The following is a 72,089-nucleotide window of genomic DNA, read 5'->3' as shown; positions in this document are numbered from 1 at the left end:
CTCTCTCTCTCAATGAAAGAATGCCTACTCTCTTTCCTTTTGTAGGGCAAGAGAAGACTAGATGAAGATCAAGCATCACATATGGATTGACTTGGATTTGTTTTTGTTGTCTACTTTGAAAGTATTGGTGAATGTTCTCTTCAGTAGATTTGGTGAGAAGACCGTCTTTTGAAAACTCATGTAGAAAAATGAGAGATTGAACACTATATATCATACTTTTTATTGATTTAAGAGAAGTAATAAAATTCTGTAGAATCCAACTTGATCTCCTAAAGCACTTAGTTCATTTCTCTCTTGAAAAGAGGAATTTTTTGTTGCTTCTGCATTTAAATAACATTTTGACCGTTAGGTGTTTATCTTTCATTCCCTTAAAGTCCTTCATGGATGGGGAAGGATCAAAATGCCCAAAACGTATGTATTATCTTGCAAAAATGATTGTTACACACAAAATTTGGTAGTCCATTTTAGTTTTGATTGCTTGTCTCAATGTGATTCTTGTCATTTTCATTACTTATTTGATGAGTCAAAAATTTGATTTTTTGGCTGATTTGAACAATAGAAACAATGAATGGAAATAGGAAGGTCTTTCCCATATTTAATCTAGTCTGAATGATTTATTTCATTGATAATATTGCCAAAATAGTTGAGGATCATACTGATTTGTTGTATTCACTCAGATTGCAATGATGATGTATGATGAATGTCAGAGGGTTCGAGCGGAGTTTTATGTACATGCACTCTAAGGCAAGGTGGTGAAATAAAGCTTTTTTAGTAGGATTTCTAGATGCTTCTTGCCTGTTTACAAAGGCAGCCAAAGTGGTGAAGGAAAATTTTAATTGTTCCAAGTAGGAATTAACTGAAGTTATAGATGGGTATTTATTGAATGTTGTTTCAACATTTAAATATAAAGAAGTTAAATCTGTAGTTGGGTATGATGAATTGGTGATGATGATAACAATGTTCCCTCATCAAGTAATTTCTTCATCCTTATAATTGCTCATCAAACTGAAAGCACTATTCTTTTGGTTTCAGATTTGTAGTTGATTTTTTCATATACTTCAGGGTCTGAAGAATACTTCTCTGCTAATGATAATAATCAGGTAGCTTTGCTAGAAAGATAAGTGAACGCATTGGATTTACCTTTGCTAACCAATAAACCAATTAAAGTTTTAATCAAAAACTTGAAGATCCAAAATAGTGTAACATGTAGAATTCAGCAACAGACGCAGTTACAGACCGCCTGTATATGCAAATTTGATATTGGCAGTTAAGAGTCGTGATATGGCAAGTATAGTAGACAAAGAAGAGTGTGTCTTAAGGTAGTGAGAAAAACCTTGTGAATGCTAACATTAATATTTTAGACAACTTTATGAGTTCAAATCAATATATTAAAATGTCTTATCTTCCATTTAAGCTTAGTTATTTTTGCAGTGTGAAATGTACTTTGTACAAATTATCCTTCCTCAATTGTTGTTGCCATGAATTGGTCACTTCTAGTAGCAAATTTCTTAGATAAATATTATAGTAGAATGTGATATCTAATGAAATTTGGAATGGGGATGTGATATTCGTTTCCACCTTTTCCTTATCTCTAATCCACTATTCTGGACCAAGATGGTTAATTTTGCTCTTTCAGCTGCCGCCACCTTCGGTTTCTAAGTTCCTACATCATTTCTTCTTGACTTTAGCTGCTTCTTTGTTAGGGCTGTGACAGTTGCTAATTGACTTTCATCTTAGGGCTTGCCACTTTGCCACTATTTCTATTTAGTTTGTCTAAAATTTTTGTCTCTGGATATTAAAAATGCCAAAGTATGAAAATTAGTATACTATTCTTATATTGTTAATCATCTTCTTCTTTTCTTTTTCTTTTTTTTAAATCTTTTCATTTTTCTAATTTTGGTTGCAACTTTTTGGGTAAGATACATACAAACATTTGTTCTACCCTTAATTAGTATTTTCTTGTTCTTGTGTTGTAGATGGATGATTGTTGTTGGGGTGCAGTACATTGATCATAATATCCATGGATTTCAATGGACTTTGTAAGACTTGCTTGAGGCATTATTCTCCTAGACCAGATTTGAAAATCAAAGCATTAAAAGTTGTTCTACATGCACTCAGAAGTAGGTATCATAATGAGATTAGATTGTTTTCTATTTTCCAAATACTAAAGTACAGTGTTAGATGAACTCTTTTATGTGAGTTATGGATGATCCTCATCTTCCTTGGAAATGTTTGTGTTGCTTCACACGCTTTATAGAATAGGTAGCAGTGATTCAGGATAGCTAGTTGCATATGATGATCTTATATAGATGAGGTGGCATGTAGGGCTGAGTTTCATTGGATGCAGAATATGGTCACAAATCAAACCTGAAACCATTAAAAATTGGCAGTTTGGTTAGCTAGTGCTGCATGGCAGGTTTGCATGGATATACTTTAGGCAGCCTACAATGCTTTAGTACTGTGATGATTCAAATCTAAAGATTTTCAAGGCTGCTTTGTGTCATGTGCTAGTCCTCTCCCCTTTTACAAGTGGTGGAGAGGATTTTAATCCAAGTATTTCCATTCAAAAAATGGGATCATGGCATTGAGCCACAAGGTTATTGGCATCTATGTGATTGTTGAAATAAAGGCATCTAGTGTGCAATCCCAAGCCCTTGGAAATAATTTGTCATTTTGTACAATGCCATCTTTTGGGGTTTCAAATTAAGGTAAATTGTGTACTTGTGGCTTGTTTTGTGTATGACAAGTTTGGTATTGTGTTAAGCATTGTGTGGTCCTTTGGTGTGGCAGATTGTTGGGTAAATCATTTAAATTCTTTTGGTCATCATTCTGAACCCACTAGTGTCATTGGTTTGGAAAAATTTGGAAACTAAAACAAATTGGACAAATGCATAAACTCTGGTCAAAATCAAAGTACAATTTTCCGTTAAGTGGGATGAAAATATCCAGAACTTCAGCATTATGATAAAGTAAGAACGGCTATTTTTAAAAGAACTAAAAATACTCAAGCATTGCCAAGAATATAAACAAACGCCTAATTTGGATCTGACTGGATCTTAGATTACTTGTAAATCTAAATTCCGGGAGCAGTGTTGAAGGCTAGAGTGGAGTGCAGACTGAGGGTGAACTTAAGACATAATTTATGGGTGTTCAATAGTCCTGGTGGCTTTAATCAGGAGCCTGTTTTATGCTTTACAATATGGCCTGCTTTGGGAGCTAAACAGCTGAGAACTTATGGTTCAGTGCTGGTGCTGACTGCTGAGGCTAATTCATTTTTGGTTGCCCATTGCAATGCCATGGGATGTAACTAGGGGTGTTCACGGTGTGGTGCAACGTGGTTTTAGGCCATTTTTAGTATCTCACTTTACGGTGCGGTTTGGCTTTAATCAAGAGCCTGTTTTATGCTTTACAATATGGCCTGCTTTGGGAGCTAAACAGCTGAGAACTTATGGTTCAGTGCTGGTGCTGACTGCTGAGGCTAATTCATTTTTGGTTGCCCATTGCAATGCCATGGGATGTAACTAGGGGTGTTCACGGTGTGGTGCAACGTGGTTTTAGGCCATTTTTAGTATCTCACTTTACGGTGCGGTTTAGCTAAAACCATAACTGCACCGCACTTTATTTTTACGGTCACATATGCAGTGCAATGTGGTGCAATGCGGTTTAGAGTTTAGCCAAAGCCATAACTGCACTGCACTTCATTTTTGCGTTCACATGTGTGGTGCGGTGTATAAGATGCGGTTTGAACGGCTTGAGATGTAACAATATTTGGTCAGTCTGAACCATGTTGTGGCAAAAGAAGCTCAGGGGAATAGCAATTAACAACAATGCCTTTATCAAACAATACTGTTTAGCTATGAGCCTATGGGCCGCATCAATCTAGAGTTCTGTTCATCACAAGAAAAAAAAAATACTACTTCAGCATCCATTACAAAGAAAAAAAAGAGAGAAGAGGGTATTGTCTATCGAGCTATGTAAGAGTAATCACTGACTAGCAATAGAACAATGTTTATTTCTTCAAGTATTTTGCATGTGTGTAGTACTTAGTATGATATGTGCTTGCATGTCCTTAGGGTGGCTGGAAAGTAATATAGGGACATAGGATACTTTAATTGGTGAATGTTGTCATTGATATTACCTTGTGTGAGAAAAACATCAGAAACGCCAGATTGGATTTTATCATTTTTAAGGAAGAAAGAGTTGGTTTTATTGACTCTTCTTTGCATGCATTTAAAATTTTCAACTTGGTGATAGTTAATGCATCAGTGTGCATGAGTAAGAAAGCAATCCAATAAGTATTGAGAAATATGAAGCAAAAATGTCTGGTTCGTAGCAAAGTGTATAATGCTTTGAGTATTAATAAAACATCTTTTATTGAGAACTCCTTCACATATTCTATTTGAGTGTGATGAGATTTATTACAAAATATTTGATAAGACACTTTCTTTCATAGTGTTGAATTTATTATTCCAACAAATTCTTCCGCAGCAAAAAAATCTCAGGAGCATATGGAACCACCCTCTCTCACAAGAGTGAATCCTACAAGCATGAAACACACCCCTACATGAAAGAGTGGTTACATATACCCGTTACACCATATATCCTCTCTAATATAACACATCATAAGCTTTCAGCTTCTTTAGAAACTCACGTGCCAGGTTATATAATAATAATGACATACCATTAGAAGGCTTGATAGGGTGGGATTCTGTCCATTGTGCTAGGTACATCAATTTTGTTGCCCACATTTTGCCCAGCTTTAACAAGGCTAGAATAAGCCGTTCTGCTTAGAGCTCAAGTTGGAGAAGTAATGAAGCTCTCTATTCTACCGTTCAATCCGAGAATTGAAATGTTTTTAATCATACATCTTTTAATCTTATTGCCCTCAAGAGACAGACTGTGTGCTGAACTAGAAATGATAACAGAATGCATAGGTAATTAGAAGTTCCAATTGTTAGAATAATGTGGCCCAACATGATATTTTATGATGTCTCTATTATCAATAAATAATTAATCAAAATTTCTTGTGAAATTATGCAATATTTTCATGATGTAAAATATTAGTATATTGAAATAGGTCTACTTGATTTAGTAAACTAAAATTATGAATGCATTCATTATAGTACTTGACTTGACCATATCCATCATAATGTAACCTACTCTTATAGGCACATTGTTGGACCATGATAGAAAGATGGTGCAACTTAAAAAATTGCTCAAACTATGAAAGACATTAAGGTTAGTCCTTCAATGGTTAGTGCAGAATAATCTTGACAGTCCTTCCATAATGAGATTCATGCATGTTGAGCGTTAGTCGTAATAAATCCATTGTTTCATTGCTAGTAACTTGACAATAATAATGTGCATGCATACCTCCAATCTACCAATTTTAATTAAAAATTTCACTATTTATTTTTATATATATACATATATATTTTAAACAAATGTAAATGGCAAAATTGCAAACTTGACCTCCTAATTAGAGGTGTTGTCAAATTACAATAGGGATGACAATTTAAACCTGCATCCGTCCCATTTATATTTTAACAATCAAATTTTTTTTTAAAAAAAGGTTTCTTAAGACATACATATGTGCTTTTAGCCTTCTAACTTTAAATTTATGATGTTTTTGTATATTGTATAATTGAATTTATACTTTTATGTTTTAATATTTACATTGTTTATATTTTCTAATTTTTGTATTGCTATGTTTGAATTGTTTTTGTATTTCATATTAGTTGAATTGTTGTATTGTTATGCTTGAGAATGTATTGGAAATTTAGAGCTTTAAAAAAAAAAAGTTTAATGAGTTTTAATTTAATGCATTCAAAATAAACTTATAATAAATTATATATAAAAATTCTGAGTGTGGCAGGATGGGTACTAGTGGGCATCCGTAGGTTTTTGCTAGAACAGGATGATGAAAGACACCTACCCCGAAGATGAAGTGGGGTTTGGGTTGGGGGAATAGGAAACCTGCTCTATTGTCATTCCTAATTTATAGTGATTTTGGATATGAATGATAGATGAATCCATACATTAGTATGGAGTTACAAAAGTAATAACATATTACTGAACTTCTTCATTAATGAATCTGATTGACTTATTAATGAAGTTGTTCATTAAGAATGTAAATATTTGTTACATGAATTTTTATTACGATAGGGAGGATTTTATGGTTGGTCATGTCTTTTTTTAATATTATAAATATTGTCAAGGCCACACTTGCAAGTGCTGTGAGGAAAGAAAAGAAAGCTCTTTGTTAATCATGACCAGCTGGGGAGAACATCTTGATTTCTTGTGAGGTTCTTGAATAATATAACCTAGTAAGAAATTTCTCAGATCTTATTGTTGATTTTTGTTAAATATGCATATAATATAATTGTTAATTGATAGATGTATTATATTTGTTTCTCTTGAGTTACTTCTAAGTAAAATTCCATCACCAATAAGTGGATATATATTGTATATCATCTTACTTATTTCTTCAATTAGGGAGAAAGAAAATTACAAAACCAGTTGATTTGAAAAACTAAAATTCATCATTAGTCTAGAAAAATAACTCATGATAAAGACAATAATGGTCCGTTTGGATTGAGGGGGAGGGAAGGAGAGTAGAGTAGAATAGGTCCAAAATTAGCCTATTTTTAGCCAACACTACTCTACTCCCCTCCACTCCTCCTTCAATCCAAAAGGGCTCTAAAGACTTTTACTAGACATGCTCAAAATATCATTTTTTCCCCCTCCCCTTATTACTCTTATACCCAATGCTCATTTAACCAAAGTATATTCAAGATATATATTCCCAAATATATAGATAAGCAAACCTCGATCTTTAATAGAAGTTCTTTTACTTTCTCAAAAAAAAAAAAAAGTTTTTATTAAAAAAAAAAAAAATTCTAAAAACAATATAAGTGAACCGTTCACCTCAAAAGGATGGAAGCCATCACAATTGTACGATTCCTTTCTTTCTTGAACAATGGCAAATGGTTTGTTTGTTGTCAATAAGAAGGGAGCCGGCGCCTTTCAAAGCACTTTCTAGTGTGCGCTTTAGAAAGATTGCAGCTAGCGCGCTTTACTAATAACACAGAAAGGGCTTTTCTCGCTCGTTTAGTAAAGTTAAGTTTTTGGCCTTATCTTGCAGGTGACGACAACGTCGAATTGGCGGCGGAGAAAAACTTGGCATTCAGGCAAGCCGCCTGGTGGTGTGGTACGTATCGATTTGGTATCAGACCAAAATTATCCATGCATGTGATCGTTTGTTTGTTCGTGGCAAAAATCTCTCGCTTGTGATCAATTTCGTTTATTCAAACAATCTGGTTTTTGCTTCTACAACAAGAACATTCTTCATTGCCATCAAAACCTCATCACTAGATTCACTACCATCGAAATCCCATTCGGTCACCATCAAGGCTTTTCAACTTTATACCAAACATTACTTTTCAGTACATTTTCATAAATTACTTAATTGCTTTTCTAAGTGTAATCAAATAATCTAACGACCTAAGAACTCAAATGATTGATAAGAATTGGTATTTCTTATTGAGAACTTAAATAGTTAAATAATGGATATGAATTGGTATTTCTTACGATCATCAAAATTTTCATTTCTTGTTTTTCTTTTTTCAATGTTAAGAAAAGTTAGATTAAGAGATTACATCTTTTAATGGTAATTATACTTTTACTCAATTTTGGTTTGTAAGTAAAATAATCTATGAAAATAAGCTTATTTAAACCTAACCTTAAAAAAGTTATATTTGAGTTTAGACAAACCAAATATTGTTTCAGGATAAGTATATAGACTCGTTTGTGGAAAAATGTTGATTTAATCATAAAGAACACAAACAAATACTATAAATACGAACAATAATAGAACATGTACTCAATACAACGAATAGAAATCTGTAAAATAAATAGAATTACTCAAAAACCCTATATGCAAAGAACGAATAATGCAAATTTTGATCAATACTTGTGTTTGACATAGTCTCCTTAAAACTAATTTCACCCCCTCACAATCGGTACTTTGAGACTCTTAAACTTCTATCTCACATGATACAATGATTACAACAAACAGACAGAAGCAAAAACAATCTAATTTTACAGTGAATAAAACTTTGTTTCTTTCTCTTGCTTTGACTATGAATGTGAAATGCAAAACTTAAAGAGAAAAAAAGGGTATGGAATAAGCGAGGGACTCACTATTAATTTATAATGGTGCCATTAACTATTTAAAATTTTAAAATGTCTAATTTTTTTCCCATTCAAGATCCATGACTTTTACCACTTTAAACCATGTTTAAGTGAACATTGAATAGTCTTAGACAAGTGATCATATAATGTTAATTTTTCCATGAAAGAGAACACATTCCAATTCAAACTCACCTCAAAGAACATGAGGGCCCCACTTTTATTTTCGCTCAAAAATAGCCACCTAAGAACTTTCTAAAAATTTATTTCATAAAAAGAAAAAAAAATGTGTCAATGATGATTTTTGTGTGTATGAAAAATGGTTGTTTATTTTAATTTATTTATTTTGATAATATTGGGATGAGGAAAGCAATGAAAATTCGTTGTAAATTATTGTTATTTTTATTGCTATTGTTATTGTCAACAATGAAAACAATGAGAATGAAAAAGAATAATAATCAAAAACTATTTTTTGCTATCATTGTCGGTCACATATCATCATAATAACTAACTAGAAATATACCATTGTTTTTCATAAACACAAAAATCCTCTCTTGACACATTATTTTCCACAAAGGATTCTATGCCCTTGTTGTTGTTGTTATTATTATTATGTACCTTTCACATTATTATATATATTAAAAAAAAAAAAAACTAATTTTTTTTAGAGAGTTGTGTCTTAGAAATTACATGAGGTAATTGAAAACTTCTTTGATGCAAACTCACATAAAATAAAAGAGAGAGCTGTGAGCACAATGGTTCTCATTCCTATTTTTCAAATTATTATAGAAAAAATTTAAAGAGTTGTGTTTTAGAGATTACATGCATTGTAAAAGTAAACTTCTTGAATTTAGACTCACATAAAACAAATGAGAGGGCGGTATATAGAGTGTTATTAGTCCTGTCAGTTCTACAAATATAGTGATAACAGTGCTACTACTTTATATGTAGAGATCCTACCTGCAATTTATAATATAGTAAAAGAAATATATAAAATTTTTATGATTCCCATAATCTGTTGGATGACTCGGGTCAATTGAACGACGCTACCAACAGATAAATCATTTGTCGCCTTTTTATTTTTCATTGCACCTTTAAGTATATTCAAAAAAAGAAAAATGGAAAAAGAAAAGTCCGCCCAACACCTCATCACCTTTTCTTCTTGCAAAAAGGCCTTTAGTTCATTTCTATGACACATTATTTTCCAAACAAAATTTAAGAAAATTTATATTTGAGTCAACACAACTAGAGTATTACTTTAGTATAAGGGCATAAAATTCTTTGTGGAAAATAATGTGTTAAAGTGGTCTTTCTTATATGTTGAAAAATAATTGTACATTTCAAGTTAGATATTATGATGATGATGATGTTGGGACCGCGATGACAACAAAATATAGTTGTTATTGTTATTGTTATGGTTATTGTTATTATCATTGTCGTGACGGTTGTTGTTGTTTTGATGTGGAAAATATTAGTCATTTTTGTTGTTATAAGAACGTAACTTTCCAATTATGGTAGAAAAGAAAACTAAATTTTTATTAAAAAGTATTGTATCTTATTTCTCTGTAATTTATGTATAATTATTTATGGCAGGTGACCATCGAAGCTCTTATTAGCATACAAAAAATTAAGAGTAAACTACATATTTGGTTCTTAACCTTTATGTCATTCGTCAATTTGATCCCTGACCTTTCATACGTATCAATTTGATTCCTAACCTTTTAGTATTGTGTATAAAAGGTCCCTACTATTAAGTGATAAATGAAAAATAATAACTTGACTAATGGTTAAAATAAAATAATATTTTATGCCACATATATTGCCAACTTACACAAAAAAAAGTTAGGTTAATTTTCAGGATTGAAATTATCTTTTTCATTCATTTCATTTTGCTTTGCTTTCTTGGGAATCAAACAGGGGTTAAAAACCCAGAATTGAAAGCTCAACTTCCTTCTTCTTTTGCCATTATTTTCCTAGCAACCAAAAATGAAAAACAACTTTGAAGTTCAGGATGCGTCTAACACAACCCACCTTGTTTATATTTGAATATGGAGGAGGAAAGGAAGAGAAATGAGCTTCGGGAGCAAGAAGATGAAAGATTAGAATGACGAGTTGCTGAATGCATTGGAGGCTATGGTGGAGGAGGAGAGTAGGAATGTCCAACAGGAGGTTTTAGGTCTAGATCGTGGGTCTGCCATGACATGTGCCTTGCCATCACTGACAAAGAAGACAAAGGATTTGAATTGGGATGATAGCATTGGTTATTTCATCAAGAACGCAATTTGGCAATGGTAAAAAAAATATAGAGGGAGAACGATTTGGAGTAATGTGTAAATATGCTTTAGTTCAGATTGATTCTTTGTGATACTGTTAGTCGTAGTTTTGATGAAGCTAGATTTGCTTCTTTGCAAAGATCTAGACCCGCTTTGTTAGATCATTTGGGTTTCACTTCTTCCAAAAGATTGCCTTAATTAGTTTTAATAGTAATATTTTTTTAAGGGTTTAGTTATCACTGGAGTGGGGATGAAAAGAGAGGCTTCTTGAGCTTCATAGTTGGTTTTTTCTTGTTTGGTTGCAAGGAAAATAAGGGAAGAAAACGAAGTTGAGCTTTCAATTCTGGGTTTTTAACCCCTATTTGGTTCCCGAGAAAACAAAGAAAAATGAAATAGATGAGAAAGATAATTTCAATTAAGAAAAATAATTTCAATTCAGAAAAATTAAGCTTAACCTTTTTTTTTTTTTTTTTTAAAGTATGTTGACATGGCAATACATGTGGCATAAAAATATTATTTTATTTTGACTGTTAGCCACATTATTATTTTTCATCCATCACTTAACGGTAAAGACCTTTTTTACTCAATTATGAAATATTAGCGACCAAATTGACACATTTGAAAGGTCAGGGACCAAATTGATAAATGACGTAAATGTTAAGGACTAAATACGTAGTTTATCCAAAAATTAAATAAAAAAAAGGTTCCAAAAAAAGATTATCCAAAATCTAAAAGTAAAATTTAAGGAAAAAAAGACAAAGCTCTTAAGAAGTTTAAAAACATCAACTTCCAGTAGCTGTATTAACAACACGTTGAAACAAAATACAAAATCATAACAAACCATCATTTCATAAATCTAGAGCCAAAATGACAAACATAAATTTGTGATATAAAACGAGCTTTACTATAATGATAATTTTTACTTATTGACTTTTCAAATAGGACAAAACTTAGGTACAGTACCTTAGGTGCTATTCATTTGGTTCTTTTTTTAAGATTCAGCCATATGACTACTTAACTAAAAAATATACTTCCTTCCTATAAGAAAAAATCCATCTGGCAAAATTTTAAAATGGAAACCTAAAAAACAGTACCTAAATACTGTACCTAAGTATTGTTCTTCCAAATAATATTATACTAATCCTAATAGATGTTAAACACATTTAAAGGAAATACTTTGCATAAGATTTGTATACCAAGCCCAATTGAACCCAACTGTAACAAAAAATATATATACCTTTTATATTTCTCTCTCTAAAGGAAAATATACCATTTAATCCAAAGCTAAATGGGAAAAAAATCAACTAGCTTTTACGCTACATAAGGATTAAATATTATTAGCTTGTAACTTCATTCATATATGCATCTGATATATTTACAAATGGTTTTAAATAGGAATCTCCTTTTATTTTAATGAGAGACTGTCACATTATTCATTAACTAATAAAAGGTAGTGATTAAAACTCACTACCACTTGCCATTGTATATCTATACTATTATTTAAGGGGTTTTCCCTGTTTTGATCGGATTTTTTTTTTGTTCCAAAATACCCCTACACCCTTAGGTTTAAATAGAGACAAAATTAAAGGATAGTCTGGTAAAAATACATGTCTAACTTGTACTAAAACATTGCCAACAAAAATAGGAACACTCTTCCACTAACCCACTTCTTCAAAGTAACTATACGTTTATTGTTTTTTTTTTTTTTTTTAAATAGAAAAAATATGTTAAACAACCCATGATACTGTTATTTTTTACTTAAAAAAAACACCCCATGTTTATCCAAAAACAAAACTAAATATATATAAAATAAAAAAATAAAAAAAAAAACCCCTAAACTACATAGATGTAAGGGTTTGTTTTGAATCCTAAGACAAAAGGTAATGGATTAAGGTCCAAAGAGCCTGATACAATGAATTTGTAGAGAGTAGGCTAAAAACTGGGCTCCAATGAAGTGGTCAACGCTCACAATGGGCCAAAGATGGTCAAAAAGCAAGGAAAAGCAATGGAGAAACAAGAGTGGTGCAGAGAAATTCTTCCTCGACAATGTTCGAGGAGAATAGTCCTTCAATATATATGTTCTCCTAGACTTTATACCATTACAATTCTAAACGCTATAGTGTTTTTTCTTTACAAATTCTCAGATGATCCTCTTGTAAAGAGATTTTTCTTCTTTATATTACCTTCCTTTGCTCTATCTCAGCCCTCCACGTGTAGATCAGATGGCTGATTCCTTTCCTTGTCCCATTAGCACCTTCTTGAAGTCCTTAGAGATAGCTGTAAGGTTGGATGCAACTGTTCAGGTATCACCTCCACATAAATATGGCTAGAGAGTTAGTTACAGAGCATTTAATGCGGTAACAGCAGCTTTCCCTCAGATATTTCTCACTTTCTTCTTTCCTTATCCCTTCCTGATGCTTATCCCTACTAGCAGAATCACCCAAAATATTGTCCTTGATGTCAGGCCAACCCTTTTGACCTCTGTCCAGTTAAGCCAATGTGAAATTTGTCCTCGGACATACTTCCTGGAACCTTAAAACTAAACCCCTTTGCCCGTCCACTATCTTGAACTCCCACACTAGTGTCTAACTGTCCTCGGACAGGGCCCCTGGCCCAATACACCCTTCTAGGCCTAACATCCCTACAATAAATATATACACTTTTTTTTTTTTTTTGATAAGTAGATACATTTTTAACTCTCACTAAAACATTGCCTACAAAACATGACCACTCTCCTGATGGTTTTCAAATTTCTCTTCTATTTTTTTTGTAAAGGTTAATAATTTTTGTCCATTATAATATGAAATTACTACATTTTTCAATTACAGAAATACCTAGGGGTGTGATAAGTGTTCTGCGTTTTGGATGAAATAATTTACTCATCACACTCCTAGGTTTTTTAGTAATTGAAAAAGATAGTAATCTCAAATTATAATAGATTCAAATTATTAATTTTTACAAAAAAGAAAAAGAAAAAAAAAAAAAGAAGAGCCTCTGGGCACGCTTTGAAATTTTGTCTGTCTCCACCATGATTTGAGATGCTTTGAAATTCCTTTCAAAAATTCCAACGTTCATTTGGTTTTGTCAATTCGTCCATCTTTTATTTTATTTTTTATTTATTTTATTTTATTAATTTATATGTTGATATATGAAAGGATCAATATTGGGCTGGTAGTTCGAATTTGGCTGGTGGCATGATTTACGTTCTCTTAAGGTTTAATCTAAATTTCAATGCGGTGAAAATTCAAGGAAATTTGTAAATTTATATTGCATTTCCAAATAGAATTGGGCCAGTCAATGTTTGGATTTTAAATTTGAATCCTAAAAATCAATTTGGAAAATGTAGAGGCTTTAATGAGATGACTAAAGATAAAATATTTCCATTGAAATTAAACTTTTAAATTCAAATTTAAGTTGACATTTCTATTGGAAAATTTTTGAATAAGTGATTGAATATTTTCTCAAATAAGTTAGGTCATTAATGTCAAGGGATTTCCTTTTAAGGTTTAATTCAAATTTGAATTTGATATAAAAGGTACAAAAGGTGTTTGGTTCTTAAGGTTTCGTTTGAGAGTTCACAAGGGAATGGAATGGAATGACCATAAGGGAATGAAAATGAATGAAATGGAATGGATTTAAGTAAGAGAAAGGAATGGAAAAAAAAAAAAAAAATGAATAGAATGGAATTAAGTAACATTGATTGGATGTTTTAAAATAAAGGAATGGAAATGAATGAAATGTAAGTAATCTTATTTGGGAATAACATAGAGGGAATGAAATAGAATCATTTTATGACAATACTATTAGACCTCTATTTTAAAATAAAGGGTTGAATATATAGGGGTATTTTGGAAGTTTTAGTAAAAAATTCATTAAATCTAATTTCATTCCCTCCCATTCCTCCCGATTTTCGGATGGAATGAAAATTTGAGATTTTAAGAGAATAGAGATAAATGAGTGTTTCCTCTTACCCATTTCATTCATTCCTACTTAAACTCCTAAATAAGGAAATGGGCTTTCCATTCTCTCCATTAAAACTCCCAAACAAGGGAAGGGGAGAATATTCTAAAATTATTCTTTTCATTTCTTTCCATTCCATTCCATTCTCTCCTCCCAAACAAGGGCTAAATAAAAAGATTTAATCAAGGTTTTAAATTGGAAAAGGAAATAAGAGGGAAATCTCTAATAGAAAATTGAAAAAATTATAACTTACTCACTTGTGATTTAGCCAAAACTTAAGTTAGCTACTTGTGGATTGAAATTTTGTACTTTACTCACATGGGGTATGCTCTGTAAGGATTTGTAACCCGCCTCCACACTTTGCCATTATAAACACAACAAAACTAAAGAAAACGAGCTCAAAATGAGGCTTTTTTGTAAAAATTTTAAAAACTTTAGCTCAAGAACTTCAATAGATACAAAAGTCACTCAAACATCAATTTGCACCATAAAATCAACCACTTTTAGAGCAACTTTTTGGTATTTAGCAAAGAGGAAAAAAGAAGTCACATATCTCTCTCTCCCTTCCATCTTACACAATCCAAAGTCCAAACCCATGACTGCATTCCACCAACACCAATTATTAAGATATAATCAGTTAATCACCAACTAGGGCCACCACTGCACCACCAAACCCACGACTAACATACCACAATTCAAGCCCATGACTGGATTTCTCTCTCTATCCGACTCTCTAATCTAGCCTACCATGATTCAAACCCAAGGGTTTGAGATTGGGGGATTTGATTGTGAGGGTTATGTGGGACTTGGAAGTGGTTGTTCGTTGGTGGTTGATTTTGTTAACTAAAGTGGTTGTTGGTTGCAGAGGTCAAGGTCGCCTCATGGCGGCAGCAAGGTGGTTGTTAACATGGCAAAGGGTTTTTTTTGGGGGGGGGGGGGCGGTAATGTTCATGGTACTAAGATTTTTTATTTTTGGTTAGTTTGTTGCTTTCCTTTGAAAACTAGGGTTTCCCAAAACTGGCAATTTTCAACACCGAGATTGTTTAAGGGCTATGGCAATTTTGGATTTAGTACTTTTGGTTCAAGTAATGTTTGTGGTTGTAATGGTCACTTACAATGAGGGGGGAAAAAGGGGGACTGGAGGGGAGTAGAGTAGAGTTAGCTGAAAATAGGTTAATTTTGGGCCAAATTTACTCTATTCTACTCTACTCCCCCTCCCTCCCTCTCAATCCAAACAGACCATTATGCTGCTATTATGAAAGTCGTTGGTATTGAGAGATTGGGTTCATATGAGACCACTACTGATTATCCCATTCAAATGAAAACCTTTGATAGTCATCACAACTTAATTGTCTTCTTTTTAATTTTTCTTGATCTAGCTATAGGTGATCATGTATACAAATGGTCTCTTTTTTTTATTTACCTCTTAAATGTATATAGCTCATAATTGTTAGACTAATCTGAGTTCTATTGAAGTTCTAGAGCCAAAATTTTAGAAATTTTTACAAATATCACTTTTTGATCTTCTTTTCTTTGATTTTGTTATGTTTTCATGTTTATAATGGAGAAGTGAGGAGGTGGGTTATGAACCCTAATAGAGCATAGCTTAGGTAGGTAAAGTGCCAAATTTCAAATCATGGGTAGACAACTTAAATTTCAGTCAAATCACAGATTAGTAAGTTATAATTTGTCATAGATTTTTTTAAAAAATTTTATAATAGGAAATAAAAATATATAATTTTCAAAAGGCTTTTTTTTTTTTTTTTTTGGGTTTAAGAATACTATATTAGGGAATATAACCTCTGTGGTGGGCCTTTTGTGATTTTGGGCTGGATTGCCTCTTGCTGCATTGGGCCCGAGTGTTCTGGATAAGAAAGTTGAAACTGGTCCAATTGCAGCTCACTTTGGTCTGACTTGCGCACAAACTATGCCCTGTTTGCCGAAACTTCGGTCACATGCCCATGGCAGATGAAGCTACTATAGAAGAGTTATGGTAGATAAATGCAATAAAGCAATGTTAAAAGAAATATGTTATTATTAGGCAAAGCAAGTAAGAGATCCTTAATTAAAATAGGAAAAAGATCGATATGGCAACAAGAAGCACATTATAGGTGAAATTGCAAAGACAAGAGAGGAAACAATAGCAATAAGTGATAAAATAAAAGAAGGAAAAGATTAGTTTGCTGTGTTCAGTTGTGTTACGGGACTAACGCTAAAGAGGGAACCACTTCCTCAACGTGGGTAACCTCACAGGAGGATCCTGCTATAGAAATTATCCACTTTGAGGGAACGAGCTTGAATGGCTTGTGTCCAAACGAATTCTTTATCCTCAACAAAGGGTAGGCTTTTAAAGAAAAAGAAGAGATTAGCCTATTGGTGCATGCCTGCTGTTTTACATTCTCTATTTTTTTTTCTCTCTCTGTTTTGTTATTTTGATTCTTTCCCCAGTCCTACTCTTTCTTTCTTAGCGCTTGCTCTTGTAGTGTTATGGTGAAGGTGATGCTGTGATTTTCTCCTAGTAATTGCTGTTGTTGTGATGATGTTACTGTGCACGGTAAGGACCCTTTACATACTGCCTGTTGTGACTGTTTTTTATCATTTTAGCCTTTAACCACTTTTGTCTAGATTAGAGTGTTCTTCCTAACCACCCATTGGTTTGTCAGTTGCCCAGCCACCAACATTTACCTATGTTGACTGTGCCACTCTTTATTACCAGACAAAAAAGACTATTTTGTTTGCTTGTTCACCGTGGGATTCTTATCCACCACAGTGTGGGTATTTTCTCTTGCTATCCCTCATAACATGCACCTAGTGGTTCCAACTCATCCTACCTTCTTTTGAGTGATATGTCATCCCAATAGGACATCACCCTCAAAAGAATCTGATTAGGAACCCCAGAATAGGCTTTTCCCTTCTTTCCACTGTCAAACCATACCCTCTCTTACCTCTGACCCATGACCCACCACTCCTGTAATGGCTGGGTACAGGTTGGTAATGTCTGGGCCTTGCGCATGCTCCACTTCCTATGTAAGTCAAAAGCTTGTCCGCTGCTCATGCGTTACTATGGTATGAAGGCTCATTTGTGCATTATGCCACTTATCCTTGACCTCTTATGGCATGAATTGTTTTTCTGATTTTCCATTATTTACTGGCTTGCTCCTTTCAAGGGCTGGGCCTTGCTTGATTGTAGGTTTTCCCTTCTTTAGCTCATTCTTTTCTCCTTCCGTAATCTTGTTGCCATTGCTGCCATATTACTCTACTATTCCTGCCATGGTGTTATTTGACCCATGCTTGCTGGGCCTCTTTTGAGCCTGCTACCTGTTTTTCTCTCAATGACTTAGTATGGTAATTGGATTTGTACTCATGCTACTTTGGGCTTTCTTGATCCATTACATTGCTTATGAGCTCCTTTGTCTCATTTCTTTTTTCTTGGACATCCTTGGCCCATTTTCTTTCCTTGGGCATCCTTGGCCCATTTTCTAATTCTGCATTCTCATGGGTTTTTACTAACTCTTTTAGCCTTCCCTGGCCCAATTACCTTATCCTTCATCCTTGAGACTTATGGGCTTTTTATCAACCCCTTACTTTGGCCCATTCTTACTTTTCTACATCACATAATGCCCATGGGTTTACTACTTCTCTTTGGGGGCTCCTTTAGGCCCATTTACTTTCCTCAGGGCCCATTTATTTACTTCATGGGCTTATGATTTATTGTTCCTACCATTCGGGCTTAATGGTTTTTCTATTTATCCACTAACTCTTCTCTGCCCATATTGTTGGGCTTCTTCCTGCTATTGGGCTTCCAAAATGAGCATCAACAACCTCAAACATGTCCAAGTTATAAAAAAAAAAAAAAAAAAAAAAAAAAAAAAAAGGATCGGTCATGTCAGGTTAAACTTGAGACTGACCCAAAACTTGAAAAAGGCCTTAGCATGAGACTTGAACTTGACCCGAACGTCCACCTGACCCACCCAAAGCCCTTTGGGTTGAATCAGGTTGGGAAAAAAGGTCGTATTATGTGGGTTTTTGCTCAGCCCAAATTACTCCACCTTGTCCCTCATTATTCATCTAGTACTGGTTCAACAACCCACACAACCCCAACCCAACCCAACCCAACAAGTACTTTGCATTTCCCTAACTACTCTACCTTGCTTAGCCCTAACTCCTCCACCTTGTCCCTTGTCCCTCACTAGTCTTGATATGATTAACGGTGAAAAAAAAAAAACGTTAGATCCCATTCCGTTTTAAGATAACGTGTAGAGATTCATTTATATGAAGCAATTTGATTATTATTCCGAAACCATTTGGTTTTCCACCGAACTAAAACACTCGTATATGAAGTATTGACTCGTGGTTTATTAATAAATATATAGAGTTACTTGATTTTTGTTGGGAACTTGAAAATTCAAAAATAACAACTATACTATGAAAATTATGGTTTTGGTTATTACAATCGATAAAGTCTCTTGTGGTGGAATAAGAAATTTGTGATTTGAATCTTGGCTACACAAATATTGATGGGCCTTTTAGCTTAATGGTAAAAGTAATTATCATAAACTGATGCCATATGTTCAAATTCTGAAGTACCTATCAAAATAATAATAATAATAATAATAATAATACTATGAAAACTTAAAAAATTTGACATTGCCAGACATTGTCATAGCTCCAGTCCATTACAGAGAGTAAGATGCTAGAGATTAGAGAAACTAAATTTAAAATCCTATCATATTAAAACCTTTTTTGGCTACAAAAATTGTATGGTTGTGATTCCCTTAATGAAAAAATCCTAAATGCATAGAAAATAAAACATTATTATGAAACTAATCATAAAAGTCAGCATCTTCAATCCCATCAGCTGAAGATGCAAATAGATTTGAACCATAGGGTGTGTGTCCTGCCTCAGCAAACTTAAAATCAGACCCAAAGCCCCTGGATTGCTGCAAGGTTTGAGCAAAAGCTTGGTACTTGCGGATGTCAGCATCACTCACACTCCTCCTTGCAAACTTCAATGACTCCTCAAAGTGAGCTGCCTTTATCTCAGCCACTTCAATTTCATCTGTTGTAGAATCCTCTGCCATAGCAACAATTTTTTCCCTCTTTTCCCTCTCAATATCCTTCTGAATGTCCTCTCTAATAGCATATTTGCAAGCTCTCTGGCATATTTCTGTGATATCAGCCCCACTAAAGCCTGCAGTAAGCTTGGCAAGAGCTGTAAGATCAACATCTTTTGACACAGGTGATTTCCTCAGACAAGCTTTAAAAATCTGAAGTCTTGAACTCTCATCAGGCAGAGGAATATAGATTAACTGATCAAGACGGCCGGGTCTTAGAAGAGCTGGGTCAATTATATCAGGCCTATTGGTAGCTCCAATGACAAAGATAGTTTTTTTGGCAGATAATCCATCCATCTCAGTTAAGAGCTGGTTCAATACTCTATCAGCAGCACCACCTGCATCTCCAATGCTACTTCCCCTTTGAATAGCAATTGAGTCAAGTTCATCAAAAAACAATACACAAGGTGCAGACTGGCGAGCCTTGTCGAAAACATCCCTAACATTGGCCTCACTCCCTCCAAACCACATTGTGAGTAGCTCAGGCCCCTTGATGCTAATGAAATTAGCCTGACATTTATTAGCAATAGCCTTGGCCAGAAGGGTTTTTCCACAACCAGGAGGACCATAGAAAAGAACTCCTCTAGAGGGAGACATTCCAAACTTCTCAAACTTTTCAGGATGCTCTACCGGATATTGAACTGTCTCTTGAAGCTCCCTCTTCACGCCCTCAAGTCCACCAATGTCTTCCCAGCTAACATCGGGTACTTCCACAACAGTTTCACGCAATGCAGAAGCAATGCTGGTTCCCAGGGCAGCAATAAAATGATCGTTCATGACAGCCATGGAGTTTAGAACCTCAGCATCAATGGTTTCATCTTCAATGTCAATAATATCCATTTTTTCTCTAATACATTGTAATGCAGCTTCAGTGCAAAGAGCTGCAAGATCAGCACCGACATGACCATGAGTTTCCTTGGCCACTCTTTCCAAGTTCACATCTTCAGAGAGCTTCATCTTCTTGGTATGGATCTGAAGAACCTCAAGACGGCCAACTTCATCTGGAACGCCAATATCAATCTCTTTGTCAAACCTCCCAAACCTTCTCAAAGCAGGGTCAATACTATTAGGCCTGTTTGTAGCTCCAATAACCATAACATGTGCTCGGGAATTCACACCATCCATCAATGTCAAAAGCTGTGAAACAATTCTCCTCTCTACCTCTCCACCCGTCTTTTCACGCTTGGGAGCAATAGAGTCAATCTCATCAATGAATATAATGGAAGGGGCATTCTTCTCTGCTTCAGCAAAAGCTTTCCTCAGATTGCTCTCACTCTCACCAGCCATCTTGCTCATAATCTCCGGGCCATTGATACAGAAAAAGAAAGCCCCAGTTTCATTAGCAATAGCCTTTGCTATGAGTGTCTTGCCAGTACCAGGAGGCCCATACAGCAGAATTCCCTTAGGTGGCTTCACTCCAATAGTCTTGAAAAGTTGTGGATGCCTTAAAGGCAATTCCACCAACTCACGAATCTGAGCAAGTTGCTTCCTAACACCACCGATATCATCATAGCCAATCTCATCCAATCTTTCCTCATCTTCTCTCCTCACAGCCTCTCCTTCACAAAAAACTTCAGTGTCAGGCGCAACCACACAATATTCTCCAGGATCAGTCTCCATAACCTTAAACTCAACACTCCTCATACCACCTCTGACAAGAAAAAGATCACCTTTCTTCACAGGCCTATACGAGTCCGTGAAATATGGCTTCAAATAGGCATCAAATAGATTCCCAGTAAGCCCTTCGATTGTGTCATCAAGAGGAAGAACGTGAACTTTCTTGCCGAACTTAATATCGGGACATTGATGAACCGAAACAACATCACCAAGCTTGACTCTGAGGTTGGACCTCACCACCTTGTTCATCAAAATCTTGAACTTGTTAGTATCCTCAGAAGCGCTCCCGTCGCTGGGGAGCACAATGCAGACAGTGTTTCGCCTCATCTTGCCCTTGATCAAGACCGCATCACCATGAAACAAATTGAGAGTTTCCATGGTATCAGGGTGTAGAATGACGACAGAGTTGTCATCGTGGTTGATGGGTTCGTCCACCACAAGCCTATTGGGAGCCCTCTTGTTGTTGTTGTTGGGGTTGGGATCGCTGTCTCTCTTTCTTTTCCGGGAATCCATGGATGATGTTGATGCTTGCTCAGCCATGGACTGCTAAAAAGAAACAATTTGAAAAGAAACAGAACAGAATAAGAAGTAAAGAAGCAAAGCAAAACAGAGTATAAACTAAAAGCCTAGAGGTTTGGGGGTATTTATAAATTTATTTTCTTAATCCAGTCCGATGAGGATTCGGATTTTTCATCAAAGTCGGTTTCTTTTTGTTTTTTTTTTGAAAATCAAAGTCGGTTCCTTGAGATTTATGAATTACTATCTATTATTATTATTTATTTACTTTTTACTTTTTACTTTTTGTCTTTGTTTTTGTTTTTTGTTTTTATTGTTGGTTTTGATTTTCCAAAACCGTAACGCTAAATAATGGATAGCACGTGGCAGTGTCAAATAGGGGCGTAACCAGGATTTTTAATTTGGGAGAGCCGAATTATATATTCATACATACATTTACACAGTTACATTTTTACCCTCTAACATTAAATTATCCTCAACTTTTTTTTCATTCAACATGTTTAGTCTAGATCAAGCATTGAAAAACAATTGGAAACTTAACAACAACAATAACAATAAAAGATTTAGTCCCAAATTGAAAATTAAATATAAAAATTATATGTGTGTGTGTCCAAGAGAAAATTACTTTTTAAGTATTGTCACTCCCTAATATTACATATCCTCGTTGTAGTTTTTTTTTTCATTTGATGCTTTGTGACTAACTAATTAAGTATTGACAAACAATTTGAAAATTAACAAAAACAACAAAAAGACTTAGTCCCAAATAAAACAACTCTAAGATAAATTTTATTAAAAACTTACTATTTGAACTCAACAAACAAAACTTACCAATTAAGAGAGGAAAAAACTAAAAATTTGAAAGTAACAACTATTTATGCTACAAGGTGGATAGTTTGTTGTTCTTAACAACTATTTTTTTGGAACCCAACAATTAGCTGTTCAATTCTTTTTTACAGGGGCCAACTCTTATTTTTTGGAGGGGCCAAATATTGATTTTAAGGTCTAATATTTTAAACAATTGCAAAATATACATACATTATGAAGTTTTTAAAAAAAATTTGGGGGGGGGGGGGGGGGGGCGGCGTAGTGCAGCTCCGCCCCTGGTGCCAAACATGCCTAAAATTTCACTACAGCATTACATTTACATGGGGATTCAATCAGGGGCCTTTGTGTTGTGTTGAAATGGCAATCCACGTCAAGGAATTGAAACAAAACGGGGCCCCAAAAACCCAGTGCCATGTCAAACTACCCCTGAAGCCTGAAGGTAATTTCCTCTTTCATATTTGGTCTCCCATAATTCATATTGATTGCCTTTTCAATTACATTTGGTTGAAGTATAACAGTACAAGCTATGCAGCTTTATCTGGGGTTTTGTTATTTTAGTGGTGTAAATTACCAGGTTCAAAGTTTCTAGCTTTGTGTATTCTTGTGGGTTTGTGTATGAGAATTTAGTAATGCCAAATATTGTACTTCTTTTTCGCAGATTCTATAATTTGACTGTTTATGGTATTAAATGCTGCGTGGCATGATATATTTTCATCCAAAGAATATGTAGTAAGTATGATTGTTGAGATCATGAATGGCAAGATAAGAAAGGCTAAGAAACTTAGGGGCTGTTTGGTATATGTATTCAAACACATGTTTTTAGTTTTTAAATAATATTATATGTATTTTTATATATTTTTTCATCCACATTTATTTCTAAAAAAATTAAAAACTGTTGTTTAAACACAAAAATTTGAGAGGAAGTCAAATGGAATTTCTGGTCATGTGCAAAGAAGACCTTTGACTTCACCAGTAAGGAGTGACAAGGCAAGGAGAACACACAAAAGAATGCGTTTTTAGATGGTGAGCAAAATGTTGTGAATGTTCAAATTAATATTTCAGATCACTTTATTGGCTCAAGTCTATATATTAGACAACTTTATCTTCCATTTAATTTTAAGCTATTTATTTTTATTCTGTTGAGTGTACTTACTACAAACTATCCTAGTATCCTTCCCCTATTATTGTTGCAATAAAGTGGTCAGTTCCTGTTTTCTTGGTATCATGGTAGAATGTGCTACCTAATGAAACTTTGTTTTGGGGATGATGTGATCTACTGATCTTGCTTCCACCTTTGCCTTATCTCGAATCCACTATTCTGCAGTTCCTTCATCATTTCTTCTTCTTGACGTTTGCTGCTTCTTTTGTTTAGGACTGTAACAGTTGCTAATTGGCTCTAAGCATAGGGACTTGCCACGCTGCTTCTGTTTCTATTTAGTTTGCCTTAGAAGTTTATCGCTGGATATTAAAAACGACAAAGTATGACTATTAGTATACTATTCTTATGTTGTTAATTATCTTTTTCTTTTAAAAAGTTTTGGTTGCTGACTTTTGGGTAAATAATTAAACATTTGTTTTACCGTTAATTAGTAATTTTCTTGTTCTTGTGTTGTAGATGGATGATAGTGCTTTAACGGATGGTTTTTGCAAGGGTGGGCATTCTTTACAAGCGAGGGAAGGTTTGGAGATGATAATAAGCAAATGCCAGTGGCCAAACACGATAAATTATAGTACTTAAATTCATGAACTCTGTAAAGAAGGAAAGCTTAGGGAAGCTCTGAGATTCTTAACAGGATGAAGCTCCAGGGATTGAAACCAGATGCAGGGGTGGTATGCAAAAATTATTAATGGCTTATGTGAGAAGTTCCAAGAAGCTGCAAACTTCCTTGATGAGATGGTCCTTTGTGAACTCTCAACAAAACGATTAACATGGAGCCTTCATGTTAGGATTTATAGTATGGTGTTGCAAGGCCTTTGTACCAATGGTGATCCAAACTGGGCTTTTCAGTTGTACATTAGTATGCTGACTAGGGTTATCTCAATTAATACTGGCACTTTTGATTCTCTGGTGGAGTGTTTCTGTAAGAGAGGAGACATACACAAGGCTGTTCACATTGTTGATGAGATGGCGATTCATGGATGTGTTCCAGCTGAGGGGACATGGAATGCAGTGGTTGGTGCGATTTTGGGATTGAAGGAAAGTGTGGGAACTCTTCTGAGTTGTTGCAAGTTGAGCTGATAAGCAAATTTCTTATGCCTGAAAGATAGATCTGAAATTGATTTTTATGAGTTAGTAAGTGATCTTGATCTATGGATTATCTATTCTTTATAATCCTAAAATTCTTTGAAGTTTATTACTTCTTTTCTAAAAGCATGCATTTACTGGCTAAGGATATTGTGATTTGCTTCTTGTAAGACATGCACAGCTTTGAAGTGTGTTTTTAATTCTTAAGACAGTCACGCATACAAACACCAGCACCCACACTGATGGACTTAGTGAAGGATATGTCACTGATAAGCATCTAATCATCTTAATGTCAATAAACATGAAGTATTTTGCAATCTTTATTTTTCTACTAATTCTAGTAGCAGGTAAAGCTTTCATTCTTGTTAGTGTGTGAATGAACTGGGGAGAAAAACGTTCTGCAGCTGTCAAAGAAAATGAAGCATCCCTAGGAATGTTGGCAACTTAATGAAGAACATTCATTCGATGGTTTTGCCATTTTGATTCACTACATTTGATCATCTATATAGAGATAATCAAATAGAGTTTCTGATTCTCAAACTAATGTGACAAGTTGATAATTGTTGGACTTGGATTTCCATGTCCTTGGATAATTGGCAAAATAGATATTGAGGGGTTGGGGGCTGAATTTTTTCAATTTGGATTTGGATTTGGATTTATTGTTGCAAGTTTTATGTTCATACTAGAATAGAGAAAAAAGAAAAGAGATTGTATATAGTCCCCATGACCATTGGATATTTACTCATCTATGTATTGACACATGCCATCTCTTTGACTTCAGAAGCTTATTCATTTATCTAATGAATGATACTTTTTTAACATACAAGCGTTGTAATTTGATGGAGTGTCTCTTATCATTAACATGTTCATATAACTAATAGTTTATAAAAGAATGTGTCATATTTTATGGTATTCATTAGAAAAAGTTTGTCTAGCACTCCTTGAAACATTATCTGGACCATCCTTTAGAACTATCAAATGAATTGGTTATGATCATGAGTTTCTTCTGTAAAAGCACTGTAAATGTTGGGATTATGACTCATAAATAATCAATGTGTTTATAAAGTTAATGAATTTTTCATATTCTGTTGAGTGATATATTATTTTGATTATGAAAATAAAATTATTGGTGGGCTGCAAAGCTGATTTCATGAATTTTCTTGCCCGCATATTTAGGGTTTAGGGCATATGCCTCAAAGGTGAACTGTTGTGCAGACTCTGCAGAGCTTTTAAAAGTTCTATAACCCTGTGCTGACCACACTTAAGTGGTGCCTGAGAAGGGTGGCTTGTGTACAGGCACACTGTTCAAAATTTCTTGCATATGTACCTTGATTTGGAGACCAATTGGCATTTTGTAGATCTTGCCTTCTGTTGAAGGCCGATTTTTTTGTCCTTAATTAGGCCCATGCTCTAGTTTTAAGGCTTGGGCTCTACAAGGCCATAATAGAGTTATGGGTGAGTTGGGTTTGGTTCCACCGCGGAAGATAAATCTGTTTCTCAGAACCAACTTGTGCACAAACAAAAATCCAAAAATCCAAGAGGGAAAAATACATATATGTATATGAAGGAACTAAAAGAATTAGAGAGAAAAAAGAATAGTTTAATGTATTTTATTATTTATTTGTGAAACCCAAAATATTGGTTCCTAGAACCACAAGACCTTTGAATCCCAAGTTCCACAGACTTCAATAGACCCTTTAGGACCCACAAGACTTGTGAGACTTGGAAGCCTAGATCAATATGGTTTTCAAAAATACAAGTTCTATAAGTATAGATTTTCCTTTCTATAATGCTTCTTTTTCTTAGAGAGTCTAAGGAAAAAGTCCACAAAGCCTGTAAATCCCAAACTTCATAGACTTAAATAGGTCCTTGAGACTCTACGAGACTTGTGAGATCTGGGACCTTAGATCAGTGTGGAGCTTCCAAGTTTTTCTACAAGTTGAAATTTCTATTCACACAATATTTCTTCCCAAGGTCCTTGTCTTGGGCTAGTGTTTCTTGCTTATTTTTTTTGATATCGTGCAGATCTTAGATGCTCAGTGTTTTTCCTCCCCCCTAAAATCTGCCTTAATGATCTTTTTATAGTGGGTATGCTCTGGTTCCTTGAAACAGAGCAGCTTTTAGTTCGCTGGATCAACCATGGCCTTCTGCCATGACTTCGAGGGAGTTCTTGCTCTTCTTTCCTTTTTTCCATTCTTATTCTGTTTTCTTGAGAACCCGCATTTGAAAGTATTTTAATTGTTTTCTTTTCAAAGAAAGTGGTGTATCAGATGCCATTTGAGTTCAATGAGGAGAGGGTCCATTCTCAAGGTTGAGAAAGACACATTTTGAAGGTTCGCTGGGCTAATAGTAACTTTTCTTTTTGGCTCTTTTTCTTGAAAGTAGTATAAATGGTTTTTTTTAGATGGGTGAACTCCAAAAGCCTCCCAAGCATCTTTCTCCTTTTGCTTTTCCCTGTGACTGAGGTCCCTTAAATCTTTTCATATAGATTAGTCAATTTTCAATTCCAAAATTTCAATACCTTTTGGAGCACAGTGCGTCTCTTTCATTCTTCTCTTTCCAAGGAACTCAATCTTGGTGGTTGGTTCCTCGATGGGCTCTTTTGGACTTGCCCTATTTTTTATTGGACTTTCCAAGGACCCTTTTCGATGGCCATTTTCTTAGGTCATTTGCACCTTATTCAAGGCAATTTTCTCTATTTATTTGTTAATGGGCTTTTACCTCATTCTTCATGCTTCTTTAGCCTCTTTTACAAGAGTGTCTTTATAGAACAATGGGTCCTTTGTATTCATATAAGGCCCATGGTCAAGTTCCTTGAGTTGGGCTTGTCGTCATGATTTTTTGGGTATCAACACCTTCCTACCAACTCTTTTCACTGGAGCATTTTCTCTATCAAAATGCAGATTATCTCTTTAGTATTTTTCAAATCACTAAATATGCTTTATGTTGCTTCTATAAAGTGCTTTGGGTGAATGACTTAACAAATAATTGCCACTATCTCCAACAAGCATTCTATGGCTTGTGGCAATTCCAAGTTTGTATAGGGCGTTGAAATGGCTCAAATGATTGCACATTTTTCCCCTTTCTTTTTGATAATTGCAATTAATACTGGCACTTTTGAATTCTGGTGGGGTGTTTCTGTAAGAGAGGAGACATACACAAGGCTGTTCACATTGTTGATGAGGAACAAAGTTTCTCTCCAAAGTTTGGAGAGAAACTTTTTAAATTTCTCATATATCTCTTTTTTAACTTTTTAAATTTCTCATATATCTCTTTTTTTGGTGTGAATTTTGAAAATCTAACCGTTGAATTTCATATTCCTTATGTTCTTAATATGCATATCAAATTTTATTCAAATTGGATATTATTTACTATTTGATCAATAAACTTATTTTTTACACACAATTTTAGATCATAAAAATTTGAAATTTTAACATTTGTTTGATGAGATAGCAATTGATCTTTGATCTTCTTGAAATTTTACATGGATGAAGAATATAATAAGACCATGCAATCTAACGGTTAGATTTTCAAAATTCACACTCAATATAAAGATATATGAGGAGTTTGTAGAGTTTCTCTCCAAACTAGTAAAGATATATGAGGAGTTTGTAGAGTTTCTCTCCAAACTAGTTTGGAGAGAAACTTTGTTCTTGAAGGAAAGTGTGGGAAGCTTTTGAGTTTGTTGCAGGTCGAGCTGATAAGCAAATTTCTTTTGCCTGAATGATAGATCTGAAATTGATTTTTATGAGTCAGTTAAGTGACCTTGATCTATGGATTTTCTATTCTTTATAATCCTAAAATTCTTTGAAGTTTATTACTTCTTTTCTATAAGCATGCATTTTCTGGCTAAGGATATTGTGATTTGCGTCTTGTAAGACATGCACAGCTTTGAGGTGTGTTTTTAATTCTTAACACAGTCACATACTCACACATACACACACCGGCGCCCATACTACTGGACTAAGTGAAGGATATTTCACCAAATAAGCATCTAATAAGTCTAATGTCAATAAACATGAAGTATTTTGCAATCTTTATTTTTCTAATAATTAGAGGATGTCCCATGTGATGCAATGCCTGTATTTGTTATTAGTTATTTTATAATACTCATATGTGTTACAATGTTTAGAAAATTAATTTTGATTATATATTACATGTCACTAAAATAATCAAGAAAAAAAATTGTAATACAATATATCCATATATATAACCATAATTAATTAGACCCCAAAAATGCCACTACATGCCTATTGATTTTTTTATCAAGTGTGCATATATATTTGGTTCTCGTTTTCAATATAAAAATATTTATATTTATTTTTTTAGGAGTATTTCTTTTTCTTTTTTTAAAGAAAACACATGAACTTTTGAAGGCTGAACATCTAAGACTTAAGGTTTATAATTTTTAATTTACAAAACTAAATATACATGTCAAGAGATTAAAAATATATTAACAATTGAACAGAGAAATATAAAATTATACTATTTCATATCTTAAGTTTAATTTTACATCATTTTTTTTTAAAAAAAAATTTAATTTTACATACATTTGAGTATCTCAATCATTTACACCACCGCGCACCCTTGGTGCAGTGGTCACTCCATAAGTATAAATACTTGTGAGGTGTGGGGGGCAAGGGTCAGGGTTCAAGTCTCCAAGAGGGAGTTTCACACATATATCCACTTAGATTAAACTAAAATAGAAATTTTCTATCTTGTATCAAAAAAAAAAAAAAAAGAGTATCTCAATCATTTACAAAGATTAAGCACTTTCTAAAAATATAAATAAACACAAATAACACATATAAAAGCTATGTGTCTCCCCTAAACATACCTTTTAGAAACCCCAATTGTTGCTGAAACATTGTATCAAGCTTTGACGGTGTTGTTGAAAGGTTTAGATCATATGCACCTAAAACCAAAGCCACATTGATCTCTCTCTCTCTCTCTCTCTCTCTCTACTTTTCTTTTGGCCCTTCAATATTTTTTGAAATTAGAATATATAAAATAACAAGTGTTATAATATAAAAAACTAACATTAACTGGAGAAAACTTTCATTTTTGAAATTAATGAAATTAAAAGTGGAAGAGTTCAAGAAGTTGGAAAAGGGGGTAGAACCAAATCTCTTAATTTTTTACATTTATCGCTTAAACTGGTCACTGATAAGAAGATGTGGTGGAAAGGGGTTAAATGAAATACTACTTATACAAAGTGCTACGTGATGACAGGTTTTTGTTTAAAATATATAAAATGACAAGTGTTATATCACAAGAGGTTTTTGTGTGTGTGTGTGTGTATATATATATATATATTTATTTATTTATTTATTTATTGTAGTAGCAGGTAAAACTTTAATTCTTGTTTGTGTGTAGATGAAACGGGTGAGAAAAACGTTATGCAACTGTCCAAAAACAATGTAGCATCCCTAGGAATGTTGAAACTTGACAAAGAACATTCATTTAATGGTTTTGCCATATTGATTCACTACATTTGATCATCTATATAGATAATTTTTGGGGACGTTTTTGCGACAAGGGCTGAAAATGCAAGAATGACCCAAATCTCCCCTTGGGTTTTTTAGAAGTGTTTATTGTGGAGAATCAAACCCAAAATTCCAAATGTATAATGAACAAAAGGCTAATGGTGTTTTGACAAGAGAGAATCAAAATGCTAATAACAAAAGTGCATAAAAAAACATAACAGGTTTGAAACTTCGACCCATAGTCACCGAGAAGAGGAAATTGAGAGAGGTTGTGAGGAAGAGAGGGAAAGGTTCCCCTGTACCTATATTTCCACTCTTAAGGTTCAGAATTATGAGAATGTTTCCTGGTTCAGTGGGATTTTGCTATCAAGTTTCAGCTCTATAGGGAAAACATGGTTCAATAGGTCTGAAACTTCAACCCACAATCACCGAGAAGAGGAAATTGAAAGAGGTTGTGAGGAAGAGAGGGAAGGTTCCCCCCTATACCCATATTTCCACCCCTATACTTTGAAATTGTGAGATTGTTAACTGACTGAATGAGCTTTTGCTTTGAAGTTTCAGGTATGTGGGTAGAACATGGCTAGCTAATTTTGAATCTGATTGGGGCCTTTTGTATTGAACTTGGGGTGCTCTAAGTGACTAGTTTTTGGTCAATAGAAGAGACTTTGAACCCCAAGGTCTCAATCAAAGAGGTTATGGTCAAATTTGCTTTAATTGGGTAAGAGAGTTAGCTTGCTTTTTACATAATTTGGGAAATGGAGTGACCTAAATCCATGCGCTGATGTTTCCTAGATATGGCAAGCCCTTGGAGTCTGCATTTGGTTGTTGCAGCAAACAAGGCCAGCCACTTAGGGCCAGCTATGTGTTTTAGGCAAAAAAAAAAAAAATTGTAGAGCAAAAAAGTTGGGCCACAGTCACCCAAAGCATAAAAGCTCTTTTGAGGTGGAAATTTTGGGTACAAGACCTCCTCCATGAGCCTAAGTTTCTACCAGTATCCCTTGCCCACTTGGTAGCACGCATGAGCTGGGCTCATGCAAAAGGTCCAAAAAGAATCGACCCATACCCTCCAAACCACACCTCCTTAATTTCCCCCAATAAGTTGCATGGGCTTAGGTCATGCTTAAAAGAATAAAATATAATATAATACATTAATTGAGCCCATAATGAAGTCGTGCTTGGTTGAATCGGGCTTATAAAGAATGTGTCATGAAAATAAGTATCAACAATAATCAAATAAAGTTTCTAATTCTCAAACTAAAATGACAAGTTGATAATTGTTGGACTTGGATAATTGGTATCCTTGCTTATTTTTGTTGATGGGATTATGGGAATGGTTTTAGATAAATATTATGGGGTGTTTTAGACAATTAAGATAATAGGCAACTAACTTTTCAAATCCTCTTAATATATAAAAATAATATTGAATAAAAAAAATGTATTCTAAAAATTACATCCACCCATATATATATATATATATATATGACAGTGTATGAGAAAGAAGTTTATGATTCAATGTCTTTTCTTGAGTCTTCCAATTGTTTTACTATGCAAAGTGTAATTATGGATTAAGAAGGGGGCAATTAAGTTTTTTCATGTGGTACTATATTTTTCCAGCCAAATTAATAGCAAACATAACGTCAGGGTGTAAAGTGTAACTAGGGGTGTCAATTTGGGTTAGGATGTGGTATTTGTCTCATGTCGAGGTAGGGGTATTCGACTAAATGGCTCAACCCGAACCCTACCTTTTTAATAATCATGTCATGACCATTCAACCTTAGCTTGACCTGTTAATGAGACAAGTTAACATGACCCGACCTACTTAACACGCTTAATAAATGGGTCGTGTTGGGTTAATACAAATGTGATACAACTTATTTCAACCAGCATAATATGAAATATAATATCCATATAGAAATAAGTTCTTTACATCCCAAAAGTAGTACATACACTTCAAGTCTACAACCCACATTCAAAATAACATGGTTCAATAAAAAAAAATTAAAAAAGAAAAAGAAAAAGATATGTATAAGAAGGTCTTGGGATTTAGGGTTTGTAGGGTTTAGAGATTTAGGGTTTGTAAAGTTTCAATTTACAATTATATCATTTATAAGTTTTTATAATTATTCACTTTTCTTTTTAAGTTTAAAATATAGGTCAGATATAAAAGGTATTTGATAAATCTAAAATAAAATGAATATTTATTTGTTATACAAGTTAAACGAGTTATGTTAAATTAGTCATTTTGGATTGACACAAATAAATTAGCGTGTCAAACGTGTTTATTGTGGATCACACGAATTGACCCACTTATAATACTTTTCGTATTGTGACACTTTCAGGTTGACCCGTTTATGACCCAAACCCGATAAGGTCGAACCCTAATCTACAAAAACCCTTGATATGTTTGCGGATTGTGTCAAACATTGACACCCTTAAGTGTAACAAGGGTTATAGATTAGGGTGGTAAAGTGTAATTTCTTTTCTTTTTTTATAGAATTCTCACTACACATATTGTTATTACATAAAATAGCATAATATATTTTGTACTATGATTGTTTATTTAAGTTTTAAGTGAATCATTAATTATTAATTATTATGATAGTTTTCTTCTGAAAAAATTAGGATAAACTGCAAAACCCACTCTCTATATTTCACAAGAATTCATTTCAGTATTCTAACTTTGTTTTTGTTCATTTCAATGCTCTAAGTTTTAAGTTTTTTCAATGAAGGTCTCTCCATCAACTTTTGTTAAATGCTGCAGTTAACTGTCCAAATTTTTAATTTTTTTTTCTTCAAATTAAAAAAAAAAAATCAATTGATGATTGAAAAATATTTTCCAAATTAAAAAAAAAAAAATTAATATAAGTTGACAGAGATGTCTTAATTGAATAAACTTGAAATATAAAGGACTGAAATGAATAAAAGCAAAGTTAGAGTACTGAAATGAATTCTAGTTAAACTTAGAGAGTAAATTTTGCATTTTAACCATTATGATAGTTTTGATATTCTTCCTTCTGCCTATAAAATTTAAGCTACTTCCCTTTATTATTATTATTATTTTTTTTTTATCAACTACTTTTATTGCCAACACACCCAAAAAAAAAAGAAAAAAAAGTGTTAATCATGATAGTTTTTTTTTTTTTTTTTTTTCCCAATGCATAATGTTAATCATGTTAGTTTTTTTTTTTTTTTTTGGAGTAAAGTTAATCATGTTAGTTAAAAACTTAAAATAGAATAGAATTCTTTTATTTTTTTCTTTTTTCTTTCACAAACCAAAATGTTAATTGTAGAAGTTTTTCAGTAGAAAATAATTAAGTTAAAATAATATTTTGGCTCCTAAACTTTACTAAGAATTTGTTTTTCATTTCTAAGATTTAAGAAGTTCATTTTTGTCCCGAAACTATTGGAAAGTTCATATTTTGTTCCTAAACTATTCAAATTTTTTTTGTCCTTAAACTTTAAAAAAAGTTTTTTTTTTTTTTTTTTCATTTCTAAACAATTGAAAAAAAAAATCATACTTACTTTTGTCTCTAAACTATTGAAAAAAAAAAAAAATTCTCTTTACAAAATTTAAGAATGAAAAAAAACACACACAAAACTTAAAGTTTAAAGACAAAACACAAACTTTTGATAAAGTTTAGGAGTAAAATAATATTTTACCCAAATAAGTAGAAATTACGGTATATCTTAATTAGTAGTAGGGTTGAGCATGAAACCCGCCCGATATTGGGTATGTTTTGATTATTGGATTGGTTTAGAATCCAACCAAACCCACCCAATATTTATAAAAAAATAAAAAAATAAAAAAAAAGACAAATATTTTTAGACAAAACAAGAGAGAGAGAGAGAGAGAGAGAGAGAGAGAGAGAGAGAGAGAGAGAATCAATCATTTCTTTTTAGACCAAAAAAAAAAAATCAATCATTTTAATTTGGGATTCACAAGAATTAATTGACATCATACGTAGGTATATAAAAGAAAATAGAAACATGATTAAAAGCATGACTCAAGAGTCAAGAGATTGAGATGCACCTAACTAGGATAAGGGTCCACGTGGAAATAGAAGAGCTTAGGACATGCAACGTGAAGAAAGAATGTCAACTAACTCAACTTTGAATCATGTCTTCCAATATTAAACCTTAATAATTTCAAATTTGAATCTCATTTTGAATTTCCTAAATGAAGGTTGTTAAACTTAAACCAGACCGTACGATCCGACTGGGTTAACTAGAAACCGTTCATTAAGAGGGTTCTTTAAACTCCAAGAACCAGCCGATGCAAGAAAGTCAGTGAACCGTGTCAAATGCGGTTGAACCTTCTGGGTTTCAAAACCGTAAACGGTTCTTACAGGTCAAACCGTTAAAGGTTTTTTTCTAAAAAAATTTTGGTACTCATAGGCATACCGCTATTGTTAAAGGCTGAAACTTCAACCACCGTGAGACGCTATCAAACTTGAGATCGCACCCCATCTTCTTGTTCTTCTTCTCTGTCTTGCTCGCACTCTTTCTGCTCTCTCCCTCTATGTTTTTTACGATACTGTTTCTGCATTTTTCCCACTAGAGTCTTCTTCTTTTTTGGTAAATGGAGTCTCCTTTTTTGCTGCTTCAACTCAGCCACTAATATTTGCTTTATTGTTAACCACCAATGCTTTACTGTCAAGCACTTCTAACTGTTGTATTTAACCCATTTTTAAAGTCTATGCACATCCTCGACTTCCTATTGGCTTTCTTGACCATCACCACATTGGCCAGCCAATCGGGGTAGTAAACTTCTCTAATGAAGTCTGCATCTTACAACTTGCGGACTTCTTTTGCTATGGCTCAATCTCGTTCTTGGGCGAACACTCACTTCTTCTGACGGATAGGGGGAAAAACGGGTGACACATTTAACCTATGCACCATGATTGAAGGGTCGATCCCAGGCATGTCTTCATGACTCCAAGCAAAGACGTCCTAGTTTTCTCTTAGGAAGGACGTGAGCGCTTGACAAACTGGTAGACTGGCAAGGGTGCAATCCTAGTAGTTCGCTCGAGCTTAGAGTTATCTAGAAGTATCTCCTCCAACCCTTCAACGAGCTCTGCGACTGCCCTATGTTCTTCAATGTTCATTGTTTGCAAGTGGTTGTCCATCTCTAGCATTGCTATGTAGCACTCTCATGCTGCCACCTAGTCCCCGCGTACCTCTCCTACTCTGTACTCAATGGGAAATTTGATCATCAGATGGTAGGTCAAAGTCACAACCTTCCATGAGTTGAGGGTAGGTCGACCTAGGATAGCATTGTAAGCTGATGAGCAATCGACAACAAGGAATGTAACATCCTTAGTGATCTGTTGAGGGTAATCACCAACCGTTACGGGCAGTGTGACCACACCGAGGGGGTATACTTTTTTCCTTCTGAACCTAACAAGCGGGGCGTTGGTTGGGACCAGCCGTTCTCTATCAATTCTTATCTATTGAAACGCTGGATAGTAGAGGATGTTAGCGGAGCTTCCGTTGTCAATCAAGACCCGGTGTGTATTGTAATCCCCTACACGTATGCTAAAGAGCAAGTACATCGTCATGCGGGTAGTGGAGACGTTGAGCATCTTCCTTTGACAATCCAATGATGGGGTTGTCAACCCGTTCCATCTTTAGGATGAAACCCGAGGCCTTTTTGGACGAGCCAGAAGTCGTAGTGCCTCCTATAATCATTCTTCTGTATCCTATGGGCGGCCTAAGACGCTCGTTTTCCCGTCGGGCAACTTGTTCTTGTGGTGAGTCTGTCCTTTCCTTGCTGATGAACCTTTGTAACTTTCTTTATCTGATAAGAGTTTCTATTTATTGCTTCAAGTCGTAGCAGTCAGATGTGTCATGACTGTAATCATGGTGAAAGCGGCAGTACTTGTCTCTGGACCTCTTATTGGGGTCTCCTTTCAGCTTGCCGGGAAATGTCAGGGTTCCCTTGTCCTTGATTTGCATCAGGACTTGGTCGATCGGGCCCGTCAGCGGGGTGAAGGTTGTGAACCTCCCAGTGGGGGGTTTGGGGTGCCTATCCTCCCGTTGGTCTCCAGTTCTTGTTGTCTTTTACCCCCTGTCCTGCCGTGCCTCCTCCTGTCTTTCCCTCTTCTTAGGCTTCTCTTTTCGAACCAGTAGTGCATCTTTCACGTTCATGTACTTAGTTGCCCTGTAGAGTACATCTATCATAGTCTTTAGGTCGTTTTTGTGTAAGGAAAATAGAAACTTACCTTTCCGTTACCCATTTGTAAATGCAACCACGAGTATCTTATCGTCAGCTTCATCAATCGAAAAGATCTCTTTGTTAAAGCAAGTTATATAAGACCTCAGTGTCTCATCCTTTCGTTGCTTAATGTTCATTAAGCATGTAGTAGATTTCTTATACTTGTGTCCCCCGATAAAGTGTGGGACAAAATGGGCGCTCAACTACTTGAAGGTACTAATGGAGTTAGGCATCAACTTACTGAACCAAATCCTTGCTGGGCCCTTCAACATAGTAGAGAAGGCTCTGCACATAATCTCGTCTGCCACTCCTTGCAGGTGCATCAAGGTCTTAAAAGACTCCAGGTGATCTAGGGGATCTTTAGATCAGTCGTAGGCCTCTACATGCGGCATGCAGAACTTCAGTGGAAGGGGGAACGTAGTGACGGATGTAGTGAATGGTGAATCAATTTGATGGACCAATTCATTGAGGTCGTTAGACACCCGTCCTCTAAGGGCATTCATCATGAAGTCCATCCGTTCCTTCATCATTTGCATCTCCGCGACCATGTGTGGTGGAGCCGTATTTACGGCGAATGGATAGCTTGTATCCTGTCACTCTTGTCTTGTTGGGGCAATGCTGCCCTCCGGCCCATCTTGGTCCCCTTTCTCAGCACTGGTGCCTTCTTGGTCCTCCTCTTGAGTGTTAAGTCTCGCGTTCTTTTGGCATATCTATTCTTCTAGATCATGGTTTTGCTTGGTGAGGCGGTCCACGGCCATAGCGAGTGTTTGAACTTATCTTTTGAGGGCGGTGGTACGTAACTTGTCTCCTTGGTTATTGTTAGTGGTCGCCATTGAGAGAGTAAGTATCATGCAACTCTTTGTCTAGGAAGCGGTAGTATGGCTTATTGCTTAAGTTTCCCACAGACGGCACCAACTGATGATGCCGAAAATCGTCAGTAAGTCACACGGTTCTCACGTGCTCAAGACAACTCCTGTACAACATAGAAAAAGAAGACCTTAAGAGAGTACCGGTGTGATACTGGCCAAAGACCCTCCGAAGGTTAAGTTAGAGAACTTTCCTCATAACTCTAAAGTGTCAGAGCTGGGATAAGTTATGCGTACCTTGATTTGTGAGAGCTTTAGGGTTTTTATAGTAGCGTAGAGTTAACATTCGTTTCTTGGTGGAAAAAACATTTCCTTGTAGGGAAGATCCTTATTAATACGCGTATTTTGCAAGATCCTTTCCTTGTGGGAATCCTCTTGATTAGGGTTAACCGTAGGGCACAAGATGTTTCCTTTTATACTCATGCGTGGAGGCCAAGCAAGACCATGTCAGACCCGTCAAATGTTTCCTTATCCCCATCAGCTTCTTATCCCGTCTAGGCGTTTTGGTCGTCTCATACAGGTGTCGTTGATCTTAAGGTGGAGTTGGCAGCCTTGAGGTGGAGTCCTCTATCTCTGAATGCACAAGTAAGACTGACGAGTTCATTGCAACCGTCGGCTTCATCTTACATGAACGAGTTTAACATTTGGAATTATCCTTATCATCGATCATATAAACATTGAGGAAGGTGAGGGAGCCCAAAACGTCGCTTATATAAGTTTTGAGGAATGCGAGGGAGCTCAAAACATTTTCTAGTGATTGGATTTATGACATAGTAAGAATTCATTGTACTAGACCTCCAATCATTATCCGTCATAACGCAACCCATAAGAGCAAACCATTACATGAAGCTTTAAAATAAATAACCATGTCGTAGAAAATCGAGAGATTTCACTTTGTAGTTTGTTAGAAATAATTATGAGGAGATTCTTTAACTCAACATCTTTGTACTGGAAAAGGGTGATAAAGGGCTGTGGGTGGATGTGGTGGTCAATGAAGTGGCAAGCAAAATAAGGAGCGGAGATTAGAGATCACATGATCGGTCAACAACACGAGTGCCAAGGGGCTCTAGCTACTGTGCACACGAGGAAGAGATGCAGAGGTGATTCCAATCGATTACAGACTCAAGTTACTTGTGAAGGTAATTTCCACTTTCATTTGGTCACAAATAAAATATATTCATTTCTTGGATTTTTAATATATATATATATATATAGGAATGAGTTATTTATTTATTTATTTATTTATTTATTTATTATTATAGGAAAATATAGGAATGATTTGATTGTTAGTTTATTGTGGTGGTGTGGTCTGGCTCTTGTTAGTGCACATTCCCATTAGCTTGTGTAGAAATAAATACATTAATTTTTGTGCCACTAAAGCCTACATTATGAATTTTACGTTACCACTTTTACAATAACCTTACATATCGAACAAAGTTTCTCTCCAAACTAGTTTAGAGAAAAATTCTACAAACTCCTTCTATATCTTTATATTGAGTGTGAATTTTGAAAATCTAACCGTTGAATAACATGTTCTTATTATATCCTTCATGCTTATAAAATTTCAAGAAGATCAAAGATCAATTGTTATGTCATTGAACAAATGTTAAAATTTCAAATTTTTATGATTTAAAATTATGTATAAAAAATAAATTTATTGATCGAATAGTAAATAACATCCGATTTGAACGAAATTTGATATGCATGTTAAGAATCTAAGGAACATGAAGTTTAATGGTTAGATTTTCAAAATTCACACACAAAAAAAGAGAGATATATGAGAAATTTAAAGAGTTTCTCTCCAAAAGAAATTTTGTTCTTATATATCATTCTTTATTTTGCTTTCCATCATATTAAAATAATATATTTTCTACCTACAATCCTACACTACAAGGAGATAGAAGGGCAAAAAGAGAAGAGAGAATAAAAAAATTAGTTAATTTGGTAAAAAATAATGCTATAGTATTATGCAAACATAGATGTTAGGTCCATATTTTTAGGTTGGCAAACCATGAACTTGCAATAACTTAGAACCTAGATTATCTAGTTAATTTGTGTTGAGTTAATTATTGAAACAAGACAAGTCAAGGGTTTGAATAGTTGAAGATTCAAGAATGTAAAAACTGGATTGTTGTGCTAGATTTCAACACCAATTCAACAAGCTGAGAGTCACTTAACTTGATTAGTCAAACTACATTTATTGACCGATCGAGAACAAGGCAAATTGGATTTTACTAGTTTTTGTAAGCCATTTGATCTTGGGCTTTGTGCATCTCAGTAACACTATAAAAGCAAACTCTAGAGCTCGTTTTTTTATTAAAACACACACACACACACACAAGAGTAGTGTTTTTTTTACACAAATATGGAATTTTTCAAGCTATCTTGAACCTTCAACCAAAGATCCATGTTCATTCAAAGATTCAGTGACTACACACAAGACTAGTGTTTTTTTACACGGATATGGAATTTTCCAAGCTATCTTGAACCTTCAACCAAAGATCCATGTTCATTCAAAGATTCGGTGACTACATAAAAGAGTAGTGTTTTTTTACACAGATATGGAATTTTCCAAGCTATCTTGAACCTTCAACCAAAGATCCATGTTCATTCAAAGATTCGGTGACTAAAGTGAAGCTACTACATCTAGTTTACAACAAGTTGCTTGTACAATAGAATCAAATCAAGAATAGATAATTCTGTGAACTCAAAGCTATGTGTGGTCATATTAGTAAGCACTACATGAGATAACATTAGATTTAGGGTTAAATATTTTGTATAAACTTCTAATTTATTCTAATGGATTTGGTTTCCTTGAGGATTGAAATTTAAATCCCCTCAGTTTTTTTTTTTTTTTTTTTTTTTTTAATTGTGAAACGAATTGTTTCATTGGTTTTTATTGGTCATCAAAATGCTTGTCCTTGTGTGATCCATGTGCTTTTTTATGTTATTCAATTCAAATCTAAGAAATAATTAATCTAATTAATGACTTGGTAAGAGAATTGATTAACTTTGTTGTTCTCGGGCCTAAACCTTAATAGTAGATAATATCGTACTAAGCATGCAAATTCAAATGCAAAATGCATCATCCAATGGAGCAGGATTTTTGTGCATTTGTGTCAATAATGTTATGCATTTTGCATTCTTAAGGGTTTTGCATCATCCAATGAGAATGCTCTAAGTCATGCTTTATCTAGGTTTTTGTTATTTTGTTTTATAAGGTGTTGTCCTCTCGGCATCTCACAAGCTTCCCATGGAATTCGAATGTATGGAATTGCCACTTTGTCATTGCAGAGTAGCAAACCCTGGGATTATCTTCTCTCACCACCCACCGGCAACACACAACATTAGATCTTCTCTCCCTATCGCTGACTCGTCCACATTGCTCTCTCTCTCATAGAATAATTAATAATTATTAATATTAAAGTACTCTAAAATCTTTAGTATTTAAATAGCCTCAGTTGTAAAGTTGAAAATTTTTAACTATTACTTATAAGGACAAAGTTTAACTACAAAATTGGTTGTAACCTAAACCTACAACCTTACTCAATAAAATAAACATTACTACATATTTTGAAAATCTAACTGTTAAATTGCATGTTCTTTAGACTCTTAATACACATGTCAAATTTTGTATCAAACAGATATTATTTACTATATAATCTATAAGCATATAATTTATGCATAATTTTAAACTATAAAAACTTGTAATTTAAAATTTTTATTGATGATATAGTTATTGATCTTTTAATTTTTTTTAAATTTTGCAAGCATGAAAGATATAAGAGGAATATGTGATCTAATGGTGGATTTGTCAAAATTCACCTCCAATAAAAAGATATTGAGTAAAGTTGTAGCCTAAAGTTACAAACAATTTTGTAGCTAAACTTTATCCTAATTATAAAATGACAAATATTGAAATAGATAGAATTATCGGCTTATTTGTTAGTGTAAACTCTAATAGTCTAACTTATCTTAATTTTTTAATTTTTTTTTGGTCCTTTTGGACAATAGTGTATATTGCCTTTATTGAAAGTAAAGTTGAGATGATTTGAAAACTTGAATGATAATTAATACTTATATTTTGTTTATTGTTTATACTTTATACTTCATCCCTCCAAACTCAAAATCCTGCCTGTGTCCATGTTTGAATATACGTACCTCTTTTTGTTTGTTCAATTATTCATTTTTTTAGCTAGTATGTGCCTCTTTTTTTGTTTTCTTTACTTCCCCCCCCCCCCCCCCTCCCCTTCCCTCCTTCTTCCTCGGCACTTAAAATAAACCCTAATATAGGGTATACATATAGTAGTAGGTAATCCTTGGCAAACTCTGAGATTGTGGTATTTGCACAAGAAAGACTAGAATTGCTTTATTTGCTCCTACTATCTCTAACAATTTCTTCATAGATGTATTAGGCTATTAGCAATAGGTCTGGTCTTAAAACTAAAAGTGAGCTAGGGACCCAGGGTCCACACATGAACTGGTTTGGTGCATGCACAATGAGAGTTTCATATGTTTTTGTTAGGTGTGGAGCTGAAATTTATTGACTCTCACTTTCAGTAGCCTTCACCAGCCATACAATTGAAAGCACTAGGTTTGAAGTTGAGATTATGAATTTATGTGTCATATTTTGCATGAAAGTCATCGGTTTTGAGCTTCAGTGCTGCACACAGCACACTACAACCAGCGAATGGAAGAAGAAGTAGTAGTAGTAGTATAGTACGCTTTGAAGAAGCATTAGCAAAACAATGAAATAAAATAATAATAATAATAAAAAGTTAAAAGTAGATTCATTAATGAAAAAAAAGTTAAATATAACGGGAGGTCTACTCTAATTAATTAAATGGTTAGATATATGTGTCCAAAATATAATGTTCATCCAAATTTGCTACTTTAGTGCCGCACCAATATTGAATGTATTAAGTATTAACCACCCATTATAGTGTAGTGTCATTTCATATTAGATTATTAGGCAAGGATAGGCCTATTTTGGAGTACAATGATTGAATTAAATAGAAAAAGGCTTTTATGTAAAGTTTCAACAACTTCCTTTATGCATCCAATCCGATTTATTCTTATATGTAAATTAATCAATCAGCAAATTGCTCAACAACTTTGCATGCTGCTATGTCCACATCTGTCTCCTTAAAATTATGGCTAACAAATGTTGGGCATAGCCAAGTTCTTCCGTTTTAGTTGGGAGTGGTTTGAGAAAAAAAAAATTTAGCTACAAAACTCTACGACCAACATGTTCTTTGTCTTAACCCAAAACCAAAAGTCCATTTTCAACACAAAGCCTACGTTCCGATTAACCCGTTTTCCTAACTTCTAAGTCAAGCAGCTCAACCGTATGTTACTGTCCGAAGATTGCGCACCAATCCAAGCCCAAAAGAAGGTCCAAAGTCAAAAGCTCTAACTCAAAGACTCAAAAGTCCAATCCAATCATCTTAATTTACGACTATCCTGGACCGTCTGATAACAAATAAATAAGACAAATGATCCAATTAGTTCTTGAGGTCATTTGCGTAATTTTCGGCCTAGAATTTAGATTCTGTTCCCTCGTGACTTGAATTTTCCCCCTCTCCTCCTCGCCACGTGGCTTTTGTCCTGAAATAGCCAAAATGGTATTTTCCTACGTGGAAATAGCAATAAATAATCGGTAATAGTAACCATACTTTAAAAATTGTTACTGTATGTGTGTAATTGTGTATACGCCACAAATGCTCATGTAATTGTTACTCTATGTGTGTAATTGTGTATACGCCACAAATGCTCATGTCCTATGCTGCACCTTCCACAAGCACGGTCATATATATTTTGGACTCACCATTCAACAAAACACCTAACGAATCTCACGAACACTTGTTCCCCAATGCCTCTTTCTTTCTTTCTTTTTTTCTTTTTTTGGATAAGGAGTTCCCCAATGCTTGTTAATTACTAAATCAGAAATCACCATTTAGGATTACTGATTAATATTTTTTTTCTACTACTAATTTTTATGATTTATCACTTTTTTTCGATTACTCACAATTATACAAACAGAGTGTGTTGATTAGTCTCAGGCATAACATAATTTCAAAAGTCTCATATTCCATCAATCATATTATTAATCTGTTATTCTTGGACTTTCACGATGTATGGTAAACCTGAGTTTTATTTATTTATTTATTTTTAAAAATTAAAAGTGATTGGGTCAGTCATACAGACACTTATTAAATGAGCAACCTACACCGTCAGATTAAAATAAAAGTCCATCAACCCTCATAAACTCAAGCAGTACATTAATAAAGCATCTCCCTTCACGAGTCAACTGTTGAGCAAAATTTATAATTTCCAACTGTTAGTGCAAACACGTCCCCAGCACACACAGTCACACACACTCTCTCTCTCTCTCTCTCTTAAAAAAAAAAGCAAGGAAGCTCAGCTCATAAAGGAAGAGATATTAGGCTCTATGAGAAAACGAGGCTCTCCTAGTAATTGAGAGAGACAGAGAGAGAGAGAGAGAGAGAGAAAAGCAATGCATTTCGAAGCTTCGATGCTCAGATTTCTTCTGCTATGGCTGCTCGTTTTCTGCACCGCTTTCTCTTCGTCTTCAGCTCGACCTTGTGAGCTTCCACTATTCTCTGTCTCTCTATCTCTGTTATTCGATTTCTTGGAAGTAAAATTTGAGTCGTGGAATGGTTAAGGAGTTGAATTAGGGTTTTGGAATTGGAAGTGAATCTTCATTTGCATTTTGATTTGAGTTTTTGATAATTGAGCTTTTAAGCTAAGTTCTGTGACGAATTAATGTTATGAACTAGTTGTTTTTGCTTTGGAGTTTGGTTTTGACTTTTGAGATGGATCTTCATACTGTGCTCTTTTTTCTTTTTCTTTTTGGTTGACATTCATGTTGTTAAGAAATTGAAATGAAATATCAGATAGCAGAATTGGTATAAGGATTTTGCATATAATTTTTTTTTTTTTAATCTTTTGATTAAAAGGGGAAAAACAATCAGGTTGAATTTGTTTGGTTGCTGTGAAAATTGTTTTGAAAGTAAAGAATAAAGATTTTGAATATATGAGGAAATTTCATATTTTTAAGATATGAGAAAGCAGTACTTCACCAAGGTGACCCTGGTACTAGTATTTGGCTATTGAGTTGAATTCCCAAATTTGGAAACAGAAGGACCAAATTCCAAGTTTTATTTTTCTTCTTAATTTTGGCAACAAAACTGACTTCAATGACCAAATTTCTCGTGCGTGAATTGCGAATTCTATAGCTATAAGCTATTATTGGTACGGTGGTAATGACTTAAAAGAGGATGTGGTGTTTGAAGAAACCAGGGCATTTCATTAAAGCTGCATGTGCATTTCTCATCAATTAGCAACATGTGAGCTGCATATTAAGTATTGGAGCAGGTCATCTTTGTGCGTTAATTGTTAGTTTCTTCGTGAATTTTGAGTTTTCTAAACTATCATAACTGGTTTTGTATGCTTAAGGGTTACAGAATTAGAATTAGTTCTTGTGCTTTCTTTTATTTAATTCTAATGGTGGTTTTAAAACTTGTGGAATCTTTTCTTGCACTACAGCACCATTTGCCATGCGGATAAGCTGTGGAGCTCGTGATAATGTTCATACACCGCCAACCAATACACTTTGGTATAAGGATTTTGCATATACAGGAGGGATACCTGCTAATGCAACACGTACAAGCTTCATCACTCCTCCTCTTGAAACACTGCGCTACTTTCCCCTATCTGGAGGTCCTGAAAATTGCTACAACCTTAATAATGTGCCAAAGGGACACTATTTAGTCAGGATGTTCTTTGGATTGGTTAACCAAACCAATTTTGACAGTGAACCTCTATTCGATGTTTCTGTCGAAGGAACTCAGATTTATTCTTTGCAGTCAGGTTGGAGCAACCAGGATGACGAAGCATTTGCTGAAGCCATTGTGTTTCTTTTAGATGGCACTGCCTCTCTCTGCTTCCATAGCACTGGTCACGGAGACCCAACAATTCTTTCAATTGAAATTCTTCAAGTTGATGATAATGCATACTATTTTGGTCCACAGTGGGGTCATGGAATAGTGCTTAGAACTGCCACAAGACTGAGTTGTGGTACAGGGCAGTCAAAGTTCGGTACTGATTATAGTGGTGATCTATGGGGTGGGGATAGATTTTGGAAATACCTTAAAACTTTTGGTCAGAATTCTGATCGGCCTAGATCTACTGAAAGTAGCATAAAGCAGGCTTCACTTTCTCCAAACTTCTATCCACAAGGTCTTTATCAGTCAGCACTTGTTAGTACCGATAATCAGCCTGAATTGACATATGCAATGGATGTGGAGCCCAATAGGAACTACTCAATTTGGTTACACTTTGCAGAAATTGATTCTTCAGTGACTGCCATAGGGCAAAGGGTATTTGACATCCTGATAAATAGCGATGTTAGATTTCAAGATGTAGACATTATCAAAATGAGCGGGGATCGTTATGCAGCTCTTGTTCTTAATACAACTGTTGCAATTAGTGGAAGGACCTTGACAATAACCTTGAAGCCTAAAAATGGTAGTCATGCCATTATTAATGCCATTGAGGTTTTTGAGGTTATCATAGCAGAGTCCAAAACCTCACCAGAAGAAGGTATATATGCCACCTGTGTTTGTTATTATTATATAAATTTTTTGTTTCATATCTTCCAATCTTGTGCTTAAATAAGGCTAGCTTAATAAGTGTGCATGCTTACATAAATATGAATACGTGCATGCATGTATGCATGTATGCTAAGTTAGAAGCTACCTAGAGTGTTATGTTGGTATGTTGGTATGGTAGATCTACCAAGAAGGTTCCTTCAATAACAGAATGTTGGCACCTACCTTGTCAAGAAAACTTATTGATGGACAAAATAAATCCCTTCAAAGTAACTCTCAGCTATATCTAAAAGGTTCTCCTAGGTTTTGTTTTCTCTATTCTTATTAGTGCCGATTTCAAGCAAGCTTAAGTGCTAGGTTTATTTTTCTCTCTAGTCTTGTTAATTCTCAAGCCTCCTTTGAGAATTTGTGCTGCATCAAAGAGACTGAAAATGCGGGAAGAAAAAACCTGCGTCATCCAAAAGGAGTGACTGAACCAAATATCCTGTTTCATATCCAATAGAATAGACTTTTATGAGACAAAGTGAGCCATACTAAACATTATCTTCTTGATCTTATTAAAAAACATAAGGATCCTCTTGTCAATACAAAATAATTAGTCTGGTTAGTTGCATTTGTAGTTCCCTTTTATATATTTATCTTAAACCATGTTTACCAAAATGCTTTTTTGTGTCAGTTTTACCAAACGAAAAAAAAAAAAAAGGCTTTCTTGTGTCACATGTTGATTAAAGATGTTCTAGGGCCTTTATAGGATATATATATCTATTTTTCTGCTGGTGTTTATGAGTCTTGGATGTAGTTAAGTATTATGAACAGAATTTTCTGATTTTTTTTTGGCCTAATATCACTTAATGCTGTCTTTGCATTGTAATATTAAATATTTTTTGGTCAACTTTACACACTTTTTGATGTTTTTGTAATGAGCTAGTTAACACCCCCCCCCCCCCCCCAAAAAAAAAAAATCCCCTACCTCTCCTGCCAAAAAAAAGAAAAAAGCTTTGCTTACACTTATTGTTCTTTATGGATAAAGAATGTAGTTTCTGGAAGTTGGAGTCTATATAGGCTGTTGCTGATTGTACTATCTTTATTCTATTCTAGTTAGTGCTCTACAGACTTTGAAGAATGCATTGAGCCTTCCTCTTCGGCTTGGATGGAATGGTGATCCATGTGTTCCCCAAGAACACCCATGGAGTGGAGCAGATTGCCATTTTGACAGTAACAGCAGCAAATGGTTCATCGATGGACTGTACTTTCTTGATCCTTGGCTCATATTTATTCTTTTCCATTTTTTAAATATCCTCAGAGTAATGATTGCCTCCAATGTCATGTCATATTTATTGTTTATCTTTTACCTCTTTCAACTGAAAACTACTAGCCCCCAACTTTCAAAATTGTATACAGTAACTGAGATGATGCAACAGCTACCCTATATCCTTTAGCACCTTAATTGCAAATACTAAAATTTCCTAAAAGCGTTACACTGACTGTCCCTCTAATCCCTTCAACAATAGACTTTGAGTCTCTACCATCACCAATTCCTTCCAGTCCACTGACACCAATCTGAGATCTATACAAGTGATTGTTCTTGGTTTTGCTATAAGATTAGCCACCCAATCAAAAGCTTTCTATGTGAGCCCCATATTATTAACCATCTTGCTACTTTCTCTCTAACTAAACTGTCTCACAATCTACCAAATTTACAGAGAAACTTTTGGTGCTCTCTGGAAATGGCATATATTTCAAAAAGTGACTGCATTGAGAGATGGTATCCCTACTCTTCTGGGAGAATGCTTTGTATATATTAAACTTTCAAGTTATTGCCTTACGGCTTTCTGTTTTTTAGACATGTTTAGATTTTGGTAATGAATAGCTTTTCATATGTCAATGATTGACCCTAATATGGTTTGACCATTTAAATTGCTTCCTCATTTTTATAGGTAAATATGATTTTTGTACCCTTTTCTTCTGTTGTTTACTTTTATATTTTCAGTACACAACTCAACCCAGATTCTGGCACTACTTATTTGGCATTCTAGTTTTATTTTCCGTAATGAGAACATCAACTATTAATTTCCACATAATTGGATAAATTCAGTGGGCAAATGCATTTTTTTTTAAATCGAGCATCACACTTTTTCAAACTCACTTGCACAAAGCCCAAAGTATATTGCATTTTCTGGAATTTATCATCTTCATCATGTGTGGTCTTAGAGTTGTTTCACTTTATGTTTAATTTTAAGATGTTAATATCTTCTATTGTTATATAATATGTTTTGAGTAATTAGTGTTTTACCTCTGCATGATCAGTGGTCTTGACAACCAAGGTCTGAGGGGTTTCTTGCCTGATGACATATCCAAGCTAAGTCATCTACAGAGCATGTAAGTATCTAAAGGTCTCCTTCAATTTAAATTATATAATTGGAAATGTAAAGCTGCAATCCTCATGTTTTGACATTTCATCCAAGGATGTATCACTTGATGAAATTAAGCATGTTTCTAAGAAATGGTCCCTTGTTATGTCTTTTCACTTAATTGTTAGTCATATTTTTGCTATTCCAAAACTATATGATAGCATGAACTTTAGTGAATCAAATTGTTAATGATTTTTTTGTAGCCTTCTCTATGTATCTCTTATATTTGTTTGACTTGTGCATTTACAGAAACTTGAGTGGAAACATGATTCATGGGGCCATTCCTTCCTCGCTTGGAACAATAGCTAGCTTAGAAAAATTGTAAGTGCATTGCTTCTCTATTTTCAGATACTTATCATGTTTTGGTTTCTACAGAATAGATACAACTCTCTGCAAATGATACTATTTTCCGTGGAAAGACCTGCTATGTCACTGACATTGCAAATCATGATATGTAGTATTTAGCACATTAGTAGGATAATGATAAATTATCTTCGCCCTTTTCTCAACAACAGCTTGCATGAGGCTAGTCTATGTGCTTTAATGTCTTTGTTCTACTAACCAATGGCATATGCAGCTAATTAGGGCTGTAAATAAGTTGAGTCCAACCAAGTTGAATATTAAAAGTTTAGGATTAGTTCATTTGATTTTATTTCGAATTATTTATCAAAAAAAAAAAAATTTATTTCGAATACAATCTGAGCTCAAGCTCATCACCAAGCTTGATCACATGCTCAAACTTGTTCACATGCTACTTGATTAACTATTATTTCCCCATACATGGTAAACACCATATGACTAAAAAGATTTAGAGGCTGTTTGGATGGCTTGTTTCCATAACTCAATTCTCTATTTCCATAACTCATAACTCAAAAATGGTGGGACCCATAGCTCAATATCCGTTTGGCTACACAATTATTCTATTTCCATAACTCAATTCTCTGATTTTTGAGTTATGAGTTATGGAAACTGAAAACACATTTTAGCTGTTTTGAATTTCCATAACTTATAACTCAATGGCATTTTTGTAATTAAACACATATGGGGGACCCATTAGTCATAACTCAGCCACACCTTTTGACCACCTTTTGACTTTTTCTTTTCTTTTCTTCTCCTGGGTTCGGTCTTCTCCTCCTGGGTTTCCCTTTTTTTTCTTTTTTTCTTTTTCCCCCTGGGTTCGGTCTTCTCTTGGGTTTCCTTTTTTTTTCTTTTCTTCTTTCACTAGGTTCGGGTTTCTGGGTACTAGGGAAAAAAAAAAAAAAAAACTGCACTGAGTGACAGGTATGGAGCCCACAAATAGTTTGAAAAATATTGAGTGATAAAAAGTAAGTGATGGTGCCAAACGGGTGTGAAAAATTAAGTGATGAGTGATGAGTTATGAGTAATGAGTGATGAAATTTTTGCATCCAAACAGTCTCTTTTTATTTCACAAATCTTTACTAATAATTAATAACTATCGTTTCAATCAAAAAATAAATAAATAACTAAATTATAGTTGAGATTGTATTACTTGAGTTAATTACATAGGATGATATTCATTTATATATTTATAAAAATTAGATTCACCAACCTTTTATTATTATATTTTTTACTACAAAATAGGCTAATTGTATTGTCGATATATTACAAATAATAATTTGATATTCTATGAGCTTATTAACTAACTTATACAGTCCAGTATTCAGTCTATATAAGCATATTTTTATACATGTATTGATTTATACATATAAACATATGATAATATATATATATATATATATACTCAAATCAGCCTCCTAGGCATGAGGATAAATTGCTTAACCCGTCAAGGGTGAAAAGCCCCTAGATTACCCGGTAACTGGTTCTGGCGGGTGGGGTCAGTTGCCCGTAGGAGTTTGATTAATAGTGAAGATTGTTGTACAGTATGCTCTGCGACATGCAACTAATCTGAGTGAAGTTCTCCTATGCCATCAAAAAAATATATATATATACTCAAATCAAACTTCATAATCACAAGTTTATTGACAAACACATTATTATGTTTAAGCTTGACTCATTTAATGCTCAAGCCTAAAATTAGGCTTAAGCTTGATTCTTTTGCCAAATAAATGAGCATAAACAAGTTTTTCTCAACCAAGCCTGAGTTGTTCATAAACATCAATTCATTTACAGCCCTAACAAATGTAGTGTTTTGTTAAGTTGCTATTAGAATATTCATGCTTTGCTCATATGACTTGTATCTGTGCTACCTTACCGTAGTTATGTGCTCAAGAATAAAATCTACTTCTATACGAACTTGGAAGTCTTGAACTATCATGATAAACTCTAATTGTCAACCATTAGGTTAAATCTAAAATGGGGAAATGGTTTTAAAGCATTCATAACTCAAATTACATTAAGTTTGATAGAATTGTTGGTCATTACATACCTGAATGCACTCTTGTTTCAATTTTCCCATATCGAAAGTGTGATAAAATTCATGCAACAACGTCAAGTTAACTTTTTTCATTGCAGACTGGCATCCATGTGACTTTGTATCATTTTATTATACTAATCAATTTTCTCTTTTATTAGTCAGATATGAGAAAACCATTTTCATAAGAAAAGAAATGCAATTGCAATGTAACTATGCAAATACCTTGTTGTTAAGGCAATCCAAATGCAGAAATCTTGTGCAAAATTGCAATAAAATGTCAAATTTAACCCTAGTTCTGCCATCCAAATGCAATCCTAAACATTAAGAAATCCTAGAAATACAAAATACAACTCAGAAACTTATTTCTGTACCAAAGACCGGTTATTTTTGGAGTAGTGTGGTTTTGCATTATACTGATGAAGAATGAAGAAATTTGGTTTGACCTCATGCATCAATGCAATAAAAATATGGAACCTTTTGGATACTCATGTCACTTGCTATTTTATTCTGTGACTAATTTGAGTTACTGTAAGAATGTAATGTCTGAATGCATATGCTTCTGTGGCAGGGACCTGTCCTACAATTTCTTTAACGAATCAATTCCTGAAACCCTGGGACAGTTGACATCATTACAGATACTGTAAGATCTTTCAAGCATATCATTAGTCATTTTACCCATGAACTTAAACACAGAGGACTTCAATTGTCATAATGATGCAGAAATCTTAATGGCAACTCATTGTCTGGAAGAGTCCCTGCTGCACTAGGAGGAAGGCTTTTGCATAGAGCTAGCTTCAAGTAAGTTCCAACTAATGTTTAGTCTCTCAAGATTGGAGGCTTTCAGTAAAGACTTTATTATAACATGTTCAGAATGGTTTTCATTTTTTAAATATTCAATGCTATGGATATATGTTATTCACTTATTTGTTAATTTTAGGGTAGTCAGCATTATTACTATATCTGCTATGCATACTTACCATAGATGTTTGCAGTTTTACAGATAATGCTGGCCTTTGTGGTATACCTGGACTGCGTACATGTGGGCCCCACCTTTCTGCTGGTGCAAAGGTTGGCATTGCTCTAGGTGCATTATTGTTATTACTACTCATTGGCATCTGTTCAATGTGTTGGTGGAAAAGGCGGCAAAATATCCTCCGAGCACAGAAGCTTGCTGGTAAGGAAATTGATATCAAAATCAGAAAAAAAAAATATATATATATATATATCAAAATGCTTTTCAGAAATATTCTTATACAAACACTTATATGTATTATACATAATTTTTCATATAAACTAACATGGAAGGTAGTTCACCATATAATTCCACTCCCATACAGTTGGTGTGTGGTTTATGCAATGCATTATAGGCCATAGGGTGCCACGTTGATTTTTTATGTGTGTGTGTGTGTGTTTTTTTTTTTTTTTTTTTTGTCACTATAATGTCTCATTTCATTAACAAAACAAATGATATCATATGGGCAAAATAAAAAAAGAGGAAAGCGTTTGACATTAATAGATATTGGTAAGTAACATCCTCAGACTCCACTGTCCTTTCTTACTCAGTTTGAGATTTAAAAAAATAACATTATGTCAAGCCCTGTAATACAAAATGCATGTACATACACAAGCATGCCTTGAAGCATATTTGTCTTCCATGAAATTCATGTTTTGCCTTTTTTTTTTTTTTTTTTTTTACAGCACGAGATGCCCCCTATGCGAAGGCAAGGACTCATTTATCAGATATCCAGATGACAAGGCCTTATAATAATCATGGTCATTCTCGGACTGCTGCCGAGAATGGGCCTAGTTTGCTGTCATGATGAGACAACAATCACTTCGTGATCTAATCCAGTCAAGACGTGCCCCATTTTTGAGCCTTGATTTTGTTTGAAAACAAAATCCCAGTGGCCATATCATTGATTCGGCCATGCAGAGGTTTTTTTTCAGCTCATGATACTGCCCAGTGTGCTACTCTGTTCGTTGAATCCTGAACAGCAAATAGACTCACTTCATTAGAACCAGATCCCACATTTGTGCACCAAATTCCCTGATATGAAAAATCTTGTACATTGCTCCAATTCTTTTTTACTCCCCCTCAATCTGTCAAAGAAATTATGTAACAAATTAGAGAACAGATGCATATAAAAATTCAAAATTTTTCCAAAATTTAGTCTTGCATTTTTGTATCTTGTTTGAAAGTAACCAACGTTTGATTCGTCTTTGGGTTACCTGGCTAGTATAAACCTTTATTTTCTCATTGGTGGTTGTATTATCATTATTCCTTCCACTAAAAAACTGTAAACAAATTCCAAGTGGTTCTCTAACACATTTATAATAGTCTCTTCTTGCCCCCAAAATATTTCTAAATACGAAAAGCAGGTACTTACTAGAATTAAAGATTCTTTTTTTCCTTAAAATATTTCAAGTAATATATTTTGAATAAGAAGTGAGTCAACAAGTCAACAAAGCATGTCTACAACTACACGAAAAGATAGAAGGTTACCTATCAAAAAAAAAAAAAAAAAAAAAAAGATAGAAGGTTACCATGAAAAATGGCTTGGTGATCCAAAATGCTTGATGCATCACATTAAGGTAATATCACAGCGAACAACCGTATAAACAATGGATAGGTTTCTTATTATATGTTCTTAATTGAATGTAAAGAGCCGTTGTCTAAGTTAATAATAATAGTTTAATTTTGCATATTTATATCATTATTATAAAGTATTATTATACTTATTTTAAGTTAATTTATGCATTATATATTTGGTTTTGAAATAATGCTGAATAACCAATTATGTGTTTAATTGAATTTTAATGCGTGAATTTGTCTTTTGTAAGAGAATGGAATTAAATAAGCGAATCTGTACAAAGAAGAATGCTAATGGATTTTACAATGGCCATAATGAAGTCAAAGTAGGCCAACTTAATGAAATTTAAGTCCAATTGGAGTAAGGAATCAAAGGAAATTTGCACCAAATCCAAGTTCAATTCAAACTAGGACTCCAGTTTGCACACCAGTTAGTATTTTGGGCATAACGTTCGGCTTAAATGTCCAATTGAGATGATTCAAGTTGGGCTGGAAAGTTAACTTAAAGGGCTACAATTTTGCGGTTTACCAAAAGTCTGAATTTTGACGTTAAGTGGGCCAAAAACGTCGGTTAACTGAAGCCTGAAAACCTGTAATTTTCTTCAAACAGGAATTCAACTTGTAATAGGATTCCTTGACCTATTTAAAGGCTCTTTAAGGCAAAATTCAGGGAACTGAGTAGAATGTAATTTAGGTTTTCTTAAAGCTTCCTACAGTTTTTAGAGTTTTATTTGTGTTATGACTTGCTAGAAGCCTTGTTAACGCAAAGGGTAAAACCTAACTGTTTATTGGTATGTTCTTAACAATTATTTTATAGTTTTTGTAAGGACACAAAAATCAGGCCTTCCAAGCTCACCTAGAACAGTGAAATTTGTGCAGCCCAACTAGGCCCAAATCAATAAATATTTGTAAGAGAATAGGTTAAAACAAAAGAGAGAGGGATTAGCCCAAGAACAATAATAGGGCCAGAAAGACCGAAGATTAAAGTTTATGTATATATAAGGCTTATTACAAGCTTGCTCGAGGAGGCAGTCCTTACACAAAATGGTACACTGTTCACTTTCTTTCCTCTCAGTGTTCTTGTTCTAATTCCTATATCTAGAGTATTTTCTTCTCTTTTCTTTTCTTTTCTCTGGAAGTTCCCTTCCTCTTATATATTCCCCAGCTTGTTGCATTCTGGCCCTTCATTTCCTATCTTCCAAATTCTCCTTTGGACACTTGTCCTCTTAAACTTTAGGTGAAGGTAGTAGAAGGAGTTGCTTAGTTGTAAATTCCACTGTTCAAGTCATTTCCTCATTAATGCAACTGAAAAAGCTGTTGCCAGTCGTTCAATGTGGGGGAATTTGAACTTTCACTGGAAGCTTCCTTCAACCACTCTGATCCTCAATCTAAACACTATTCCCTCCATTTGGACTTCCAAGAATTATTTTGTCTCTTCTCCCCCTATCCTCGAGCAGCCCTCTCCTCAGACTTTGAGTGCTCCTCTAGTGAGAGCTATGCCTTTATTGCATCGTTCCTCAGTCCTCAAACGCCCACAATAGCCCCTTAAAACCTTACTATTAACCCTGAGTTAAAAAGTAAGGTTTTAGTCATATATCCTCCATGTGATACGTGCCAAATGCGTTCCCACATGATAACGTCTCTTCAAATGTCTTCAGCACATTCCTAACGCCTCGAAATCCACGATCTCGTATTTATTGTGTCAAGCGGCCGCTTGTTCCCCCCACTTTCTACAGTGTGATGATGATCCTACGGTCCTCATTTACCCATACTTATGAGCAGGAATTTTACCGCTTATTTTTTTACCTCTATATAAGGAGAAGGTGAGGCTAAATCTTCTCCATTTACTCATTTGGCAATTTTTTGTTGAAGCAGTAGTCCGAGAAGAGACTCTTTCATTGCTTATAGGTACGTTTGAATTTATTTACTTTTATACACAGACCCCTTGTTATCTACACCATAAGTTTCCATAAGTGGGTTTGCTAGGCTAGTAGATACCCCTTAAGGGCTCAATATAGGATCCCTAACAATGTTGAACTCCAACATTGTGAATTAGGCGAATGGCTGGTTATGACCAGACCTCCTAGCTCAATAATGATTCCAATGATCGCCTTCATAGAAGGCGGGATGGAAATTCCCATAGGTAGGGTCAATAGAGACTTCCTGATGAACTATAGGTCGACCCCCACACAATGCTCCCCCAACATTTTTAGGGTCCTTGGTAGCATAGATATGATAAACCAAAAAATGGGGACCAACCTCACATGGCATGATGTGAACTGGGTATAGAACTACCAAGAAGGGAAGGAAACTAAATACTACATTAAATGTAAGGTTCCATCCGTTAGGTTAATATCTTGTATGCCTGAGTCAAACAAGGGTATGGACGAGGACTTCCTCATCATCTCGAGAGACTAGCATGATGGATTGCATTGTCCCACCAAGGAAGGGGAACCAAGTAGGGTTCCCACAAATATTAGACGCGTGTAGGATTTTTATATTTACAAAAAGAAAATTTTTACAGGGTTTTTTCTTTAACCCATGACTTATGTTACTTCTTTTTTGGCAAACAAATACCACACCGCCCCAAATAAGAACCTCGTGAATTTTCCCGACCTAAATTGGATCCTTAGGTCAGAAATTTTTCTACATAAAGACAGTCAGCTTCGGGCGCTGCATATAATCCTCAGGTTTGAACCCATCTCTAAACGCTTCTAAAGCTCGAAGAACGTAATTAGAGCTAAAGACCAACGGTTAGCTTTAATTGACGTAGTAGTTCCCGGTTTTCTGTTAACAAATCCTCCTCCAGCTGGAACTCAAGACACTCAACCTTCAACCTCCAATTGTAACCAAACTCCTTTACTCTCAGGAGTTGCACATGCCTTCAGACGATGAGGTTACAGAGCGCACTCCTGAACCCACCCAAGAGGTAACAAACAAGGATTTTGAGGTCTTCTACCGCCAAGAAGACCTAGAGGATCTTCCCGGTCCCTCCCAGCGACATTTTCCTCCTACCCAACTCAATACCAGCCTAGAATAAATCAACATTCCTGAAGACATGGTGCTTGAGGAAAAGACTCCAGACCTATTAAAGTTACTCATAGCCCACACTGGGGGTACTTCTCCAACAGTTCCTGTGGTCCCTCGACCACCAACTTCTTCTCCCACGCATGCATCCTTTGGTGACGTCGTCGATAAAAAGAGAAAAAGAGTACAAGGGGGCAAAGGATTCGAGGATACTGAAGAGGGAGAGGTTACAAGCTCTTCCCAGTAGCCCCCAACCAAGGAGGCCTGAACTACTAAGGCTCAACAAAAGAAGAGTGCTCCCTCTAGGGCCTCCAAAGGAGCTGAAGGGGAACAGCAACCAAAGGCCTCTACTTGGAGGCCTTCCTTTGTGCTAAGTTCGAATAGCCTTGTTATGAATGATGCCAACCCCAAGGATACCCAAAAGGGTAGGTCAAGCAACCTAGCTAAATGTCTGGAAAAGGCTCTTTGCCTACCCAAGGACATGCAGGAGCTTAGGTCCTCTCGGAAACGTGAGGTCTTCCTGTCATTGAAGAGAGACCTTTCCAAGGTATATAACCATCCTCTTCTTTTCATAAATTTATATAAAACATGTACAAATCTTGATTCACAGTAATTTTGCAATCTGTGCAAACGGCCTTTGTGGCTGAAGAATGGTGGACCACGAACTAGGCCAGGCTCGCGAGGCTAAAGGCAAGTTGGAAATAGCTGAAAGGGCCCATGCAGAGGGTGATAAGAAGCTGAAAGAAACCATCTCCCAACTAGTCGAGGTAGAGAAGTCTCGAAAGAACTCTGAAGCTGCCCTGGCCAACTACAAGAAACAAGCTACAAAGTGCCTGGAGGCTCAAAAAAAGGCTAAAAACCAGCTGGCCTTGACCATGGTAAAGGTCAAACAATAGAAAAAACAGCTGAAGGCAAAGGATGCCAAGAAGGCTAAGGCCGAGTAGGCGGCCTATGACATAGGCATGACAAAGACTGCCCAACTCAAGGATGTTTCTCAAACCTTTTGCCTTGAAGTTTGGGGTCAGGCCTTCACTGCAACTGGGGTCAGTATTGAATCAGAGCTTAGGGCTCCTGACAGAGTATATTACCTTCCAGCCTTGCGCCTAGCCCCCAGCCTCTCTTAGCCTTTAGCCAATCTTAGCTCTGCCCCTACCTCTGCCTCGGTCTAGCCTGCCTTTACTCCAACTACCACACTTGCTACAAAGAAAGGGCAAAAGCAACCACCTCTAGTAGCTGATGTGGACATGGAGATAGAAGAAGCAGCTGAAGTGGGTCAGCTAAAGAGGAAGAAGGGGAAGGAGAAGGAAAAAGAGGAAGGGAAAGAGAAAGAAGCATTAGCGTAACTTAGTCCTAGGTTAAGAGACAATTAGTCAATTTGGTAATTGGGCTTAAGTTTAGTCGATGCACCATTTCCTTCTATTGTAATTCAATTCCTGAACTTCAATGAAAAGAATCAACCTTTATTTTATAATTTTTCATTTATTTAAGTTTAACTTGTCTAAGTATATCTCTTGCTATTTTCCATTTTTCAAATTATATGTATCATACTAACCTTTGACTAACTTAATTAATTCTCCTTACTATCTTGTTCAATCTTACATGAACTTTAAGAAAGTTACTAGATTGACACTTAGGGCAATTTGTAACCATATTTTGACACTTTGTAAAAATTTCAAGCAACACTTACCTTATTTTGGACTTAGAATACTGAAAGACCAATCTGCCTTGTACCTCTAACCCAAGGAAGCAAGCAAGATTTACGACTTTATTCAATACTTAGAAAATTTTACATAAGTGTTAACTTGTCTAAGGTTTATGACACGAGGAGCCAAACCAAACTAAGATTTTGATAAGCACTTAGAAACCTCTTACACATAGGTTAATTTACCCAAGGTTTATGACCTGAGGAGTCAAGCAAGACTTAGGTTCTATTTAACATTTTAAAATTTTCTTACATAAAAGTTAACTTACCCAAGGTTTGTGACTCGAGGAGTCGAACAAGACCGAGGTTCTGTTTAACACTTAAAAATTTCTTACATAAAGGTTAATTTATCCAAGGTTTGTGACCTGAGGAGTCGAACAAGATTGAGGTTCTATTTAACACTTAGAAACTTCTTCAATAAAGGTTAATTTACTCAAAGTTTGTGACCCGAAGTGTCGAACAAGACCGAGGTTCTATTTAACACTTAAAAAATTCTCAAATAAAGGTTAATTTAATCAAGGTTTGTGACCCGAGGAGTCAAACAAGACTGAGGTTCTGTTTAATACTTAGAAACTTCTTCAATAAAGGTTAATTTATCCAAGGTTTGTGACCTAAGGAGTCGAACAAAACCGAGGTTCTGTTTAACACTTAGAAATTTCTTCATTAATCAACTACCACATAACTCACAACCACAGCAAGGCACAAATGAACCATATATGAATAAAGAGAACTGCATATCATTAATAGTAATAACGTCATACATTATTTACATTCCAAGGACGTGGAATTACATTTTCATCCAAGTCTTCCAAATAATAAGCCCCAATACTAGCCACTGATGTTATTCTGTACGTGCCTTCCTAATTGGGACCCAACTTCCCCCAGACTGGGTTCTTTGCTGTCCCTACCACCTTTCTCAAAACAAAATCTCTTGGGGCTAGTGGCCTTAGCTTCACTTCTTTGTCATATCCTTGCTTAAGCCTCTACTGATAATGTGTCATCTTCACTGCAGCCACTTCTCTTCTTTCCTCAACCAAATCCAAGCTGGCCAAGAGCAAGTGATTATTCTCCTTGACGCTGAACTGATCAGTTCTTAAGGTTGGGAACCTTGACTCAATGGGATTACTGCTTCTGCCCCATAAGTCATTGAAAAATGAGTCTCTCTAGTTGATCTTCGGGGTGTAGTGCGATAAGTCCACAACACATGGGGCAATTCATCCACCCACCTCCCCTTGGCATCATCCAACCTTTTCTTCAACCCAAACACTATGGCCTTATTTGTAGCCTCTGCCTGACCATTCCCTTGTGGATAAACTGGAGTAGAATACCTATTCCTAATCCCTAACTCCCTACAGTATCTTTGGAAAGCTTTACAATCAAATTGAAGATCATTTTCCGAGATTAACATGTGTGGGACTCCAAACCTTGTGATGATATTTCTCCATATAAACCTCTTAGCATCCACATCCCTGATATTGGATAGAGGTTCAACCTCTACCCACTTAGTAAAGTAGTTTCTCCCAACAATAAGTCATCTTTGGTTTCCCATGACTCGAGGAAATGGTCCCACTATATCTAAGCCCCACTGAGCAAATGGTCAAAAGCTGGAAAGTGGGTTTAGAACCCCCCCAGGTTGGTGAATATTCGGGACATACCTCTGACACTGATCACTCTTCCTTACATAATCCTGAGAAGTTCTTTGCATGCTCAGTCATTAATATCCTTAGGTAAGAGCTCTATGGGCCAAAGACCTCCCTCCCGTATGACTCCCACATATTCTTTCATGTAACTCTTTTAACAAAGGTTCCATTGGCTCAAAATGTACACACAGTAGATATGGCCTTGAATGAGAACGCTTGTACAACTTCTGTTCCTCGGATAACCAATAACAAGGAGCTTTTCTACGTATCTTTTCTGCCTTGCCCCCATCCTTGGGCAGCAGTCCTTATTTCAAGAAATTAACCAAGGGATCCATCCAACTTGGCCCAACTTGAATACTGTGCACACCCACCAAGGGCTTCTTCACAAAACTGGACTTAGCCATGTCTTTAACAATAACGACCCGAGGCAAATTTGACCCCAGAGACATTGCTAACATAGCCAAAGAATCTGCATGAGAATTCTGTCCTCTTGAGATTTGCTTTAGAGTAAAGCTCTTAAAGTGGACTCGAACCTGTCTTACTCTAATAAGATACCCCTGCGTGCGTTCATCCCGAGCCTCAAACTTTTCATTAACTTGGCCCACCATTAGCCGTGAGTCTGAACATACCTCTACGACTTCTCCTCTCAACTGATTAACCATTGCCAATCCAGCCAATAGGTCCTCATACTCATCTTCATTGTTCATAACTAGAAAGCTCAATCACAATGATTTTTCCATCACTAGCTTCTCAGCGGTTATCACCACAATTCCTACCCCTACCCCTTTTCAGTTAGCCACTCCATCTGTTTACACCTCCCAGGTGGGAACAACAGAGGACGAGACTGTCATAATGTCAACTATTCCTTTTCTATCATCGGTCATGCTTTCTGTGAACTCTGCCACAAAATCTACTAAGACTTGTCCCTTTGTGACAGTACGAGGTATGTACCTAACATCGTAGGCACCCAGCGTGGTCCCCCATTTAGCAATCCTGCCCATGTAGTCTGATTTTCGTAAGAGAGCTTGTAAGGGGAGCTAGGTAAGCACCACCATGGTATGTGCTTGAAAATAATGTGGAAGGTTCCTCGTGGCGTGTATAATGGCCAACCTGCCTTCTCCAGGGGTAAATAGCATGTCTTAGCCTCATGCAAGAACTGACATAGTAGACAGGTCTTTGTACCCCATTCTTATTTCTGACCAGGACTAGACTAACTGCATAATCCGTGACTGCCAAGTATGCATACGAAACTTCCTCTTTCTAGGGTTTAGAAAGGACTGGGGGGCATGACAAATATTGCTTGAGCTCCTCAAAGGCCAACACACATTCCTCAGTCCATTGAAAGTCCTTTCACTTTTGGAGGAGCTAGAAAAACGAACGACACCCATCCGCTGATCGAGAGATAAACCTATTCAGAGCTGCTGCCATCCCTGTTAATTTCTGTACCTCCTTAGGATTCCGAGGAGGATGCAAGCTATTAATGGCCTTAATCTGATCGAGATTGATCTCAATTCCCTGATGTGTTATTATATAGCCTAGAAAGTTTCCCGAGCTGACCCCAAAAGAACACTTAGATGCATTTAAGTGCAACTTATGTTCCTTCAACACCCAGAACACCTCCACCAAATCTGCTAAGTGCTCTACAACCCACTTGCTCTTTACCACCATATCATCAATATATGCCTCCACATTCCTCCCAATCTGTGACTCAAACATCGATGTCACCATTCTTTGGTATGTGTCCTGAATTCTTAAGGCCGAAAGGCATCACCCGATAATGGTAATTTCTAATGGGAGAGCAAAAAAAAGGTTTTGTCCTGATCAGCTAATGCTAAAGGTATCTAGTGATAGCCTTGGAAGGTATCCAAGAAACTCATCCGAGGATGTCCAACTGTTGCATCCACCAATTGATCAATCCGAGGAACGAGGAAAGGAACTTTCAGGCATACTTTATTCAAATCTGTGAAGTCCACACACACACACCACTTCTCATTTTTCTTCTTCACTACCACAGTATTAGCCCATCACTCAAGGTAAAAGATCTCTTTGATTGCCCCTACTTGCTTAAGTTTGTTCACTTCTACCCTTACTACCTTAGCATGCTCTTTTGGTGAACACCAAGGAGGTTGCTTTCGTGGGATCGCCTCTGGATTCACATTCAACCGGTGACATATAAACTCAGGATCAATCCTAGGTACGTCATAAGTACTCCAGGCAAACACATCAATATTATCTTCCAAAAATTTCACCAACACAGCCTTTTCCAAGGATGGCAATTGAGACCCCACCTAAAAGTATTTTTCTTCGTCCTGACCAATCAAAACCTTTTCCAATTCCTTAGATAGCACCCCCTGCGACTCGGTCCCAAGTTCTACTTCGAGACCCTTTGATTGCTATGGGATTTGCTCCTTTTCCACCGCGGTTTGATTTGCGAATTGCCGTGTAATGGCTACTATCAGTCATTGCCTAGCCATTGCTGGACTCCCTACTAATTCCCCAACTCTGCCCTGTGTAGGGTACTTAACTTTCAAGTGTAAAGTTGACAAGATTGCTCCCATAGCATGAAGCCATGGTCTAGCCAGGATAGTTGTGTAAAGGAAAAAAGCTTCAACTACAATGAAGTTAACTTACACCTCCTCATCTCCTGCATGTACAAGTAACCTTATCATCATGTGGGGGGTTACCAATCTCCCATCAAAGCCCACAAGTGATGAATCTTACTTCTCAAGGTCCTCGGGCTTGAGATTTAACACTTTATATAAGTCTGGGTACATAATCTCCACCCCACCTCCCTAGTCTACCAGGAACCTTCTTACATCATACCCCCTGATCCGAATGGTTACCACCAAGACATCATCATGTGGCTAGAGCATCCCCTCCTTATCTTCTCCCGAAAAACCTAAAGTAGGCATGGCCACCATTTTGGCCTTTTTGCAAGCCTGGCTCTTGTTTTCCAAGCTAGGACTTGAAACCACAGACATAACCCCTGAGCAGGTTCCTGCATTACCCCTGGGCTTAGCAAAAATGATATTAATTGTGCTCAATGTTGGCGAGGAGCTCCATCCCTCTAATACCCAGCCCTCGAATGCCCGAACTGACCTATAGGCTAATGCAAGAACTAACTCATTTTCCCTGCCTTCACCAGTTGACCCAAATGATCTCGCAAAGTCCTATAATCCTTGTTGTGTGACCTTTTTCCTAGTGATAATGGCAGTAAAAGCTCTAGTTTGTCCTGGACAGATCCCACCCATCTTATTGGGCCATTGAAGTATGGTTCATTTTTTATCTCACCAGTATCTGATAGACTGGCTCTTTGAACAATGAATTAACCATTTAAGCTCCCGCAGATGATGTCTGACTAGGGAAGTCTCTACAAGGACGGTTATTATGATATCCTCCTCCCCGAGAATCTCTTTTCTCTGGGAAAACCTTAGCTTTACCCTTTCCTTGGGTCTAATCTTTCTTTACTCGCTTATACTTATCAATGTGATCCATGAGCTGGCGCATACTAAGGGCAGGCTTCATTGTTAGTGACTTCCTCAATTCATGCTCTGTCGAGAGCCCTACCTTAAATGTTCTCACTGCCACGTCCTTGAAATCTCTATCTATCTCATTGTATGTTTCCTAATATTTGTCTCAGTAAGTCTTGAGAGTTTCACTTTCCTTCATGGCCATGGACAAAAAAGAGTCTAAGGGCTTGGGGACTCTACTACATGTTACAAATCTTGCACCAAATGCCCTCGTCAGCTCCTCAAAGGCTTTTATTGACCCCTTCCCCAAAGCGTCAAACCAACGCATGGCCACAAACTTGAGGCTCGAGGGGAATATCTTGCACATAAGGGCTTTATTGCCAGAATGAACTATCATCTTTTGATTGAAATGGCTTATATTCTCCACAGGGTTAGACCTTCCATTATAGATGGTGAAAGTTGGTTGTGAGAATCGGTGGGCAAGCCTGGCCTTGTCGATTCTCCTAACAAATGGGGACTTCGAGATTTGCCAAAGTGCTTTACTCATCGCGTCATTCCCCATGCTACGATGAGGTGACCTTTGTTCATGCATGTACTTGCCCTTTTCCAGTTTATCTTGGCATGAAGATGCTAAAAATGGATAGGGTTATTGACCTGTGGCAATACGAGCGATCCTTGCTCTCCCCTGATCCATCAATTGATGGGGGTGATAGATTCCTTTTGTCACGCTCCTTTCGCTGCAGCTTCTTACGCAAGAGATCTACCTCAAGCTACAATTTCCACGTCTCCTGATTGTGCGAAACATGGCTCCCAATCTTAGAGTAACTCCTCTATGTGCATTCAGTATGGAATGACTCTACTAGAACACTAAGTGTATGGTGCCTATCCCTCCTTCGCACCAAATTAACAAACTGGTTTCCCTTTGTGAACCAACGAACTCCTCCTTATTCTACTCTAAGTTGGCCATGACTGCTCAAGATAAATCCACAATAACACCTTATTCCCCACAAACAGCGCTAATTGTAAGGACACAAAAATCAGGCCTTCCAAGCTCGCCTAGAACAGTGAAGTTTGTGTAGCCCAACTAGGTCCAAATCAATAGATATTTGTAAGAAAGTGGGTTAAAACAAAAGAGATGAGGATTAGCCCAAGAACAATAATAGGGCCAAAAAGACTAAAGATCAAAGTTTATGTATATATAAGGCTTATTACAAGCTTACCTAAGGAGGCAGTTCTTACATAGAATGGTACACTGTTCACTTTCTTTCCTCTTAATGTTCTTGTTCTAATTCCTATATCTAGAGTATTTTCTTCTCTTTTCTTTCTCTTTCTCTGGAAGTTCCCTTCCTCTTATATATTCCCTAGCTTATTGCATCCTAACCCTTCATTTCCCATCTTCTAGATTCTCCTTTGGACACTTGTCCTCTTAAACTTTAGGTGAAGGTGGTAGAAGAAGCTGCTTAACTGTGAATTCCACTGTTCAGGTTATTTCCTCATTAATGCGGCTGATAAAACTGTTGCCAATCATTCAATGCAGAGGAATTAGGTGAAATTTCACTAGAAGCTTCCTTCAACCACTCTGATCCTCAATCTAAACACTATTCCCTCCATTCAGACTTCCAGGAATTAATTTGTCTCTTCTCCTTCTATCCTCGGGCAGACCCTCTTCTTGGACTTTGAGTGCTCCTCTAGTGAGAGCTACGCCTTATTGCATCCTTCCTCGATCCTCAGACGCCCACAACTTTCTTTTGTGGATAATGATAAGGGAATAGAGCTCATCATTTTTTTTTAAATGATAAGTTTCAAATTTGAAGTGTGAAAATTCTTTTAGCGATAAAGATAAACTCCTAAATTTAAGAGATAAAAGAGTTTTGAAAAATATGTGGGGTCCATTGTTTTCAATTTATTTACAACTATGTCATTAAAAACATCTTTTGTATCTTGAAAACACCCCAAGCTATTTTCAAAATCCTATTTTAAATCAGAAAAATAGGATATGGTTTTTTGAAAATTGTATTTAGAAAATATTAGTCAAACAATAAATTCAAGTGTGGGACCCACCATTTTATGGATTACAAAACAAAAAACTATATTTAAATACACTTACCAAACAACCCCTAAAAGTTTTCAAAACAAAAACCTTTTTTCTTAATGCTTTTTCCTCTCCTTTAAAAAAGGGTTTTCAAAATATTAAAAAATATATATATCTGTTTTCTAAAAGGGGGAATCCGATGCTTTTTTTTTTTTTTTTTAAAAAAACAAAACCTTTTTTTTTATAATATAAAACTGTTTTTTTTTTCAAATAAAAAAAAAAAATCTGTTTTTCAAAAACCGTTTTCCAAAATAATATGAAACTTTTTTGTAAAACGTTTTTTTTAATCTGTTTTATAAAACTGTTTTCAGAAACTATTTTCAAAAAAAAAATGTATAACTGTTTTCAAAAGCTGTTTTCCAAAAAAAAAAAAAAAAACCTGTTTTCCAAAACTGTTTTCAAGGCAAAAAAAAAAATCTGTTTTCTAAAAACGTTTTCAAAATAAAGAAAAAAAAAATCTGTTTTTCAAAGAGGGTAAAGCCGAAACTTTAAAAAAAAAATTCTAACTTTTTTTTTTAAAAATAAAATGTTTTCAAAAGTGTTTTTCTATTTACAAAAGTATGTTTTCAAAAAATGCTTTCTTCAAAAAAATACATGCTTTTCCCATAACTTTTTCAAAAAAATCTCTTCTAAAAAAATATGTGCTTTTCTAAAATAATAAAAGTTAACATTGTAATTTTTTATTTTCTAGCCTTTTCTTGGTAGGATAAAACTTAAATACAGTTTCTTAGATGTTGTTCCTTAAGTTTCTCTCTTAAAATTCAGTCATGTGGCTGCTTAACTAAAAAATACACTTCCATCCCATGAGAAAAAAAATCTGCATGGCATAATCTTAGGAGGAAAATCTAAAAAACAGCATCTAAGTACTGTATCTAAGTTTTGCACTTTCTTAGAATAGTAGTAGTTTGAGGATTTGTGTTCAGTGTTTATTCTCTTGAGTCTTTGAACACCCTATAAGCCTACATTGTCCCTAACATTTCTTGGAACTAATGAGTTTTCTTTGTCATTTTTTTTTTTTTGCATGATAAAAATGAGAAAATTGTGGATGACAACAAGGTGCTACTCTTTCAACCCTTTATTTTTTTTATGTTGAAACTTGTTTTTGTATAGTATTTAGTATTCACGTGCTAGCTATATAATAAATAAATACTCACATGCTATTGCAAAGTATACTTGTATGCTTTCTCACATGTTACCTATGTACATGCCTCACATGTCTTGATTGTATATATTTTGTTGGAGTTAATATTCACATGCTAGTTATATGTAAATATTTACTCTCACACACACACACATATATATAGATATATGGGTTTAAGTTACATCTGGTGTAACTTGACTAGAGTTACACCCATTTTAGACCATTGATTCTCATTAAATCTAGCGGCCAACAAAAGACTACTTCTCACATCATTAATATATAATTAGTATTTGACAGGTCAACTCATTTTAATTAAATTCCCCCGCATCCACAGCCTCTCTCTCCTTTATAATCATCTTCCACTTATTGAAAAAAAAAAAAAAAAAAAAAATCTTATTCTCCCCTTCCACTTCTAATTCTGTTCATATAGGAAGATAATGTACGACCTTGAAATTAATAGAAGATGTTTGTAAACATCTCATCAATAGTTCTTTTTATTTCCTCCTTCTTTGGTGTAAATTTAGTATTGGACTATTGGTGGAGAATATATTGCTGAAATTCACATTATATTGGACTATTGGTGGTCAGTAGAATTAGATTATATTGCCCGAATGTACATAATTTTAAGATCATTGCTGAGGTGTTTTGCCTAAATTTACTTGTTCAATGAACCTCTTGAAACTACTTGCCTAAATTTACTTGTTCAATGAACCTCTTGAAACTACTAGCTACATCTGATATCAATACAGCCGGCCAATCCTCAACCGAGGTGATTTACTTGATGAATAGGAAGATGATTATTAATAGTGAGACGGTGAATGTGGGGAATTTAATTTAAATGAGTTAGACATGATAAAAAATAATTACATATTAATGATGTGAGAGGTAATCTTTTGCTAACCATTAGATTTAGTAAGAATCAACAGTCTAAAATGGGTGTAACTCTAGTCAAGTTACACACATATATATTGTTTGAAAAACCTTTTCAAAAAAAAAAAAAAAAAATCAAAATGCTAAGTATTCTATTTTTTTTCATAAAAAGTTAATGTTTGGAATAAATTAAAATGAGGTACTATCTTCAAATTGGCGTTGTGGAGTGCCTAATACTTACTCCACACATAACCAAACTTCCGAGTCCAAGATCTTTGGTTCAAATACTTTCGGTTTACCTTAATTAATGAATCCTTAAAATTCGGTTTAGTTAATTAGGTAACTTAAAATAAATTAGACATCTAAGTGACCAATCACACCTAATTCAAAACCAACAGTTGGTGGTGACTCCTAAAATAAAAATAAGAAAAAGAGACTCACACACACACACACCCCACTCTAGATACACAAGCACACAAGAGTCACATCGTCAAGAACCCAATGTGTGACAAAACCCGAAAAATGGGCATCTAAAAGTTTCTAATGTAACTTATTTGAGTGTTCCTTAATTCTAATTAATTAACATTTCTAAGAGAGAATATTATAATGATTTTATAAGAGAAATAAATCATAATAACAAGTTGGTGATTAAATTAAAAACAGAATGATTTACTTTTACAAAGTTATGATTTACAACAATGTTTTATGTTGAGTTTAATTTCGTGTCAAATTTGATTGTAATTCTGTTCAATCATTTCCATGTGAACGCTACGACCGACACCTTGAACTACTCTAAACTACATGCATTGTGGTTGTGCCCGAAGCTAAATGAGGTTTGGACAAATTCTGAACTATGGGGTTTCGGACGAACTCGTAGCTTTATGGACTTCAAAGCACTACTCTCTTGGGTGATTCAGCAAAACAAGAACCCAGTGCTGTTCTCAATGATGGTGTGGTCAATCTGGGCTCAGAGAAATCAGGTACATCTTAATAAACCCCATTGTGCTCTCAACCTGATCGCATCCTCGGCAAAGGATCGTCTTGATGAGTTCACTAAAGCCCAGCCTGATGCAAGTCCACCCCAGCAAAAAACTCGTGTATCCTGGCAGCCCCCTCCCATTGATTTGTTTAAAATCAATAACGACGGCGCCACTTTCAAACATGAGGAAAAATTTGGGATTAACGTGGTTATTCAGGACTCATCAAGTTAAACTATTGCAGCTCTTTCTCAACAGATCCCTCGGGCTTACAATGCAGTGGAAATAGAGGCAATTGCAACTACCAGGGTACTAGAATTCGCTAGGGAGGTTGGGATTAATAATGTTGTTATGGAAGGAGACTCATGGTTGGTCCATCATGCTTTGATTAATGATGAAAAGTCTCTGTCTCCATTTGGCTTTTTGATGGAGGATGTTAAGTTTTTTTCTAGTTGTTTTAGTAAATTACTTTACTCTCACACAAAGAGAGAAGGTAACAAGTTTGCCCATGGTCTAGCTAGACATGCTATTCATGTTTCCGATTATATTGTGTGGATGGAGTTTGCTCCTGTGCTTTCTTATAATGTTTTTCAGACTGATTTAGCTGGTACTATTTAATCCAAAAGTTCACAGGATGGTTTCTTAAAAACATTTCCCTGTATTTTTGTGGGATTTAAGGTAAGGGTTGTGTGTGAAAGTTTGGTAAAGATTCTGTGAAGATAAGGATTTTGCGGCTAGCTTGCAACTGGCTTGCGAGTGCCAACCCACGAAGTAGGTCATGTGTGAAGCATATGCTAGAATTTGAAGAGTTTTTGATAGGCTAGATTTCGCTAGTCATTCGCAACTCAGGCCAAGTCATGAATGCCCAGTGAAACTTTCTGAAGTGTGTCTTTTCACATACCTTTACCAACACTATATAAACCCTCATTGCCCATGAAATTGTAAGAAGAATAAGGAGTCTTTACAAGAAACTTTTGAGAGAGAAAACCCTAACCAAACACTTGAGAGTTAGAGATTGTTTTAGTCACAATCCTCTACATCATTTCTCTAGAGTTTCCATGTTGAGAGAAGTTTTGGTGCTTATGGGAAGTATTGGAAGAAGCCATTGAGTGGCGGATGCACTTGGTCGAAATTGCGGGATCCGAACAACTAGTGAAGACAAGACTCCGAGAAGTTGGTTGGTAACTGGAGCTTAGAGGGCTCAAGTACATTGGGTAAATTAGGCTTGGATGGTCTTTTTGATATTCGTGTACTCCAACTTATTCACTAGTAGATCGAATTCGGTTTCGAGGGCCGCGGAGAGGTTTTTTGCCGAGTACTTCGATTTCTTCTTCGATAACACGTCTCGGTGTTATTTTGTGTTTGCATCTCTTGTCCCTACTCTTTAAGTTTTACATTTATCACTTATTGTACTTGCTTATATCTTAAAGTAGTGTTTCAGTTTATTGCACATCTTTTACTCTTATTCCGCACTTAGTTAAGTTAGAGTAAAAGCAACAAAACCGTAATTTAAAATTAGGGGTCTAAACTGCAATAGTGTTTCTACACTAATTAAGCTTTCAACTTTGATACTATTACTCTAAATTTTTTTTGTAGTTTTCCCATATTTTTATAAGTGCATGAAGCATGATTATCAGTATCTCAATTCAGATAATCCTTATGACGTCATGAATCTCACTAGGATCTTTATCGAAGGGGGATCTATGTAGGATCCTGATCTAGATCTTATAGGATCCCGATCTCATAGCGATACTAAAGAGCATGTGCTTTAAAGAAAAGAGAAAATTGTCTATTTCCTCCAAATGGAGCCTAAAGACCCAAACTGATATAAAATAAATAAATAAATAGAAAAATTGTAATAAATAGATCAACCTAGTTGCCCTAACCCAAATTGATCATAATAATAACAATAAAAACATTAAAAAACGGAACCAAAAAAAAAAAAAACCTAAGTCTCACGTCACCTTAATTGTTTAACATAATCAACAAAATCACAAAAGACAGAAGAAAAAAGAAGAGACTAGAGAGTAAAGAGTGAGTGCAAGCACAATGGTGATGTAGTGAGAAAGACAATCAAAGCTAATAGGGAGTTCTTCTTCTTCTTCTTTTTTTTTTTTTTTTTTTGTAATTCTGATAGTGATTAGTTGCTTAGTTGCTTGACACAGACACTCATTGATTATAATTTCTTAACGTTAAAAAGATTATTTGATGAATCTTACTATCTTAGTAAATGTTTATGGAATTGTTATTTGCTTTGTGTTGTTTATGTGAGACATTAGGTATTGTTATTTATTTTGAATTGTATATGTGAGACATTATGCATATTTGTGGTGTTAGAACTTAAAACTTGGTATTTATAAGTTGTAGCTTTTGAATTTTGAACTTTATTTATGTATATATTTGTAATTTGGTACTTAGCCTTTTATTAGTAATTTGTGTTAAAAATTATTTTTGTCCAATGTTTCTTTAATATATATTTTATAAATTATAATTATAGGTATTTTTTAGTATATTTTTTTAGGGGAAATTATATTTTACCACCCTAAACTATACCATCAATTACATTTTGCACCATAAACTTTTTGATTGCAAGTTTTGCTCCCTAAACTATGATCTTTGTTACATTTTGTACCCTTACATTAAGTTTGCTTTTAACTTGGATGGAAAAATATGACTCCACTTGAAAAGATCTAATTGTCCCTCTTCTTAATCCCATAAAAAACAAATGAGAAATTATATTTTACCAACCTAAATTATATTTTTAATTACACTTTACACCCCTAAACTTTGAATTTTTGTTCAAATTTGCAGTAAACATAACATCAGAGTACAAAACGTAACAAGGGTCAAATTTTAGGATACAAAACCTAAATTATATTTTTAATTACACTTTACATCCTAAACTTTGAATTTTTGTTCAAATTTGCAGTAAACATAACATCGGAGTGCAGAACATAACAAGGGTCAAATTTTAGGATACAAAACAAGCATTTGAAAAGTTTATGGTGTAAAGTGTAATATGTGATATAATTTAAGGTAATTGTGGTGGCTCAGCCCAATTGTATGAGGATTTTGGGCTCAGACCCCCAATTTAATTGTGTGGTGGGTTGGGCTTATCCCATAATGAGTGGTCCAAGAAATGGTTTTAGAGGTTACTGATGGAGTTAAATGGTTGTTTGGGCCCTTTGTGCTATATTCCTGACCACAAGGGACCCACTGCATACTATTGACACAATCTCCTTAGAACTTACACTAAACGTCGGTTAATACTTAGTAGGCAAATTCTCCAAGGCATTATCTCTTATTCTCAGCACAACAGGAGATACGCAATCTAGGTGCTCGATTGGGCTTGATTAGGCTCGATCTGATGTCAGGATGGACCATGCTAGTTTTAGGGAGCAAGCCATGAGCTCAGGTTGGGCCAATATTCGCGGTCCATACAGTAGTAAAATGTAATTTCTCTTCTTCATTTTTAATTAGAAAGTAGAATTTTATGATTCTCGTGCCAATTCTGCGATTCGATCCACATCCTCTCACCAATCCTGCGTAGGATCTAATCCTAATATCCATGGTTATGAGCCTTACCAATTTTTTTTATTTTTTTGAGAACAACTAATTTTTTCATATAATGTAGGGAGCCTAGGTTTTTTTTTTTTTTTTTAATTTTTAATCAAGCGGGGAGAACCTAGTTGGTTAAAGGTATGCCATAAGTTTCTTACTCCTCGTTTATGGATGGGGTTGGGTTTGTGAAAGAGGGAGGGACCATACCTCATGAATTTAACTGACAGGATTCCATATCATTAGGCAAACAAATGAGAGCACTCTGGGCTGATGG

The 72,089-nt window shown here is 35.3% G+C and overlaps 2 protein-coding genes, 1 long non-coding RNA gene and 1 pseudogene across 9 annotated transcripts in view; 3 read left to right on the top strand and 1 right to left on the bottom strand.

The window, feature by feature from the left end:
• The window catches only part of LOC115993055 (protein NUCLEAR FUSION DEFECTIVE 6, chloroplastic/mitochondrial), a 4,415-nt gene extending 2,186 nt beyond the window's left edge, over positions 1-2,229 (top strand). Inside the window, exons 3-4 of one of the 7 annotated variants that reach the window (XR_004092757.1) lie at positions 678-749; positions 1,977-2,229. Coding sequence is in view for 4 of the 7 variants with exons in the window: in XM_031117329.1 (XP_030973189.1) it covers positions 678-697 (20 nt within the window). In the remaining 3 variants the exon portion in view is untranslated. Of the gene's footprint in view, positions 1-45; positions 275-677; positions 973-1,976 lie in introns of those variants that run through there. The other 6 variants (XR_004092758.1, XR_004092756.1, XM_031117329.1 and 3 more) reach the window with 6 other exon arrangements.
• Positions 2,230-19,192: 16,963 nt separating this feature from the next.
• LOC115992436 lies at positions 19,193-21,723 on the bottom strand (annotated as a pseudogene).
• Positions 21,724-22,784: 1,061 nt separating this feature from the next.
• Positions 22,785-25,399, top strand: LOC115988574. The gene is made up of 3 exons (XR_004091583.1): positions 22,785-22,934; positions 23,868-23,974; positions 24,111-25,399. It is a non-coding gene; the product is annotated as an uncharacterized LOC115988574 (long non-coding RNA).
• Positions 25,400-43,614: 18,215 nt separating this feature from the next.
• LOC115991652 (receptor-like protein 4) lies at positions 43,615-52,911 on the top strand. The gene is made up of 9 exons (XM_031115494.1): positions 43,615-43,911; positions 44,876-45,931; positions 47,038-47,185; positions 48,247-48,318; positions 48,600-48,671; positions 51,314-51,385; positions 51,466-51,543; positions 51,738-51,919; positions 52,444-52,911. The coding sequence occupies exons 1-9, from the start codon at positions 43,824-43,826 to the stop codon at positions 52,563-52,565; spliced, it is 1,890 nt and encodes a 629-aa protein (XP_030971354.1). The 5' UTR covers positions 43,615-43,823; the 3' UTR covers positions 52,566-52,911.
• Positions 52,912-72,089: the final 19,178 nt, after the last annotated feature.

This window comes from Quercus lobata, chromosome 5 (genome assembly GCF_001633185.2).
Source record: "Quercus lobata isolate SW786 chromosome 5, ValleyOak3.0 Primary Assembly, whole genome shotgun sequence".
NCBI lineage: Eukaryota > Viridiplantae > Streptophyta > Magnoliopsida > Fagales > Fagaceae > Quercus > Quercus lobata.
Note: the sequence above shows the minus strand (reverse complement) of the source record. Positions and strands in the feature narration are given on the sequence as shown.

Coding starts and splice junctions, on each gene's coding strand:
- LOC115991652 (XM_031115494.1), top strand. CDS start 43,824: ATGCATTTCGAAGCTTCGATGCTCAGATTTCTTCTGCTATGGCTGCTC. Junction 43,912..44,875: donor TTCGTCTTCAGCTCGACCTT/GTGAGCTTCCAC, acceptor CTTGCACTACAG/CACCATTTGCCATGCGGATA. Junction 51,386..51,465: donor TTGACATCATTACAGATACT/GTAAGATCTTTC, acceptor ATAATGATGCAG/AAATCTTAATGGCAACTCAT.